Source organism: Pimephales promelas, chromosome 5, assembly GCF_988280905.1.
Source record: "Pimephales promelas chromosome 5, fPimPro1.hap1.1, whole genome shotgun sequence".
NCBI lineage: Eukaryota > Metazoa > Chordata > Actinopteri > Cypriniformes > Leuciscidae > Pimephales > Pimephales promelas.
In genome coordinates, this window is record NC_142773.1 from 6,500,481 (window position 1) to 6,572,569 (window position 72,089).

Sequence of the window (72,089 nt, forward strand, 5' to 3'; positions counted from 1 at the left end):
AAAAGCTACCCCAACCCCCTTTGCAACTGATGACCATATCATTTTTTATTTTACTCAATTAGACTTTTTAAATGTAATTACACTCTAATGCATTCCATGTTGAAATTAAGGCTCTGCAAAAGACTAATTTGTTCTTTCCAATCAACTGTTACTGTACAAAAGGACTGGCCTGGTCTGGTGTGCTTCTGGTGGAACCCAAGGCCATGAGCAATGGAACATGTCCATCATCCTGATTATTAGGTGGAGACCACCGGTGAAATCTGGGGCCATTTGGTAGGCTCAATAACACTGAGAAAAAGAGAGGCTGAGGCACAGGAAGTGGGCCTAGACAGGCAACTGCTGAGGGAAGCACTTTTCACAGGGGGCCCAGACCAGGCCTCGGCTAAAATCCCCTAAAACACAACGACAGGCCCAATTTAGGGCTGACATGGAGAATTGGTGGACTTCCAGAACAGTGCTTAAGAACATGTGGCAGGATCCAAATGACCTTGGTTGAATTTCCTTTTGTCAAGACGCACGTTTAAGAATGGACAATTCTCATTACGGCTGGAGTTTAGCCTGCAGTTTTCGCCCCCAAACGACTAATTAAAATAACGAACCAAGCGATTCCTATTCTAATAGATTTCCAGGAAAAATGTTAAAAAGCCTACGTGATAATTATTAGTCTAACACCACCATCTCATCTACACCAATAAAGTAATCGAATGGTAAAGTGATAGTAAAAATCCTTACAAAGGTAACACTTTTAACAAATAAAACCATGAATTTATCAGGAGACAGTGTGAGTTGTCAGCAGAAGTGCACCACCTCTTAGATCAGACGTCCCTGTGCTGTCCATTGAATCTTCCTCAGCCAGCAGGAGCTTCAAGACCTTGTGTGTTTTTACTGCAGGACTACATGGGAGGTGCTCACTTTACGACCCCAAGTTTATGGCAATGCCGCTTAAGAGCTGCTCAGGTTTCGCTGGCAATTACCTCTCCATACAAGCCCCCACCTCCCCCCCAGTTCCTATCCCCCTCTCTTGCCGGAGAGGACAGGGACCCCCTCTGACTGGGAGGTGAACTAAGATCTCCTCCTCTCACTCTTTTATCCCCAACTCTCTTTCTTGAAGCTGCGCTGAGCCCTTTGCAGCTGGACTCTGTTTATTTACTGGGCTGTGGCGAAATACCAAGAAAACCTGGCCTCCCACCTAACTAAATCCTCGGGGCAATGAATGACGTTCCCCTGGGTCCTGCCCCAGTGCTCTGGGTGAGGTTCAAGAGAGCGCAGGACCGAGGCTCAGACCTCAGCACTGGATGACTCAATGACCCCAACATGCTTCTTGAGTTGGGAGTTCTGAGCTAATTTACTTTTAATTTTAAACATAAATATCACCTGCTCTCTGCTCACAAGAGTCCTCTGTGAGCATCCCCTTAGTGCACTAGAGGATATTCGGCACACATCAACCATGTAAAGTAGATTGTGGAGTTATATGAGGAGTTATATGTGGAGACCAAGCCCGTTCTCATCCCAAGGCGTCATATACTGACGCTTTTGCCAATGCGTATTCATCCAACGCACATGGCACCCTTTAGCGTCAATATGAGACGCAGATATATATGGACCAGAAGGCGCCTCCTAGTGGTCTAACCCTAACCCTACCCCAGACCTAAACCTACCCGTAACTGAAGCGTGTTATATTGACGCTAAAGGGTGCCATGTGCGTTAGATGTCAAAAGCGTCAGTATATGATGGCCTTGGGATGAGAATGCGTTGGGAGACCAGAGAATATCACAGAGACTTGAATGTGAGATCTTTGGGTTCTTCCACTACGCCTTTGACCATTCCACATTAATATTGCCATGAACAACATTAAGAATAATTTGGTAGAGAATATGTGTACAAGGCCCTTACAGAACTAAACAGCCAACTATGGAGGAAAAACAAGTGTGTTTATTACTTCACCCTGACAACACACTTAATTTGTGTCTATCAATCAGACGAGTTCAGCTTGAACGAGAAACACGAGGAACGGTTTGGAATAAGCTTCCACCACTTCCTCAGAACTGAGCTGAACTCCCATGCATCAAGTGTTTCACCATCTGTATGGCTCACTGTCTCTCTAAATCACTTTCCCTCTTTATTTTGCATAAAATCATAATCCATGTTTCTTTAATAAATAGTTAAATGAGCAACAAAATCAACTTTTTTCCCCTTTTCCTAAATTGACGGAAACTTGCAGTGCACTATATTTGTTCAGTCTGTAGTGCAGATATAAAGTGTAATGAGAGGCACAGGAAAGATGAAAAGAAATGATGCCTGACAAAGTTTTTAGACTCATCCAGCATTTTTGAAGGGTCATCAGTAAAATGTCATTCAGTGGAAGAGGCACAACGTTTTATTCACCATGAAACTGGAACCAAAAGAGATACCAGATGATCAGTGGCTCTATTCCAAACCCCAGAGCGCTGCCTGTTGTCTACTGTCTACATAGGCAGCTAAAATGACATTTCAAAGATGAAGCATTTGGGACATTCATAGACATAGTCATAGCTGGTTCCAATAGAGTTTAGCATTAGCATGTTGCTAAGTTGTCAATTCCTTAATAAGCACGCAAAGACCCATTCAACAGATGGAACTAATTTATGGATACTTTTAAATGAAGAAGTTGTTCTCCGATTACCTTGTCTGAAAAGCAAAATTTGTCCAAATTAGAGTCCCATTACTAATTTCAGACTGTACAGAGATACAGTACAAGTGTTGCACTATATTTCAATAGACATTCTGTTGATAACATATTGATAACAATAAGTAATGCTGCACCTCTCAGAGTATTAGTAGAGTATTAGTAGACTGTTGGGGTTAGGTTAAACTAACAAAGTCGGTAGAATGTCTGTTGATGAGCGTCACAATAAAGAGTTAGCAGATATAAGGCAAATTGTCTACTAATACTCTAATGAGAGTTAGTTGACATGTAGTTGCAAAGTTACTTGAGGTTAGTAGAAAGTGGACGATCGAAATAAAGTGCTACCGAACTAAGTACATGGAAATCACATATTGGTGAAAGAGCAATGTGACTGTGCTAAAAAAAACAAAACAGTACATTTAGATATTTGCCAACTATTTATGATGCTACCGGTCACTAGCAGTGATTCATGATGATGGTCCTAAAGTTTCGCGGAGGTGAGAGGAGTTCAGGGCAGCCATATAAGGAGTGTCTCAGTAGGCATTTGAGCAGACACATGGCCCCCTGACCGCCCAGGGGACGGCCCAGCATGCATCACACATTCTGGGATGGCAGTGAGGCAGAACCAGGGTGAGGCATGGGCCAGATGAACAAGAGAGAAAGAAAGAGGATGCAAGGTCCAAAGGTCTCTTCCAAGCTACCGTGATACAATATAAATCAATATAGAACTAATTTGAAACCATTGATAAGACAAGTCCAGAACTTTTGATGAATGTAATGTTATTCACAGCATGCTGCCTCAAAAATGTGGTTTAGTTATTCCAAGTAACAGCGGTGAGCAATCAAAGAACATGGTTTACATGGCAAGTTAAGCATGCGTAGCAAATAAACTAGTTGAAAATGGCTAAGACAAGATTATTTAAACATTTTAGCCTGTATGGGAACAATGCATGGGAAGAATTTACATTAAAAAAACAGGGATTTTGGCAAAACAGTTTTTATTTTATTTTTTGGTCTGTACACAAATCTTAAAAGGTCAAACCTTAACTGCAGCACTAAGTCATAATGGAGATGTCTACTGCATGGAAGGATCCTGAGTGTATCACACATATTTGTCCAAACACCAGTGGCCTCCTCCAGGCTGTTACGAGCAGGAGCGATGGTGGGCGTTAGGGGCCTGCTGAATTCTGGGAACTGAGAGTTGTTTGGAGGGTCTCAACAGCTCCCCACTCCCTCTTGGCAGGACATCACAGAGGAACTCATGCAGCTCAAATATTTCTCCGTCAAATGATCTACAAAAACACATCCCACTGCGCACACAAAGGGAAGTATGTGTGCTCGTGTTTGTGAGAAACAGCAAATTATGTTGGTGTTCTCGTATAAATGTTCAGCCAATGCGTCGATATTTTCGTTGTTAACGTCATTGTCTTTGTGACCCAAATCGCTGGCCGTGCACATGAAAAGCCTCTGGACTGGACAGACTTGTTAATATAATGTAGTTGGTTAAAAATACAGTGAGCTTGACCTTTGAGGATTTCCAGAACAATAAATATATGATAATAGCAAATCATTTATAATGGCTCTAGTGCATAAGCTGAATAATGATGCAAGATTCATTTGAAAAGTGTGAAGTTTAACACCCAGAAATCCTAAAGTAGCAAACTCTTCTTACATTAATTCACTTTTTAATAAAGGTTTTGCTACCTTTTACTCATCATCTTAACTTAACAATATGACCATTTTAACCTCTCTGCTGCCCCCTTCAGCTCCGGAGAGCACACTGGTTAAATGACTGCAGGTTGATCGGTTGAACAAAAGTTTGTCTGGAATTTGTGCTTATTACCTCACATTGCAACCAAACATTGGAAGTGAAACACTCCCACTTAATAATCAACAATAAATCAACAGGCTCCTCATTTACAGAACGGTAACTCTTTCTAATTCTCAAAATTAACTAGTTGCTTATTAACATGCACAGTAGGATATTGGCTGTTTATTACTTAATAACTACCTTACTAACTATTGAAAAGCAATAATTAGAAGTGTATTGAAGCAAAAGTCATAGTTAATTAATAGTGAGAATAGGACTCTAATCTAAAGTGTGACCTTTTTAATTTATAATTTTGATTACATTTTATGAATTAAACAGCTCAAAACAAATTTGATTACTAAAACAAAAATGAAATTACCTGTTAAATATTAAAGTATTATGCTACCATTAGACCTTTCTCCTTACAGTATAAAACTTTTTTGGCATAATGGGTTCTTTAAAATCAAGCCAAGAAGGGTGTACATAAGTCAAGTTATATAACACACATTGTATTTTTCACTAAACAATGTAAATCATGTGCATTTACAAGAATTAGTCGTGACACAAATAGAAGATAACAGAAAAAAAATACATATTTATTAGAAATCAAGTTGATATTTCACATTTTTCTACATGAAAAAAGTATTGAATTAAAGTAATGTCATGTTAATAAGCAGTAATTAGAAGTTTATTGAGGCAAAAGTCATAGTTAGTAGTTAATATTGAGAATAGGACTCTAGGACTCTTCATTTTGATTACATTTTATGAATCAAACAGCTCATAAACATACTTGATTACAAAAAATAAATATGAAAATAGCTGTTAAATATGAAAGTATTATAAAACCATAAGACATTTCTCCTAACAATATATGAAACTTTTTGGCGTAAAAGTTTCTTTAAAATCAAGCCGAGAACCCTCTAGGGTTCTAAGCCCACTGAACCATAAGTTAGAAATATAATACATTGAATTTTTCACTAAACAATGTAAATCGTGTCAAGTGTCAAGAGTGAGTGCTTTTACAAGCTTTAGTCCTGACACAAAGAGAAGATAACAGAAAAAAAAATTTTTTAGAAACTAAGATATTTCACATTTTTGTGCATGAAAAAGTAATGAATTAATGTCATGTACTTGTAATTTACTATGCCTGCTGCAAATTATGGTTCATTTTAAACATTTGAATGCAAAACAGATAATACAGTTACACAAACAAATATAGACAAAATACACAAAACATGTGTGAAGTCTTAGTCACTCACAATTTTGTCAAAATCAGCCTATACTATACTGTCCCATTTTGTACAATCTTAGCATCACCTATATATTTAAAGAACTCAAATGTGTATTTAGTGAAGAGAGAAGTTACCTATTTGGTTACACTTTATTTCGATAGTCACTTTAGACGTTTTAAGAATTATAAGTAACTTTTCAACTTGATCTCAACTAACTCTCATTAAAGTATTAGTATATTATAGTAGACTGTCAATAGATTGTTAGATTATGGTTAGGTGTTAGGCTTTGGGTTAGGAGAATAGTCGCCAAGTTACTTACAGTATAGTCAGTTGAATGTCTGTTGAGGGACCAATAAAAATAAAATTTTAGCAGATATTAAGTTGACAGTCTACTAATACTATAATCACAGTTAGTTGACATGTAGTTGAAAAGTTACTTGTAGTTAGTAGAATGTCTAAAGTGGACTATCGAAATAAACTGTTACCCGTTATTTAAACAACGGCGTCACTATTCAATTCATGTATAACATTTAATGGAAATTCAGTACTTGTTAAGAGGTTGGTTTCTAAGAATCGTAAAGCTGTGCGAGCATCACATAGTGTGTTGTGATTCTCATCTGTCGTTCACTCATGTGACTCTCTCGCAGGAGTCCGACCTCTGGTAACCGCAGCCTGTTAAAACATATCCCCGTTTCATGCGTAAACAATACAGTAGAGGAGAAAACCCTCTTCATATTGCTTACTGGTGCCTGATGAACCCACAAATCAGACACAAAGACTTCTTTATGAGAACATGGTGAACCCGGTGAGATAAAAGTGGCGCGTACAGCTGAGACAGATTATTAAGCCGCAGGACTTCGAGCAGGTGTTTTCGTCCAGAGCGCCAGTGGTTTTAGGTTAGCGGCTAACTGCCTCAATCTGTGACAAGACTCCCAGCACAGCGTGTCACAGGGGGCCGTTGTTTTTAACCGCTAATATTAACATTTTTCTTTTTCTCAGCCTTTTTCTCAGAGAGAGAAAGGGGGATTTGAGTGCGCTCTGGGCCACGTACTGTTACGCACGGGGCTCTGGGGGCTTTTAGGCGAGCCGTGTGTTGACATAAAGCAGGAACGATGGATTTAGCCACAAGAAAATTACGCGAAGTCAACCAAGCCGGAGTGGCGGCGGGCATTTTTGTCATTACGGGGTGGGTGGTGAAAATAAAACAGAAAGAGAGATGTTGAGGAAAAGCAGTCTAGAGAAAAATTACCATTTATTTTTAGAACGAGTCAATGCTAGTATAGATGCTAGCATTAGATGTGTTAGCTACTGTAAACCATTCTCATGTTTGTGTGACTTTGTTTACCATGGTTTACCAGGTTACAGTTTATTTTAATTGTCCAATTTAGACATTATAGATGTAACTTATTCTCTGCAACTACATGAGGCTTAACACGTAACCATAACCTTACAGTCTACTAATAAGCTAGTGCTAGTTTACAACTTTACATGTAGTTGCTTATAGTCAGTTTTCCTGTGGAGCCACTTTTAAGCTGTTACTGCGAGTTCATCTCTTTTCCGTGGGTTGATAAAATTAACGCTCGTGACAGTTGACAGGCTTGATTGGACAAATTCACACAAAATTATTTAAGAAATATCAAGAATCCTAGTGAACCTAGTCGGCTGTAAATACACACACGAATGTGTGCAGTGTAAGTAGGCTATATTAGATATCTTTCTGTGTTTTTAATGTAAATCAAACAACAAAAGACAGGGAAATCACTCACTGCTCTTGACTTTTTGTAAGTTTAATAAGGATTCGTTAATATGGATTTTAACATATACTGTGAAGACTATGCAGTGTTATTTTTCATTTGCTCATACATTTCTGTTCCTGAAAACCACTGTCAGACTTAATACCTGAAAAACTGGTAAAGCACTTTTTCATTTGTATCTTTGTTATATTGTATTTATTTGGGCTTTTGCTTGTAATTTAATTCAATTATTTGTTTGTATTTTACCACGGACTGTTTACTTATCTTTTATGTTTTACATTTATTTTAGTTAGGGTTGCAGTTTTAGCACTGGTATCAAAAATGTTGGAGTCATTACTGGTTTCATGGCGATAAAATACATGTTATTTATGGCCAGTACCTTTTTTGAAGTCATATTATAATGTCCAGTTTAAAATACCATAATTTTTCATATTGTGTGTTATGAAAACCTTATTCAGATATGTAAAACATCAAACACTTTTACACATGAACTAAGCCATTTTTTTTTATTCTGAACTATCCAAAACACAAACCACTCCAAAGAAATCACAGTTAAAACACATTGTGCCGTATAACACATATAACTAATAAAAAAACAAGAGCAAAACAGCATCATCCAACATTTCTAGGTGAAACTCTATAAGATTGTCTTGTATGTGCATCTATATGTCTTTGGCGCCAACAATGTATGGGCAAAGTGTGTGACTTAGGTGTACAAATACTGGGAAAACTTTACAATAAGGTTCATTAGTTAATGTAACATAACAATGAGCAACCCGGTCTCATCCCAAGACGTCATATAACTGACGTTTTGGGACGTCTTTTGACCATACGTCAATATTCGCCTTTTTAGGGCCCCCTTAAACGTCGGTAGATGAGGTTATGGGATCCTAACTCTACCCCATACCTTAACCTAACCCTAAACCTAACCCGTCACCTAACTGACGTTAAAGGTAAAGCGTCAGTTGTATGACGGCCCGGGATCGCCATCTACCGACGTTTAAGGGGGCCCTAAAAAGGATGATATTGACGTATGGTCAAAATACGCCCCAAAACGTCAGTTATATGACTTTTTGGGATGAGACTGTGTTACAATGAGCAATACATTTGTTACAGTGTTTATTGACCCCTTTGCTGTCACCCCCGTTTTTGAGAATGGGGGTTAAATGCACTATTCAAGAATGCTTTGGATTATAGACCCATATTTGGTCTTGTTTTAAATAAAACACTCAGCAGATTATTCAGTTATTGCTGAAGTGAAAACCTTCAAAAAATGAAAGTATGAAAAAGTTATGGAAGTTTAAATTTACAGTAAATCAGTAAATACTGTAACATTTTTTTACTCTAAAATTACTATAAAATCAAAGCCATATATCTAACCAAGGTGTGTTCCAAATTTGAAGTTGATATAACAAAAATGTAATCCTATGAGATTTTGTTTAGGCGTAGTACCAAAAATAGCCACCGGGTGACATACATTCCAGTAAATTTAGTTGAATACATTCTGCCTTATCATATTAATAAATTTCTGTCCAAATATCATTTCTGTCACAAAATCTGGAATCTTGAGACTCAGACCTTTCTGACAATATGTGTCAAGATTAGAAAAGGTTTTGATCATAAATTATGAAATATAATGATGCCTAAAAGGGGAGAAGCCTGAGAAAATAATTTAGAGTACCGTTTCTATGGTAACTCAACGTTCAATTTCAAAACAGTTTTCACAGGTGAATTCTGAGTTCGTAAGTTTTCAAATGATACCTAATTTATGATAACTACTAAAATATGTGATGTAATAAAAAATGCAATATATATATATATATATATAATTTTTAGAGGATAATATTATATTATAATGTTTTATTGAAAAATACTAGATTATGTTTTATTATGGACTTTTAGCATGAAAACCCAAAATTTCAATTATTGAAGGTGTGTGCGTCAACTTCTTGTGACAAAGGTCAGAACTCCAGATTATGATGCAGATTTTTATGAGGTGCACTCTTGTCAAAAAATCATCGCTTACTCTTCCTACATAATTTGTAGCAACAAAAAACAGGCAAATATCTATTTAGGAGTCTTAGACCTTTCCAACGATAAATAGTTTGTCAAAATTAGATTAGGATTTAATAGTAATATAGCGTAAAGTAAAGTAAAATTAAGCAAGTTACATTACTACAGTCGTAACAGTACATTATGCATAATTACAAGTAACTGACTCTCAAACCTAACCTTAGTGTACAAGTTTACATGACAACAATGTACTAAAACCTCACTCGTACAATTACCGAATTCGTATGAATGACCTACCCCTGACACCACCCATAAACCTACCCCTCATGTGGGTTTAGACAATTCATACGAATTTGTACGAGTGAGTGAGTTCGTACAAGTGAGATCATACTAGCGAGTGAGGTAGTACGAGTGAGGTCGTACGAGTGAGTGAGGTCGCACGAGTGAGTGAGGTCATACAAGTGAGATCATATGAGTGAGGTCGTACGAGTAAGGTTGTATGAGTGAGGTCGTACAAGTGAGTGAGGTCGCACGAGTAAGTAAGGTTGTACAAGTGAGATTGTACGAGTGAGGTCGTACGAGTAAGTTCATACGAGTGAGTGAGGTCATACAAGTGAGATCATACGAGTGAAGTCGTACGAGTGAGTGAGTTCATACGAGTGAGTGAGGTCATACAAGTGAGATCATACGAGTGAAGTCGTACGAGTGAGTGAGTTCATACGAGTGAGTGAGGTCGTACGAGTGAGATCATACGAGTGAAGTTGCACGAGTGAGTGAGGCCTCACGAGTCAGTGAGGTTGTACGAGTGAGATCATACGAGTGAAGTTGCACGAGTGAGTGAGTTCATACGAGTCAGTGAGGTCGTACGAGTGAGATCATACGAGTGAAGTTGCACGAGTGAGTGAGGCCTCACGAGTCAGTGAGGTTGTACGAGTGAGGTCGTACGAGTGTGGTCGTACGAGTAAGGTCGTATGAGTGAGGTCTTACGAGTGAGATCGTACGAGTGAATGAGGTCGTACGAGTGAGTGAGATTGTACGAGTGAGGTTGTGCGATTGAGGTCGTATGAGTGAGGTCGTATGATTAAGGTCATACGAGTGGAGTGAGTGAGGTCGTATGAGTGAGATTGTAAGAGTGAGTGAGGTCGTACGAGTGAGTGAGGTTGTAAGAAGTGAGGTCGTACGAATTAGCCATTAGCAAATAAATCTCTCGTACGAATTGGTCGCGCGATAGCATTAGTTAATACACATGCATGACGTTACCGTTTTCACAGATGTGTGAGACGATAAAAGCTTCATTTTTAAAAACTTGCACTTTCCGTTTTCAGGCCGTTAAAACACTGTTGCCGTGTACATCAACATCAACGGTGAATAACAGCTTTTACATTTTTAGTTGAAAATGGTGTTGTGTAAACTACAACTAATCCTCAACCAAACCCTAACCCTACAGTGAGTACATATATATTTAAATGCTGAGTAATGTTAAGCAACTATAGGTAAAGTGTAACCAAAAGAGAGTGAAAAGCAAAGCTATTTCTGTGTCTCTTTCTTTAACCTCACTGAATGATGTTATTAATGATGTCTAAATGTCGTGGCACAGATGCTGCTGATGATGTCACATGAGTGATGATGACCTCACAGCTCCAGTCCAGTAAACCTCAGGTGATGTTAACAGTTGCTGGAATGTGTCGTGTGTGTGTGTGTGTGTTGTGTGCCCAGACACGCCGGCGTTCAGATGAAGTGTGTTCCAGGATGAGCTTTCAGGCTGTTTCACACTCCACTGACTTTCTTTCTCTCCACACAATCCATCGGGACGCTGCCTGTGGCAAACACACATGATAGAGCCTGTATTATTAATACTTTTTTGTATTAGCACTGACCGATTTTAAAAAAGGGTATTTTATTGATTATGTATAAGTTATCTTATTGATTTACATCAATTCAAACATTTCAAACAAAAGAAAATGTCTATGTTGCTGTGTGATTGACAGATTTGTTTAATACAGTATTTTTATTTTATTATTTGATCATTCTATTTTATTATTTTATTTTATGCCCGTTTTATTTTAATATTTGTCCATTTTATTATTTCATTTAATTCTATTTTATGCCCATTTTATTGTATTTTATGACCATTTCATTTCCTTTTATGTCCATTTTATTATTTTATTCTATACCCATTTTTATTATTTTATTTTATACCCATTTTATTTTTTTTATTTTATACCCATTTCATTATTATATTTTAAGCCCATTCTGTTTCACTTCATTGGACTTAATTTCCCTTCATTTCATTTAATTATTGAATTATTTCGTTTTATTTTATACCCATTTTATTAAATACCCATTATATAATTGATTTATTTATGCATGCCCATTTTTATTTTATTTTATGCCCATTTGATCATCCATCAGGGGAACATCAGAAGCCTGATCTCTTAAAAACAGAAAGAAAAGTGCATCTCTCCACTATAACACATTTGATTTGAGGAAGAGCAATGCTAACTGAATTTGAGTAATTTAACAAACATGTTTACAGTGGCTTTATAGTTCAGAAACCACTCAAACTACACAAATCACCGAAAGAGTTTCCCTTCAGCTCAGAATGAGACCAATAGGAATGCTCTAAATGAAACACATGTCCAGAGCGATGAAGCCGTTCTGCCCGCGGACGCTTTATTAATCTCCATCATATTCAGTCTCAGCCTGTCACTCTTTACAAGTGTTTAAAGCCGCTTCTGAGGCAGGATCATGACCGCATGTCTCTTTTGTTCATTTCCTGACCATCAGTGTTTGTGGAGGGGGACGGAGGGGTTTCAAAGGCCCCGGGCGGGAGGGGGGTTGGGTTGTGCTGAGAGAAACGGGGCCGTTTAGAGGACTTCCAATGAAGCTCCACTGCTCAATATGTATCAGTATTTCAAAAAATCCAGTGAACACACACCACACATAAACACTCGAGTCAGGCTGAGAGAGAGCGTAAATTGCGTACATTCAGATAATCTCTGTCTAACTGGACGCTACTTCACTCATTACACTGACACTTAACATAAACGCATTTATTATGTGAGAAGAAAGAGGCGACTGACTGAAACATGATATTAATACAGCAGTGGCTATGACCGATCAGAATAATTACAATATATAAAATTTTTATATTATTTTTTTTGCCAGAATAATAGTTTATTTAATTATTATTGGTTACACTTTATTTAATAATATTAATATATGATGTATATATATATATATATATATATATATATAGTAATTAATATAGAAACTACATGTAACGTGTGTAACAAGGACACTCAAATAAAATTGTCTTACCATAATATCATTATTATTATTATTAAAAGTATAATTAATTATTGAACATTTTTGTCTATGATATTACTGTCATATAAAAATAAAAATGCTTCGGGATGTGCTTGAGGTTTTAGGAAAGTTAGATTTTTTTTTACATTTTTATTATTATTATTTTGCTGCATTTATTTGTGCACTTATTTATAATTATTACAATTTAAAACAACATGACTGCATAATCCTTTAGAAATAATTCTAATACTTTTGATTATTGTCAACGTTGAGAAATACAGTTGTGCTTAATATTCATGTCTTTGTCACTTTAATCCATCCTTTCTGAATGAATGTATTAATTTCTTCCACCCCTTTAAAAAATAATAATAATTCCGTACCAAGCTCGAACTTTTGATCAGTGTGTGTCCTGCCTAAAACACCACTAAAGCATCACTGTAACCTCTGGTGCCATCATAACCCTGTGAATAATGTGAATAAGTGAATAATGTAAAGGACTGAGTGATTAAAAACAATAGAAAGCAGTGTAGCAGAGCTCATCTGAACACATGTATGAGTGTGAACCTCTGAACTCCAGTGTTCGCAGTGTCACCCGAAGCCGTTTCTAACCGTCCCGTACACAAAGCCTTCCTCTTAATCTATGTAAATTCACCCTCTCACCTTTAACCCCTGTGCCAGATCCGAAGCAGACGCGCATCTCCAGCACTGAAGCGCTGACCTCCGTCAGGTGATGTCTGGTCCTGATTACGGCGTAACCTCTGCCGGGTTAAACCAGCACACACACACACACCATTCTGCCACAAACACCAGTGGCTTCTCCCGACAGCTGCTGCTCAATCTGCTTCTAATGGTGCCCAAAATTGCAACAACATGCAAGAAAAAAAGTGTGTGTGTGACATGAAAGCCGTGTTAGTGGACGGTGTGGCGTATATAATAAGGTGAGTAATCTTGTCAGGCGACGTTTCGGATCAGCTGTCAGAGTCGAACTCTCTGTCCTGACTTAAACATTGGTGCACTGCTGAGACAAGAGCATTATGGGAGATAATTCGTCTTCAGATGTTCGGAGGAATTCACCCTTGTTATGAAAGGGGATTCCCTGAAGGGTGTGTGTGTGTGTGTGTGTTCTCTGTCATACTTAGTTTGAAATTGCACACACGAGCAAAAAACAAAGCCTGTATAGTCTTGTGGCACGGTCATCTTAACATTTAAAAGACGTCAATTAAAGATAGCCTATTATGCCCTTTACAAACTCTCAATGTTGTTTTTGGGCACTACTAGAACCTACCCTATCTCACGACAAATTCGTACGAATTCGTACAAGTGATTAAAAAGTGGCTAATTCGTACTAATTTGTACGACCTCACTTGTACGAATTCATACGATTTGTCTAAACCCACGTGATGGGATAGGTCAGGGATAGGTCATTCGTACGAATTCATACGAATCGGCCAATTCGTAAAATATGTACGATTTAGCAAAATCGTACTAATTTGTACAAGTGACGTCGTATGAATTGTTATGCATTAGCCACCTCGTAAAATTTGTACAAATTCCCGTGAGATCGGGTTGACCAGAACAGGTTTTCATGCTTGAATGTTCATAAATCACATTATTTTCACTATATGTGACTCCGCCTGTGGAACCCCGGCTAAAGTCGCAGAATCTAATTATGAATAAAAGAGCGTCAAAGTAGTCATAGCCATAAAAATGACAAAAATAGGTAATGTGTGTTTATTGCTGTAAATGATAGATTATTACAAGGGGTTTGAGATTCAATACTCAAATTTTAATTTATAACATGATAAATACTAAAATTAATGATTTTATTGACACTACGTTATACTTTTGCGCAGCAAAAAAAAAACCGGACGCGGGCTTTAACATTGATTTCAATCGTATCCGGGTTTATTTTTCAGCGCAACAACACTTGCTGATTCCTATCATTCAGTTCAGGAACTTCTTTTTGACTTATTTTCTATTAGAAAGAGTAAACAGACCTTAAAATCAATCCGCACGAGTGGCAATCAGGTCAACACAATGGAAAAAAAGCGACTTCACTTCAGCCGGTTCAGATCTCAGGAGGTGTTTCCGTGTCATCGCCAAACATTTAACTTAAGAACAGCTTATGTGTTTTGTAGCTCTGTATTCTGCCAATAATATGATTATATTATTATATTTGTGTCTTATAAGTGTCAATAATATAATTCGTTAGCTGGATTAACTGTTAACTGCGTCGTTTTGACATCTGACATGGCAGCACCGAAGCATGTGCAAGAACGTAAAATGTCTGATTGCTTAAACAGCTTGTTAGATATTAATCTCGGTGGAATTGCCCAAATTATGATTTAAGGGGTTTTATAGCGGATTATTTTCTGGAGGATAATGGTGATGATGAACAGGACACATTCTTTGACGAAACTGAAGAGGAATTTGACGGTAAGGTTTTGTCATTATAATTTTTTTAATGCTGAATATGTAATATACTGTCAGTGCCAATGTAATGCTAACACAGAATAATTCAAACTATGATGCAAACATAGTGGATTTAAATGTTTATTATTACATTTGTTGGTTGGAATTGAGTCCGTTTAAATTAATTACTTTTATGACATGATGTTTATTTGTTTGATTACACTCTGAATTGAAGCCAGGGCCATAGCCATACCTGTTTCTTGTCCCCATGCCCTCCCCTCAATTAATCAGATCCAGTCTAATATTTTCATATAAAATGCTTCATTATTCATTTTAAATGTGGATTTAAAATGGATAAACCCCCCCACCCCCCCACCCATGTTTAGTTCTCCATTTAGGTCTCTTGCTTTGAATTGAAAAAAATATCCTTGTTTTTTCAGGCAGTAACCAACATGATGATGAGGACGAGCCAGTTTTGGTGATTGAACCTCAACCTAATATAGACTGGCGAATCTGAAGAGGGAACACCAACAAGAAGAATTTGCTTCTAATGCTGGAATTCCAGATGTGAAACTGAAAATAAGTTTCTCTTGCAACTGCAAGTATTTCAATGCTGAAAAGTGTGCCAACTGTCTGGTTACCAGCATCCTTTAAAATATCTTATTTTGTGTTAAACAGAAGAAAGAAACTCAAACTGGTTTGGAACAACATGAGGCTGAGTAAATAATGGCAGAATTAAAATTTTTGGGTGAACTATCCCTTGACTTATTTTTTTAATTTTTTTTAAAAAAAAATTTTTTACTCCAGATTTACTCAATGTTACACCGTGGCCCAGTAAGAGAATGAGATTTTCTGCCGAAATGTTACATGTTAATTATTTGATATTGATATTATATTTGCACTGATATTTCATTTTACTAATAAAGTTATACAAATCATTCCACTGAATTGACATGATAATTGTTGCTACAATCAAGCTCTTGTGATGGCCTCATTCGTTTCAATGTTTTTAGCTTTTTGGACATGCACATCATAATAAATAGGCCTGTTTTATAAAACTTTAAGAATTTTCCCCAAAATGTGTCATATATCACTAAAAAAGGGAGAATCTCAGCTTTAATGTGGTATATGGCACATATGGAGGATAATTATGGATCAAATGTGTTGCAGTTTTAAAAATAAGCTTTTTTTAAAAATGGAATTTCTCCAAATCATGATTTTCTGAGCCCGGAATTTAGTAAATCTTTGACACAGCCTTACTCAGTCAATATTAAAGATATCAAGGTTATATTTTCACAGAATGTTCTTTACATTATGTAGGATGATTGTATGTAGAAAACAGTGAATCACAAAAAAATGACTTTAGCTGGGTTTTCACAGGCAGGGTCACATATTCTCCATTGTTGCGGTTGTTGTCCAACCCAAACTCACGGCAATTCGTACGAATTTTATGAGGTGGCTAATTCGTAACAATTCGTACGACCTCACTCGTATGGATTTGTGTCCTGACCCCGCCCCTAAACCTACCCATCACATGGGTTTAGACAAATCGCACAAATTCGTACGAATCAGACACTTTTTAATCATTCGTACGAATTGGTCGTGAGATAGCCTTGGTCTGTCAGTAACGCTCGGTTTAGTTCCTGTCTCTATGAAGCCCCTCCTTCTGAAAAGCACACTGTGCTCTGATTGGTCGGCTGGATCAGTGTGTTGTGATTGGTTGAGCGCTTCGAATGTTTTTGGCAAATGCCCCGCCCCTTACCATAACCACCAGTTTCAACACACTACTACTATCTCAACCAGGCTCCGCCCCTTTATTGTGCGAAATGATTAAAATGAACGTGTTCGTTACCGGAAGAAACTCAAGACTACTTTGTGCTTTGGAGCTTTTTCGTGCTCAAACAGGAAATACACACTAAATAAAGTTTTCGGTTACACAACCAAACCCTAACCCTATAGTAAGTACATGTAGTTCATTATTATGAATCAGCAGTTACACTGTAACAATGACACCTTAAAATAAACCGCAACCTAAAGTTGGTTTGTTAAAAAAAAGCACAATAGGTCCTATATAAGAACATTTCATTTATATTAAATGTAAAGTACTGTACATATTAATTACATACCCATAACCCTAAGTATGAAACTAATTTGAATTGCTGTACACTTTTTATGTTACATGTATTAATGTAATGTAAGTAATGTAATGTATCCTGTTCATATGTATTTTAAGGAATGGTAAAAAAAAAAAAAAATCACATTTAACATCCAAATGTCTTCCACTACTCAACTCATGCAGACTATTTCAATCATAACACACACACACACACACACACACACACGTCTGTAGCTCTGCTGGTGTCATTATTTATGGTGGCTCCAGTGTTCTTGAAGGGTGCAAAGTGTTTCTAATAAACGGTTTCGAATTTCCCCAGAGTTTAACTAACTCTCTCTCTCTCTCTGTGTGTGTGTGTGTGTGTGTGTGTGTGTGTGTGTGTGTGTGTGTGTGTGTGTGTGTGTGTGTGTGTAAGGGCTTATGCTCCTAAAGAATCCCAGACTGCTGACAGCCCAGGGGTCGTCCAACTGTCTCCCCCGCCTTCACTGCACATGAGGTGTGGAGAGCGAGAGAGAGAGAGTGACAGACAAAAGCCATAAATAAAGTTCTCTGTCGTCGAGTGTGAGGTGATCCATTAGAGCGCACTGTCAGCGGGGCCGCTAATATTTCACAGGTAGAGGAGATGTGTGTTTATGACTCAGGAGTGAAAGAGGGATGAGTGAGGCGCTGCAGGTCTGATAACAAATCATGAGGCTTATGTGTTGCACGTAAAAAAAATTATATATACCTATTAGGAAGAATTACATTTTCCTTAAGCATGGAAGAGCTGTGTGTGGTCAAACTAACTTTCGTCCAGTCAGAGGAGCTCCCGAATGAGAATGCCCCTCCCACCTGCGTGTCATAGCAAAAGGTTGTGGCGTGAACTGTTACTGGTCTTTAAAAAAAAAGAAAGATGAACCCTTTGGTATGAGCCACCCATGTTCCTGTATCAATAGGAGAGGAGGGTCAGCTCTCACACACAGCTGTCAGAAGAAACTACCTGTCACTGACAGTCTGGAGGAGGAGATTCCTGACACTCGCAGCCGCCAATCAACCAGGAGTCCTACACTATATTCATTTAAGTTCTTAATGTCCATGTATTGGAGACTCGTTGTAAATCTATGAGTTTTATCACATCACATTCACATATACTACTGTTCAAATATATTATGGAGACACTAAATTGATCAAAATTAAAAACATTTATAATGTGAAAAAAAGATTTCTATTTCACATAAATGCCAAAAAAAAAGGTTTTAAGTTTTTGCAAAAATGTTTTCAATGCTGATAATAATCATAAATGTTTCTTGAGCATCAAATCATAATATTAGAATGATTTCTAAGGATCATGTGACACTGAAGACTGGAGTAATGATGATGAATATTCTGCTTTGATCACAGAAATAAATGACATATACTGTCGAAAAAGCGCTAATTTGGGTTGTTTTCAACCCAAGGGCTGGGTAAATACAGGACAGAACACATGTTGGGTTAATTTTACCTGGCAAATTTGGTTGATTATTTAACCCAGCATAATTAATTTTTACTATAATAAAAGCTTTCTTTTTATTTTTTACTTCATATATTAATTAATATTTATACGAATTAACTTAAATCCTCTAAACTTTTTTAAAATGCTCGGGTTTGCATGATAACTCCTTTATTTTCAATCATATTTTACAGTATAGTATTTTATATCATTTTTAATACAGATTGTAAGCACATTTAACAAATATTAGCAGTAAAATAAACATTTAGAAGGAATTGAAGTGGAACTGACCAGTCTCTGTTGTCGTGTTCATCGGGGGAACTTCTAACTAACTAAATATGTGGCGACTCGCTCCATAACCTGGCCATAAACAAACAGAGTACAGTTCTGAGAACATATTTTAACATTATACGCATTTATATTCTGTATCTTTTTGAATAAAATCACAACATTTTATGCAAGGCATCAGGCACGCAAAGATGATCGACGTGACACTCGTTTAGGTGACTCACATCGTGTGTTGCTTTGCAGGAATTTAAAATATATAAAGCACAATATACTGTAACACATTTATGCACTCTAAAAAATACTGGGTTGTTTGAACCCAGATTTGGGTCAAATATGGACAAACCCAAATGTTGGGTTAAAAATGCAATTAAAAAATTGCTGTTGAAAGTTCATTTGGATTCATTTGAAATTACATTTTTAACCCAACATTTGGGTTTGTCCATATCTTACCCAAATTTGGGTTCAAACAACCCAGCATTGTTTAGAGTTTAGATACAAGTACACAAACCTGAAAACATGCACCATTTTGATGGAGCTGCTCCATACTTATTCAACGATAAATAACTCATTCCCTGGGTTGTTAGGTGACCCAGGAGCTGGGTTACACAAAAACTACCCAAATACTGAACAAATTACCTAAAATGCTTAACGCAGGATTTGGGTATAACAAAATAAACCAAGATTTGTTAGAGTGTAGTCAAAAAGACACCAGTTATTTTAAATTGAAAGAAAAAAAACATCACAATATAACGTGTTTTTACTGTATTTTGATCAAATAAAATGGTGGTCCACATAAGATTTTCCAGCCCGTTCTCATCCCAAGGCGTCATATACTTACGCTTTTGACATTTCGTCTACATCCAACGCACATGGCACCCTTTAGCGTCAATATGAGACGAAGATATATATGGGCCAGAAGGCGCCTCCTAGTGGTGTAACCCTAACCCTACCCCAGACCTAAACCTACCTATAACGAACAAAGCTCTGTGCGTGTTATATTGATGCTAAAGGGTGCCATGTGCTTTGGATTTAGACGAAATGTCAAAAGCGTCAGTATATAACGCCCTAAGATGAGAATGCGTTGCATTTTCGAACACAAATGCATGTTTATTTGCTGCATCTTCCATTCAGTCCTATCAAGAATCAGTTGTAATTTGAAAAGAAACGTATGACATCATAGGAACTTAAACGGAATCATTGAAGCTTCTCTGATGGAATAATATGTGAAGAACACTATAGTGAACTCCTTATGGTTATGACATAATGGTTATGACATCATGCTGAAGTCATTTATGTTGTCTGAACGACAGGCCACATAATTCTGTACTGTGACTTGTTATCATGTGCCTACAATGTCCTTCTTCTATAGATAGTTAGAATTAAAAACAATGTCCAAATTAGCGCTTCCTTTTACAGTACAGTACTTACAGTGTACTTACATAGAAAGTAATGGCTAATACAAGGTAAGTACATGTAGATTCAGGGTTAGTACCTAGTAGTTACCCAGTACTTGTAATTACTATAATAAGTTCATAGTATGTACATGGGTAACTGGACCGTAAAAGGAAGTTTTATTTACACTATAAGTGTTTTAAGAACACGTTTCTTTGAACTCAAATGGTTCTTCTACATTATCACCGTGAAAAGCCCCTTTTGGATCCTGTGTTGTTGAGAGTGGAGGTAAACCTGTTTGTTGTGTTTGTAAAGATGTTCAACATGACGTGAAATCATTGTGTGCAGAACTGAAGCTTGGGTTCTTCAAATCAGGGGCAGTTCAGATCATCAAGTCGGGCCAGATCTCTTCACCCCCCAACCTGAGACAGGAGCTCTCAGCCAAGCATTTAGCCAACAAAGAAAATGAAACCCTATCTCCCCCCGCAGTTTTATCTGAGCTCAGCATCAGTCAGCAGGCTGTAGAGGAATTAAAGGTTTAATATTTGATATCGTCAAGGTCATCTGCATTCATGAGAACTGGGAAGACGTCTCTTTTCTCTCGTGTGTACCCAGACGAGCCCCATAGTTTCCACATGACATGAACACAAGTCAATGGCAGCTCTGATTTGATGTCAAATGAAGACCTCAGTGTCTGAGATATGGCAGTCACAGTTTATTTGAATAGCTCTTGATAAACACAACTAAGTGGTACCTATGATTATTTCACTTTTTGATGAGGTCCTAATGATATATATATATATATATATATATATATTGACATGGAATCACGGTGTAAAAATACTATTAGATTATGAGGTTACACTTTATTTTAAGGTGTCACTGTTACAGTGTTTATATATACAAGTATTGAGTAATATTAATTAACTACATGTACTTACTATAGGGTTAGGGTGGGATTAGGGTTTGGTTGAGGGTTATTTGCATGTAATTATGCATAACTGTTATTACCAAGACGTACATAGAAACTACATGTAACATATGTAACAAGGACACTGTAAAATAAAGTGTTACTGAATATAACTGTAATAATACTGTTATTACATTATAACTGTAGTATAACACTGTTATTACATTACAACTGCATTATAGCACTGTTATAGATTATAACTGTGTTATAAAACTTATTATATGACAACTGCATTATAGCACTTCTATTACATTATAACTCTGTTATAACATTGTTATTGCATTATAACTGCATTATAGCACTGTTATACATTATAACTGTGTTATAACACTTATATAACAACCGCATTATAACACTGTTATTACATTCCAACTGTGTTATAACACTTTTATTACATTACAACTGCATTATAGCACTGTTATTACATTATAACTGTATCTTAACACTGTTATTACATTACAACTGCATTATAGCGCTGTTGTTACATTATAACTGTGTTATAACACTGTTATTACAGACCAATTACATCCAGATTTTGAATTACATGGATGTTTAAACTCAATAGAGGGAGACCCAACAAAAGCATAACATTTTTAAAACAATTTAAGCAATTTCCATTGGTTTGACTTTAATTTGATGGTCCGTTTAACGCATTATGTTGACTATACGTAACGTTGCACCTACATGTCTACTAACTGTCATTAGTGTGTTTTTAGTGCACTGTTAAGGATTAAAATAAGTTGACGTAGTTGCTAAGTTACTTATAGTCAATATAATGTCTGTTGAGGAGCGTCACAATAAAGAGTTAGCAGATATTAAGCAGAGAGTCTACTATTGAAATAAATTGTTGCTGAATGTTCTCAGAACTGTTGATGCCCATAAAGAGCCTTTATTTTGAATTAAGAATGTTGTGAGTATGCTAGTAATACTATATGTTCAAAATGGACCATCCAAATTAATTTGGTTAGCACAAAACCAATCTCAACAATTACAGCTAAAAATGACCCACTGGAATTCCTTAATGCTTTTAATTCCTCCGGGAAGTTATTGCATGTCCTGCACACAGATTCCATCATAAATCTGACTTTATCCTCGGGGCACTTAATTATTTCATCTCTCCTGCAGTAAACACGTCTAAGCGATGGCCACTGCAGAACTGGCCCCGGCGCTTTGGAGAAGCACTTGACCTCTCGTCGAGCAGACACATAAATTCCTGCTATCTGGGACGTGGGGTCGCTGGAACTTAAACATAACTTTAACATGAGCGTCGGGTGATTCATTGCTGAATTACCTCTATGCAAGGTGAGAGAGAGACAGGAGGAGAGAAACATGTGGGATGTGGGGCGAGGTAATGGGGTGTTATGAGACGAGAGCAGCGTCAGACCAGCATCCCTGGAACGACAGGAGACGTCGTCGGTGTGTATCCGTCTACACATACCCTCGTGCACAGGAAAAGACGTGTGAATGGAGCCAAGGCCGTCCATGAAAAGAGCATTAACTCTTACGGCGCTATCTTTACACGGATTTGTGGAGAATTTGATGCGGGATCGCAGACAGATTTATAGAGCGAGGTTGAAGATCAGAGTCTCCCATCTTCTGTTCGAATCCAAAAACAGACAGCACAGATTTACAGATATGATGTGTATTTAATGCATTTTAATGACCTACTACTCAGTTTAATGGACTGGGTACAGCCACATATTGCCTTCTAAAGCCAGTTTCCGTAATATCCCGTATACTATAAATATTCGAAATCATTTGAAAGCCATGTTGTTTACATTAACAATCATTATTGAGTAACTGATATTACTCAAAACGTTGTCTCATCATGTGAGTAGTGCACAAACACCTTGTAACGTGTAATTACCTTAAAACTATTTACTATGACAGTTGCTATTTGCAACTTTTGAACATTTCCACCTCAGTCAGGCGGGAACACCCACCCACACACACCTCGGCGTGTGAATAGGGGGAAATGCCTTGAGTCTCCCCCCCCCCCGTCAGGCAATATACGAGTGCCGAATGTCTTTAACAACTGGAAGACAAACTCTGCTTTGACCTACTAGCCTCCAAAGACAGGTGACAAAGAGCTTCACAAATGGAGCAGAGAAAACTCAAAGTATTTGGTCTTGTACTGGCAAACACAGCCCCCTCCCTCTGTTCTTCTTTACCGCTGCATTTGTTACACCTCAGGAGGATAAGATATTCCTCATCTCTCCTCACCCAGCCCTTCTGTTCTCTCATCTCAGCGTGAGGGAGGAGACAGGGGGAAATATGATGTTATTGAATCCTCTATACGAGTACAGACACAGTGTGTGATGTAGTTGTGTGTGTGAGGGGTAAACTATGTGTCCTCTGGTTCTTAAAGCTGCATGATGTCATTAGAAACATGTTCACGTATTATCCAATCAGAGAAGCTCCACGGAGGAGTTGATGTGATGTCATATGGAAAGTTCTGGCGATTGATGTCTAGAGTCAAAACATTGATCTGAAAACATGTAAGAGTTCAAGAAATGTAAACAGAAACTGATTCTTGATAATCAAAGATCAAAAGATCAGAAAAAAAAGAAATCACAGTCTCTTCTGCTCACCAAGGATGGTTTTATTTGATACAGTAAAAACAGTTATAATATGAAATATGATTACATTAAAACATATGTTTTCTCTGTGAATATATTTTCAAATGTAATTTATTCCAGCAATTCTTCACTATGCACCTTAAACTTATCCTAAACCTTTGAATGGTAATATACACACACTTACCTAAAGGATTATTAGGAACACCTGTTCAATTTTTCATTAATGCAATTATCTAATCAACCAATCACATGGCAGTTGCTTCAATGCATTTAGAGGTGTGGTCCTGGTCAAGACAATCTCCTGAACTCCAAACTGAATGTCGGAATGGGAAAGAAAGGTGATTTAAGCAATTTTGAGCGTGGCATGGTTGTTGGTGCCAGACGGGCCGGTCTGAGTATTTCACAATCTGCTCAGTTACTGGGATTTTCACACACAACCATTTCTAGGGTTTACAAAGAATGGTGTGAAAAGGGAAAAACATCCAGTATTTGGCAGTCCTGTGGGCCAAAATGCCTTGTTGATGCTAGAGGTCAGAGGAGAATAGGCCGACTGATTCAAGCTGATAGATATGAAATAACCACTCGTTACAACCGGGGTATGCAGCAAAGCATTTGTGAAGCCACGACACGCACAACCTTGAGGCGGATTGGCTACAACAGCAGAAGACCCCACCGGGTACCACTCATCTCCACTACAAATAGGAAAAAGTGGCTACAATTTGCAAGAGCTCATTAAAATTGGACAGTTGAAGACTGGAAAAATGTTGCCTGGTCTGATGAGTCTCGATTTCTGTTGAGACATTCAGATGGTGGAGTCAGAATAAACAGAATGAGAACATGGATCCATCATGCCTTGTTACCACTGTGCAGGGTGGTGGTGGTGGTGTCATGGTGTGGGGGATGTTTTCTTGGCACACTTTAGGCCCCTTAGTGACAATTGGGCATCGTTTAAATGTCACAGCCTACCTGAGCATTGTTTCTGACCATGTTCATCCCTTTTTGGCCACCATGTACCCATCCTCTGATGTTTACTTCCAGCAGGATAATGCACCATGTCACAAAGCTCGAATCATTTCAAATTGGTTTTTTGAACATGGCAATGAGTTCACTGTACTAAAATGACCCCCACAGTCACCAGATCTCAACCCAATAGAGCATCTTTGGGATGTGGTGGACATTTTCGTATGCGTCTTTTCACATTCGTGATCGGTGCCTCTTAATTGTCAAAACACCATTCAAACACCATCCAACGCTTGCTACAGATGTGAAAATGCAGAAAATCAAACCAGATTTGATTTTTTTTTATAATGCACAAAAGTTTCGGAGGTAGTATGCAAGCGTGATTGACAATGTGAGGTCGTATTTTTTTTTAAACGTGTGGAAATTTCTGACTCGAATTTCAGACCTTCAAAGGCCTTAAAGGGATACTTCACCCAAAAATGAAAATTCTGTCATCATTTACTCACCCTTAAGTTGTCGCAAACCTGTATGAGTTTCTTTCTTCTGCTGAACACAAAGGAAGATATTTTGAAGAACAACTGTAACTTTGGCACCATTGACTTCCATGGTATATATATATATATATTTTTTTTTTTTACTATGGAAGTCAATGGTGCCAAACAACTGTGTGGTTCCAATCGTTCTTCAAAATATCTTAAATACCCAACTCTAAAAATGACTTGTAGCTTCTGGCCTTAAGACTGTGATTTTATTGCCGTCCGAATCCCGAATGTCAGTGTTTTTCTTACACAAGCCACGAAAACCCCCGGGTGAATTACCTAATGTTTTTGACAAACACTAATGTGTCCCGAATCCACATCTCTGAGTTTACAAGAAGAAATCACTTCTAAATAGCCTGCTTAAGTCCTTTCTGACCACTGCATAACACTGTAACTGTTGCGCTTTACCATAAGCATTTTTATCACTGAAATGCTGGAAAGTATTTAAAAGAACAACATTTCATCACAACTTCACCTTAATGAACAAAAATGAGAAAGAGAAAAAAAAACACACGTAAATATTTGAAATGGGCCGTTATTGGGCCAGCAATATGATACACTTTTAAAACATGTAGGCTATATACAAGACAGTAGAAATACAAACCATGCAGCTTTATTTTTACCTCATGTAAATAAGAGACTGCATTAACTTATTTTATTACTTTAAAACAAGATCCTTTTGAGATAAAATTCAAGAATATACAACCATTTTGAATATAACGTACATGCTATTTTTAAAAGGAGATTTAATTTTTTGTTTATTATTATTATTACATTAAATATGAATTTATTTGTATTATTCCAAGCATGTGACATTTTGTGCAATCATGCGACTGACCACGTGTTCGCGGGTTTGCACGATCACAAAACTCACCCTAGTCGTCAATAAATCGCCATTGTAATGCATGAGTTTTATCACTCAAGTGTAAAATTTATTTTTACAGATTTTTATTTTAAAATAACCATCTGAATAGTGCTATAGTTGACATTTGGTTGCAAAGTAAAATATTCAGTATAATATCTGTTGAGGAGCATCACAATAAAGAGTTAGCAGATATTAAGCAGAGAGTCTACTAATACTCTAATGAGAGTTAGTTGACACAATGTTCCTAATAGTTAGTAGACCGTCTAAAGTGGACCATCATCTTTCAGAAACATTCAAAATCCTATTTATTCTCAGCTTTTGACTGGTTGTGTAAAATAAATGGCGTGATGAAGGATCTACATTCCGCCGCCATTGCGGGGCCACATATATGCAACATGTTAACAAAGACATTAAAACAAGTATAAAGCGGGATCAAAGAACGTCCCTCTCGGACCAGGCCGCCTCGGGGAGGCGTCTCTCGCTGCTCGATCCGATGATTAGTGTCCCTGTAACACTTTGAACGCTTCCAGCTCAAAGCAGAATCCAGCTGGGTCAGAGGCTTCAAACATCTTGGAAGAGCAGATGAAATATGTAGGCGTGGGTGTGTGCGGGTGGGGGGGCGCTGGTTCCCGAGCCACTGAAATGCTTCTCAGAGTTTAGATGTAAGAAGATATCGTATTCATTTTCCTGCCTTTAATGCGTACCCCGGGAATAAAAGACAACAAATAAAACCTGGGGGGCAGAGCGCATGCCTGTCATTTTTCCCCCCCTCGTGTTTCTCCAGGTCGCCCTCGTCGTAAATAGTCCCGAGGTTCGGCCAGCAGAACTCTCACCCTGAGTTTGACGCGTGATTCATTCCGCCGGAGGAATAAGATGCAGGTCACCGTCAACAAGTAAGCTGTTATTGTTGGCCATTCGCTCCACAACTCTTCTTAGTCTTGATAATTCGCTAAGTTCTTGGCTGCGCTTTTATAGCATTGTCTTCACTCATGTTTTGACGGTGTAATCTACAGAGTGTTTTGATAACAGATTTATATCCTCTGATAATCCACATAGAGCCAACAGCCATCAACATCCTGACAATCAAACACGAGTTTCATCAGCGCTTGGCCAACGTAGACCTCAGAGCTGCAAAGTGAGGTGAAGAATCAACGACAAATGATGATGACAAGAAGAGAGGCAAACACTAATCGGGGTAATTGAAACTCAAAATGAGTGTTTTGTCTCTTTATTGGCTTTGAGGTCATCTCTATCGTAGCATTCTCCTAAAAGTTGACTTAAAATAATTATATTTTGCAATGGGATTTTTTTTTTATGTTTTTAAATAAATAAATCTCTTCCACTCACCAGGACTGCATTTACTGAATCCAAACCACAGGGAAAGCAGTGATATTGTGAAATATTGTTACAGTTTAAAATAACTGTTATGTATTTGAATATTAAAGTGTTATTTATTCCTGTGGTCAAAGCTGAGTTTGCAGCATCATTTCTCCAGTCTTCAGTCACATGATCCTTCAGAAATCTGTTGAATGTGCTAATTTGCTGGTAAAACAATATAGCTCATTACCAAAAAATTATATTTCGCTACCAAATATATATATATATATATATATATACTGTATATATATATATATATATATATATATATATATATATATATTGTGTGTGTTATTTTCTGTTTCAAATATCTAAACATTCTTAAATCAAGATCCATTTACTTGAAAAGCAAATATTAGTCTTCTTTTCATTAAAAAATGTATTAGAATTAAGTGTGTTTATGCTGAAAACAAGAACAAATATCTGCCAATGGGGACGGAAAAATAAAGTTAATTCAAAATGAAAAACACTGATCATTTTTACGTTTTCATTCTAAAAATGTTACGCTTTGACATGATATTTAGCATTTTATTTCTCTAACTTTTCACGTATGATACCAATATCAAGTGTATGTATACACACACATATTATATACTTACAAATATTAATGTTAGATCCAATTAATCACAATTAATCGACTTGACAGCACTATAAAGATAAATATCACATTTATTATGGTTTTACAGTAGTAACAGTAGCTGTACAAACCCTCTGGTGCTCTTCGGTCATTTTCGACTGAAAAATTGTGTGGTTTTTTTTATTTTATTTTTTTACTTCATTGGAATGGTACGAAACTTGGTAAAGGTTTTGGTACTTGCTCTGTGAACACACAATCGTGGACATGATATAAAAAAGGTTAAATGGTCCTGAAAAAAAAATAGTCACATTTGTACTCAAAAATGGAATGGGAGACGAATTTCCTCTAGTGGAAGCGTTTGGTACTGCAGCCAAACAAAATCTTACCGAAAGCGATATCAGGCTCAAATTTGGAACACAGTTCATTTAGATTTATGCCTTTTATGTTCTAGCTGTTTTATAGTAAAACATGTTTTTTAAAAATGAAGAGTTCAGATGCAAAAGCCTCTAAGTGCCATTTGAAATTTTCTTCTAGAATGATCATTTTTATCAAGCTTGTATATTTAAGTTCAGTGATTTCACTTAAATGGCAATGATAATTACCTATTAATTGTTATTTAAGTGAAATTACTGAACTTAAATATACAAGTTTGATAAAAATCATCATTAAAGAAGAAAATTTCAAATGGCATTTAGAGGTTTTTGCATCTGAACTCTTCAAATATAGATTTCATATAAAAACAAAAATAGTATTTTTGTGCATTTTTCATGAAAAACTTTTTTTCACTTCAGCAATAATCTGCCAAGTGTCGTCTTTGAAAAAAGACCAAAGTTAAATCGGTTGCTTTAAAGTATTCAAGAATTACGGCAGTTTAAGTTTAAGGTCTATGCTCAAAAACTCAATAAATGGATTATGAATACAGCATAAATATAGTTTAGTCTCATAAAATCCTAGCCTGGTTAAAACCAGACCATTGTCAGTCGTACCTGAGTTATGGTCTGTCAAAGCAGACAAATCATTTCCAGATGTCAACAACCGACGTCGCGGATAGACCTAAAACCAGAGCGATGAAGGAGATGACGTATGCAGAGCGGCGGAGAAACATCTCTGAGTGTTGTTCTTTGCTCGGTTCAGACGCGATAGCTGATTCGAACGAGTGATGTTTGACGGAGACATCCATTGTAATGTAGGCTACAAAATCTGCTTCAAAATCCCAGCACTGTCGTCATCGTGTAAAGCTCGCACCAACATTTCTGATTGGTGCCTTGATTTCGATGGATTGGAAATGGGCTTGACTGAGCTCTTTGGCAGACTTACTTTCAGAGCAAATCTAAATTTGCCAGAAGTTGTCTGGGTTTCCCAGGCTAATAAAGAATTAAAAATTGATTGACACGCGACGAGGACCAGAGGGATAAACATACTGATACACATATTATATATTTACAAAGCTTCACCTGTCATTTTAAGGTAATTCCACACTGATTATGGGTTCACAGTAGTAACAGTAGCAGTATTAACCATGGTGTTTTGTTGAAACTACGGTTACTATGGTAAATATGTACGGTAAGGGTCACGTGTCAGCCTGCTGATCCTCAGATAGTGTGGTGTGTGTGGTGTGGCGGTCCGTGAAGAGCCCGTGTGCCGGCCGGCGACAGCGCTGAAGGCCCTGCTGACAGCCCAAAGCTCTTCTGTCAGTGAACATTGCTCCATTGTGCTCTCGCTCTCTCACGCCTTGGCGCTCGGCCAGCGCTAGGTTAAAGTCTTCAAGCTTTCATCTGTCAGAGGCCCATGGTGGTTTCCCATCAGCCAGCCCATCAATATCAATGCTTAAATGAGCTATCACTGAGCCCTCGCTACGAGCAAAGCCTCCGTGATGGGCTTGAGCTTTAAGGAAGACTTGAGTTAAAATGTTCAAATTAAACTTATCTGTGTGTTAATGTGATTTTTACCCTTCAATGACCGAGGTTCAAATATCTAAAAATTACAATTGTGTCAGATTTGTGTTTTTAGGGTTGAGTAGTGGCCAAAGGTAGCCTGGGAAAACCCAGACAACTTCAGGCAAATTTAGATTTACTCCAAAATTTAGTCCGGCAAAGAGCTCATTCAAGCCCATTTCCAATCCGGTGAAATCGAGACACCAATCAGAAATGTTGGGGCGGGCTTTACACGATGACCGACAGTGCTGGGATTTTGTAGCCTACATTAAAAGATGGATGCCGGCGTCGAACATCACACATTCGAATCAACTTTCGTCTCTATTTTAAGCAATCTGAACGGTTCCTTTTTGTTAAAAATCGAGCAAAGAACAACACTCGGAGTGTGCGTACGTCATCTCCTTCATCGCTCTGATTGGTTTTAGGTCTATCCATGACATCCGTTGGTGACGCCCCTCTGGAAATGATTTGTCTATGACGCTTTGCCAGACCATAACTCAGTTACAACTGAGAATGGTCTGGTTTTAATCAGACTAGGCCAAAACTGATGTCCAGATTGATATTAGAGTCCCACTGAAATAGCTTGAATGTAACTCGACACCATTGCCTCATTTAGTATGCGTGGTGCTATGAATATGCAAATGAGCCCCCCCCTCCACTCACTCACTCACTCAGCTCAGAGATCCACTGGTTGACGATTACATGTTCATCTGATTGGTTACAAGGTCATTTGTGACGTCAGAAACACCAGCGATTTCATACCGTGTTTCACACTCTGTCTTTGGTTCACTGCAGTTTTAAGGAGAAAATACTCAGCAATGCTGTCGACTTATGAATTTACACATGGTTTGTCTTAAAGCACATTAAAAACACCACATAAACAACATAAAATGCTTGACTTTCACCACAAGAGGACTTTAAATCATGAAAATATGAGGGAAATATTTTATATCGTTTCAACATTGAACCAGGTTAAGGTATTTATCTGACAAAATTATTTGGCAAACTACAGCTATGGGTTTTATTTTATTGTAGTAAAAATGCATAAAAAAATCTAAAAGCACAGAGGAAAAAGCATACATTGACTTATTACAACATAATTCATTATTAATATGGTTCAATCTTGTTCATTATTTTTTTGTTTGAAAGATTTGCCAAACATGGCGTCCGCACAATTTGGCATGTTTTGTTGCAATATGATAACAAAATCTTTAACATATTAAAAAAAAAACAATATCTGAATAAAGGGTAAACATGTCAGATGTATTGAGATCTTTTAAAATATTCCTCGATATTTTTCGATATTTGCACAGTCTCTCGCAGAGTCGTCAATATAAAAACAATATATACTCATACGATATATTAAAGTTCATTATGAAATTTCCCAAATGTTATCTTTATGAAATCCTTAATCTGCATTTAAAAAAAAATTCTGAACTATTTGAATTTTTTAAATAAATATATTTAAATGTAATCAATAGTAAATTATTATATTTCTAATCCTCCATTATTTATAACAAAAAAAGGTATTTGCGAGAGATAGGTTGACCAGTTTGTCTTACAACATCTGGATTTTTGGAGACTCTTTTAATCCTTTTCTAGAGGATAATCTGACTTGGCTCGGCCGGACCGCTTGAATAATGCTGAATAAAGCCTGACTTATGTGGAATTTCTTTATTAAAATCTCCGTTGGTTTGTGTACAGAGAGTGCTGGCCTGTCCGTGGGGAAACACGTCGTGCAATTGAAAGCAGCTGAGAGAAGTGGGAAGCTTTTGAGAAGCTAAAACAAACAAATTGCTCTGGTTCTTCACAATTATGTAACCATTTCTGTGGCAGCAAAAAGGCAACGAAGGTTTAAAAGACGGGGTTGGCTGTGGAGGTCAAGTTCTCTCTCTCTCTTTCTCTCTCTCTCTCGTTCCCGGGAAGAAAGCCAAATCCTGTCAGTTCTGGAGGTCTGAAGCCAAGACGACACGGCGAGAAGACAAAAGTGAAATGTTGGACTACATTCCTCCTTACAGGAGACCTTCTGATATCCAGATGTTGAAAGGAGCATTTTAGTCCGAGCATTTGTGTTTCTTTCTCTCCGTTCCTCATTCCTGACACTTCTGTACTCGCTCCAAGATCTCCGTCAACTGTTCTCTGCTGTAACTGTGCTTCTCTCCTTCAGTCGTCTGGTTACGAGAACACGGTCAGGCTTTGACTCAAGTCGTGTCTCTAAATCTATTTAAATAAAGTAATTGTTTTAAAACAGTGGTTTACTGTACAATTCTGTTTTTATGGCAACATTTGAACAACAAAGCCCCAACTTCTTCATTCACACAAAACCACAACACTGTCGGCATGCAAGAAGTGTGTCATAAACCCAATTTAAACAGTATATTATGTACGTTACTTTATAATTTGACGAGCACAGAAATCAAGTTTTATGTGAATATATTGTAATTCTAATATGATGATTTGAATCTAAATTATTATCAGTTATTATTGGTGCTTCACTGTAAAAAATATTTTTGGTTTAACTTAAAAAATGAAGTAGCCTGGTTGCCTTAAAATTTGAGTTAATACGATAAAGGAGATTGATTTAAATATCAGAAACTCAAAATATTATGTTATCTGAACTAGAAAAACTATTTAAGTTGATTTGACAAAAGAAAAACAGTTGTGATTACAAATCAAGAAAATAGTTTTTTTTACAGTGATGTTTTTATCAAAAAAATTGTGAAAACCATCTTTTTTCAGGATTATTTTATAAATAAAATATTTCAAAAGAACAGGATTTATTTTATATAGAAAACTTTTGTAACAATATAAATGTTTTACTGTCACTTTTGGTCAATTCAATTTGCTAACTAAGTGTATTAATTAAAAAATAAAATTGGCCCGACTTATTAATAATAGTGCGTCACAGTTTCCACGGTTTTAAAGCTTTTCTGTTTTCAACATTGATAATAATCATAAATGTTTCTTGATCATCAGATCATCAGATTTCTGAAGGATCATGTGACACTGAAGACTGGAGTAATGATGCTGAAAATCAGCTTTGATCACAGGAATAAATTACATTTTACAGTATATTCACATCGAAAATACATATTTTAAATTGTGATACTATTTCACAATATTACTGTTTTATTTGTGATCAAATAATGCAGCCTTGGTGTGCATAAGAGACACTTTAAGTAACATAAAAAAGCAAAAATCATCAAAAATCTGTGTTTGTTTAGTTTCAGGTTAATTTGGTAGTTTGAATATTCTCTCCTGTAAGAAACTCACTATTAGAAATGGTAACAAATGCTTAAATATAACAAACTTTTCATGAATACTAAACCTAATGGTTCCACTTTATTACGATAGACCATTTTAGACATTCTTCTAACCATAAGTAACTTTGCAACTACATGTCAACTAAATCTCATTAGAGTATTAGTAGACAGTTAGGGTTTGGGTTAGTAGAAGGAGTTAACATGTAGTTGCCAAGTTACTTATAGTCAGTATAATGTCAAAAGTGGACCATTGAAATAAAGTGTAACCGAACTGATTAGGTCTCTGTACATGTAGTTCAAGTGAACACATATGGACAACTTTTCACAACTTTATCTTAATACAACTGTTGCATAAGCCCACTCAAAAAATGTTGGGTTGTTTTAACCCAGTTTTGGGTCAAATACGTACAAACCCAAACGTTGGGTTGAAAATGGAATTAAAAAAGTTAACCATGGCTTGGTTTGTCCATATTTGACCCAAAATTGGGTTAAAACAACCCAGCATTTTTTAGAGTGTACGCAAACTTAAAATGAATACCAAAGAGATCACGTTTTCCAAATTTTCTGTATTCCTTCTTTGATTTGCCGCCACACACCCGAGGTTTGAGCGCTCCTGTCCTGTGCTATCGTGTATACATGTCTGCCACCTGTAATACGCTGTCCTGTTTGCACACATGAAAGTGTCGGATGTGCTAACCGTGTAATCGGAGGAAGCTCTGTTTCTTCCCCGGGGTCTTTCTGCCCATAACACATGACTATTACAGGACAGCTATTGTGTGCGGGTGCACACACACACACGTACACACGCTCGCTGATGGCAGCTGTCTAACAAACCCACCCCGCTCTCTGTGTGAATTCACGCACCGAAACCAGCATCATCTTGAAAACCTTTCATGGACTCTAAAAATACTCCAAATAATCTTTTCACAAATAAACATTCCTTAAAATAAGGAAAGCAATGGGGCTTTTAAGGCTCAGAATAGCTGTCTCTTGCCCTGTCTCTTTCATGTCTGAGGAAGCCAGGAACAATCTCATTGTTACATTGTTACATTTCCTTTTCTCCCAGTGAAACCTCAGTAGTTTTCAATAAAAGGTCACGAGCAGGTCCGTTCAACATAATCTTTGTGCCACACGGGCGACCACACCTCAAGAGGAGTCCATCACCTGTTATCACACATCTACAGCTTTACAATTCATCTGTATGTTCATGTATGGAGATCTTTTTGTCAAATGTAAGTGGGAGCTGTCCTAATGGAGTAAAGGCAAGGTCCATATCTTCGTGCCTGTTCACTTCGCTTTCTGATTATGAAAAATGCCAGGTGTAAAACTCCTTCTGAAATGCTTTCGAGAAGGATTTTAATCTGATCACCCAACCCACTTCAGGAGACGCCTTCCAGGCAACACTGGACAAATGCATCTAATGGTTGAAACCACGTACGTAAATTTGACTCCTCCCATAATGCTAAAAAAATTAACGTGTGAGAGCGTAATATAGGCTAAGCTATATGAAATCTTATAGTTAGATATGACAGCTCTACAGGAACACGCATCGCTGCGTGTTGAGCGAGTATCTCTACAGCAAGCCGAGATGTGTTTTTTTAAAGTGTTATTTTTAAGTGTTAAAACCAAAACCAAATATACAGTACAAACTAAAAATTTTTAGATACTACAACTAACAACGACTTTGTACTTCAAATATACTGTGAAAAATATTGTTGGTTTTACTTAAAAAATGAAGTAACCTGGTTGCCTTAAAAAATGTGTTAATTGAAATGGAAAAATTGAGTTAATACAATGAAGGAGATTGATTTAATCATCAGAAACTCGAAATATTGTGTTATCTGAACCAGATAAATTATTTAAGTTGATTTGACAAAAGAAAAAATGTTGTGATTAGCCAGCAATTGTTACATTCGAATGTTAATCAACCAGAAATTGTTACATTTAAAAGCTTTTTCTACCTGATATTACCCTTACATTTAGTTTTGTTACTGTAACCTAATATATTTAGGTTAATTACAATTACAATGATGTTAACTATAATTTTTGTATGCACGTGTTTTAGGCTATACCCTTGTTTCCCCCCAGAGTACACTTACATAGACAGTGCACAGTATTACTGTACACACTCAAAGAAACAAAGTAATGCAGGCTGGCATTTACAACTAATAACACAACAGAACAAACACAATTTATATGAAACATAATCAAATAGGGACTAATGGGAACATTTGTTTTTATTTCCGTATAGTCTCTGAATTAATATGAGATCATAAATATTCATGCACAGTAATTGTAAAATAATATTGATTGTTACAGTGAAATTATACAATATGTAATATTAATTAACAAGATGTATTTAGTATAGGGTTGGTTACACTTTATTTCAAGGTGTCATTTTGTTACAGTGTATTTAAGTACTGAGTAATATTAAGCAACTACGTGTACTTACTATAGGGTTAGGGTTTTCTTGAGGGTCAGTTGCATGTAATTATGCATAATTTAGAGTTATTACTATGGTAACATGTAACATGTGTATCAACAAAACACTGTAAGAAAACGTTTAACTAAGAATGTGTGAAATGTTTCAAATAGTTTGAGATGGAGTTTTACGGGATGTGTCAACTTTCCAAAAATGTCTTCACATTACAGTTATTATAACTTATCTACTATAAAATTATTATAAATTATGTTTAAATCATGGTAATTCTGTGCTATAAAAATTTTCAGTCATTTAGTCGGTCCACTTTCATTTGAACTGAATATGAATGTTAGTTTTAGCCCGTGTAAAACCGTCTCAGTGCATTAAAAGTGTGGGCGTTATTAGAAAAGAACTGCAACCCTAAAAAACAAACATCAAGCCACAGCAGGATCTATCAAGCTCTGCAAGAGTTCACGACTCAAAAGAGAAATAGACGGAAAGAGAAGGTGTGAGCAAGCAAAACTAGCAAAAAATCAGAACAACTGGGAATTAAAGATAATGTGATTGGTGGATGAGAAAGAGAGAGAGAGAGAGAGGTTTAACACTAGACTTAAAGAGCCAAAGAAAGTCCCACTTGGATTCGGTGGATGTGAAGTGACATCCCAGCAAGCCCGGCAGTCACACTGAGAACTGACCCAGCACACCCAGGTCACAAAGATCTTCCCTCTCGAGACACAACCCCACCTAACACTGAGAAAAACACACAGGAGTGGAGGTTTAGCATGGAGAAGCTGGGAAATTATAGATACTGCCCCCAATGAAAAGAAGCACTTTAGTATACGAGCACTTATTATGCAAATAATACCATTTAAAAGAATATAGCTGCAAGCAGCAATTATCGGGGCCAAGCGCAAAGAAGACAATAAGACATGCCAACATGGCTTGGAGTGTCACACCAACTGCAACAATGAGATGATTTTGGGCAAAATGGGTAAAAAAAAATCATATATACAGTCACTCATAATATGATTGAATGGTTTGTCACTTTTGACCAATACTCGTCCTAGACCGCTTGTCCGATTTTCACCAAAATCGAATCGTATCACCTCCTGACCATGATTTAGTGGTTTGTCACTTTTGACCAATAGGTGGCGCAGTTATGAAATGTATGTGGTGTGGTCAGAGTGAAGTGACAATGACACATACAAAGTTTGCTGTCAATATGTCAAGGCATTGCAGAGATAAAGCCTGAATAGTCAGTTTGGCGTCACACTTCAACTTTGCTGCTGCGGTATAAAAGTTTTCGCTTTCATCTATCAATACAAACTAACTTTAGTCTTTTAGTCCATAACCTCAATCTGACCACACCACATTAATTTCATAACTGCACCACCTATTGGTCAAAAGTGAAAACCATTAAATCATGGTCAGGAGGTGATACGATTCGAATTTGGTGAAAATCAGACAAGCGGTCTAGGAACCCGTTTTGAATGAAAATCAAGATGGTGGACAGGAAGTTTGGCGAAATATGTCAAACTTGGTGTCTATGTTGTCAGCCTGACCCAAGAGATCTATTAAGACCAGTTTTATTACAATAGGCAAATTTATTCAAAAGTTATTAGCATTTTTGGAAATCTTGTTATAACTTTTTTACCACAAGGTGGCGCTGCACCGAAACTTTTTAAGTACCTTCAAAGCATGGTGGCAATACTCATACAGAGTTTCGTAATGATATGCTAATGCATTCATAAACTATATGGTACACGACATTATTTATTTATTTATTTATTTATTTGGACTACTACGCTTTCCAACGATACTAAACTTGTGCTGAGGGGAAGCACCAGTCGTTGAGATGCGAGCTGATAAAAAAACGACATTTTTCATGGACAAAGGAATAAAACGCACAATTAAAGATAATTTTTGATGTTTAATCGCTATATGAAGCTTGGGATTGCTAGACAAGGGCTTAATAAACCAATTTTTGAGGAAACCTCAAAATCGACCATGTCGCTCGAAATGCGCATTAACGTCTCATTTTACCAGCACAGGTCACATATGTTGAACTTCTGTTACATTTGTTCAATTTCTCATCCACGACTGTGTCTGTACTATGCCAAATTTGCTCCCACATCCAAACCTGTTTTATTGTTTCACACATACAAAAATATACCGCTCTTCACAACCAAAGTGTCAGGGAAATTTCCTGTTCAAGACACCTCCAATCCCAGCACACATCATGTCATCAATCGCCCCTCACCCTTAGCGCTCCACACACTCCATACCCTGCGCCCTTCCTGCTGTCCAGCTGCCGGCTCCACGGCCCGGGTCCAGGTTGGTCCTCCATTTGGTGGTAATCAGGTGGAGAGCAGGAGTCCCACATCCTGTTCACTCCTCCTGATTAACAGCAGTGAACTCCCACAAATTTGCCAAATTCCTTCTGCTGTCAAGTCCTCCACCCCAGACGGTTGACCGGAGGCTTGATGAATGCACTTGTGTTCTGTGAGTGCCAGACCCAGACCTCCTCTTCTTTGTGTTACCTGATCTTGGAAGGGAAGGAGAAATCAAGCAGAAATGTGGTGAAGCGAGGGCGAACCGGCAGGGAAAGTAACAGCATCCAGGCCACATCACTCTCTCAGCATTACTGATTTATGACATTCCAGGCTCTATTTATATTCATGAGCAGGCATGGCAGCGGACTAGCTCTCATTCCACAGCTTCGAGTTCCCTTTGCCGTACTTCCAGGAATCCCTGCCATTCCCATGCAGTGTTACCAGCTCTGTTTATCCTGATCAGGGACACATAGACCCACCCTATAACAGGTATTGAGCTAAAAGACTACCAAAAAGCTAGTACACTCTTGGGTAAAAAATCTTGGGTTCTTGTATTCGATGTTTGGGTAGTTTTTGTATTACCCTGCTCCGGGGTTAGACGTAACAACCCAGGGGTTGAGTTATTTATCGCAGGCTTTTTGCCATCTCTTCGGGAGAGAGCAGTTCTCAGCTCTGTCAAACTGGTGCATGTCTTCAGTAAATTACAGGTGTCTATAAATTCGTTTTCTGCAAAGCAACATACAGGAGTCACAAGTTTAATAGATCCATGTTGTTCAGTGAGAATTGCTGTGATCTTACAGGATTGTAGAAATCACAGTCTGTTACAGGCACACTAAATCCACACTATCTCTAATACTGCATGGGTGCGCTTTTTTTGAGGCTAAGCGTATCCCATCATTCATCATGTTCAGAAACTCAAGTGGGCTGAAATTGCAATATGTCAAGAAAATATTTCCAAGTGTACTTTAAATGACTTCAACATGACATATAAGTGGAAGTGGCCAGTGGAAGTGCTTCTAGGATGGTGAAAGACATCAACATAGAGCGCTGCCATGTGGAGTTACAGGGACATTCACCCCAGAGGAGTCTGTGGCGGAGTGACTTGCTCAAGGACACAGTGGAGACAGTGGTTCATGGTTCATGTATCATGACAGTTTCAAACCTGCAACCTTAGCCTAGACGTGTAGCCACAAGTCTCCAACAATCCAATTGAGCTAGATCCTGGCAGAAGCTGAAGCTCAATTGAACAGTGTTGAACAGGTCATATCAAGCAGGGCTCAAGAACTTTTCCAGTGGTCGAACTGGTGCTACCAACTTTCTCAGTTGGTCGCACCAGCATTTGATTTGGTAGCACTTGCTACATGCCATGAGATTAATCATGCATGCTGATGAATAGTGGTTTTTAGGGATGCACCGAATATTCGGCCGGCGAAAATTTTCGGCCGAAAATGGCCCATAAGTGCATTTTCCGTTTTCGGCCAAAAGACTTTTATCACCGAAACAATACGCAACGCATTCTCACCCCAAGGCGTCACCTTTGACCATGCTTCAATATTTGACGTTTTAGGCGCCCTTTAGCGTCACTTACATGACGCGATCCTACGGCGTCATCTAACTGACGCTAAAGGAAAGCGTCAGTTAGAGGACGCGGTTAGGTTTAGGTGTGGGGTGGGGGTAGGGTACACGCGATCCTAGGGCGTCATCTAACTGACGCTAAAGGGCGCCTAAAGCGTCAGATATTGAAGCATGTCCAAATGCTTCCCAAGGCGTCAGTTAAGTGACGCCTTGGGGGTGAGAATGGGCTGCAATACGGCCGAAATGTTGTGATGACGCAAACAGAAACCGCGACCTGCACGTGCTTGTCTGAAGCAACATGTCTGCGGTGTGGACGTATTTCAGTGTATCTGAACCCGCGATGAGACGGAAACCTTGTTTATCCACCTATATCTGCTCTAAACAATGCGCGCCGCCATGATAACGACTCCGGTTGCGAGTGGGTCAAGAGCGGTGCGCGCGCTGTCTGTGGAGACTCACGCTGCGGAGGCAGGCGAAAGTATAAACAAGGCAGCGCGAGTCTCCACAGACAGCGCGCGCACCGCTCTTGACCCGCTCGCAACCGGAGTCGTCGTCATGGCGGCACGCATTGTTTAGAGCAGATATAGGTGGATGAAACAATTAAAAATTATAAATAAGACTCGCGCTGCGGAGGCAGGCGAAAGTAAACGAGTCTCCACAAACAGCGCGTGCACCGCTCCAAACGGTCGAGGCGTTTATACTTGACGTGCTCTCCGTTGTACTATTCCTTGAAACGACAGGGGACGACTCAAGTAACTGTCCTCTAACCATTAGAAATCGGTGAGAAGAAGACAGATAAATACATGACAATGTTTATTTTTTAGTATTCCACCACCAATACAAAAATAATCATGTAAAACCCAGTAAACCCTGAGATTATTACTTGTGACATTACAAAAAAATATGGGAACATGTATGTATAGATCTAAAATAATGCTCTCTTAAATATTTTCTACATTCACTAAACATGTTTCATTAAGTTTCATGTACATTTGTATTAAACATGGACCATTGTTCATTTAAAAAGGCTTTTTATGCTATTGTATGCTAAAATGTAACTAATTTAGACGTGCAAATTGGGTGCTAGTGTGATGAGAAGTTTGCGCTCGGCTTTGTTTTTGAGAGAACATTTCATTTTAAAACCTTTCTGCAGGCCAGTAGATTATTATTTAGTGTACACATGGGGTCAAGTTAAACATTTTAGTTTAAATTTTATTTTATACTGTGCATTGTGCTAAATAACTATTTGCACAATTTGTAATTGATTTATTCTTTGAAAATGTTATATTAATTTATGCAATTGCAATGCCTTGATTTTAGTAAAGTTTGTACACAGTCATAGCCATAAATGCAATGATACTAATAATTGGAGATCATTTCTTTCGGTGTTTCGGTTTTCGGCCTTGGTTTCCTCTTTTTCGGTGTTCGGTTTCGGCCAAGAATTTTCATTTCGGTGCATCCCTAGTGGTTTTAATGGACCAAAGCTAGCAAAGACTTTCTGGGTTGCAGCATAAATACCTGTAATATATGAACTATCATTGGACCACTACTTAGATTAGAGTATCATAATAAGCTAATACAGATTTTTCGTTATCAAAGTTTATAGTTGTAACAAAAATCAGAAATCTCACACTCCTTACCTTCTGTATTTTATAATAATTTCCTTTTCCTCAGTCGAGCGTTTACTCTCATCTAACCGCTGAAAAGACGTAGGAAGGAGCACGCTGTTTCGTGAGACATTTAAATTTTTATATGCCTTAATTCGTGAGTTCGTAATTGGCGCGTTTCACCATCAGTGTGCAATGCGCGTGACGTCTACGTTCGTCAATAAATAAACTGCATGTCAGAACACTGTAGCCGGAGCTACTTCTCTCCATTAATGTCTCGCGAGTCACGCAGGCACTGGGCAACTCCGCATCCGAGACCCGGGATAAAATAGTCCGAATATAAACACTTATTATAGGCGTACCGTAGTGATTCAGGATAAGTCGAAAACACAGTTTGGAAAATGGATTCATGATGTAGCCTACTCGTTCATTCTGAACATAAGTTACTGACTCCAGCAGCTGATACAATGCCGTTCTGTAGCGCGAGCGTCCACTCGCACATATGCGACCACATAAAATTTTAACTCGCACATTCTCAAAAAATGGTCGCAGTCTGGAACCCTGTCAAGTTATAGAGAGTTTGAAAAGTAAAATAGTAATTTAAGACACTTCATTCAACAACAACGGCTTGTTCCTCACAAGATTTTGTCATTTCTACATCATTGCACATGCGCAGTAGGGATATCATTATTTGCGTTATACCAGTAAAAATTAGTATTAGTCTTTTAAGATAATCTTTTAAGATATCTCTTCCAGCGATAATAACCATAAATCCTAGTTGACGTATTTCTGTGTGGGACCCATTCGCATTTCTCCCCTTCAGTTCCCCTTCCAGACAACACATACATTTACAGTATTTTATTTATTTTTTTGTTACATTTCATTTAGTTGTTTTCTGTCGGTCTTCATGGGTAAAAGTTGCATCGGCTGACCGAATATACAGTAACTGAGCCGTGCCAGTAGCCAACGAGTCCATTTTGGTTTCTGGTATCTTTTGACATAAAGGTAATGTGTTTACATTATGGTTTTATAGTGTAGTGACTGTCCAAAGAAGGGATATGTAAGTGCTTTATGTGTATGTGTATTTCTTGAATGTTCATATCAGTGACGTAGCGTCTGGGCATGCAGGGTATGCACGTGCATATGGGCCCGGGCCGATAGGGGGCCCGCTCATGGGGAATTTTTTATCAAAACCAGGTAATTAATTTTTAAAGTGTAGCCACAATAAATATATTTTTGTATGCATGTCATGATATATTTCTATAGCGTATTATTTTTATAGGAGTCATTATTTCGACCTCTGTATCTGTCCATGGAATAGCGGCTAACGGGTGAATATGGCATGAATAAGTACCTACATTCGCGAGATGGACGTATGCACATTAGGCTATTCGTTCTGTGTTTTCTTTCTAAACAGTTAGGCTATGTTTAGGTGGTATTTTTCATGTTTTTATCACGCAATAATGTTTTTGATGCGGTGGTGACACTTGCAAAATGTAGTGGTGTGTTCACACGAATAGAGCGTCAAATACGCATCTATCGCGTCTAGTTAGACGCTTGAACATTAACTCGAGTTCAAACTTGCGTGGAAGACATTCGCGGCAAACGCATCGTCATTCACAACGCCCGGCGCGAATGATGCGTCTATTCGCGTCTTTGCATTGACTTTGTATGTAATTAAATTCACGAAGTGGGGCCCTACCATTTTATTTTGCATATGGGCCCGGGGCTGACTTGCTACGCCACTGGTTCATATATTTGGTCTTGGTGGACTAGATCTGTAAGATATGTTTCTGCTGCATGAATAGACATACATAAATCCCGTAGCAGGTCTAGGCAGGCGGAGCTGGGGAGGTGGAGGGGTTCAGAGCAACTCTGATAGCCTACAGCAAACTCTGAAACAGACTATTTAAACGTTGAGCAAGCAATCTCATTAGCTATCAGTCTACACCTAGAGTTTCATGACTGAACTAGATATTTCATCTTAGCTGAGATTTTCTGAGGCTTTTTGTTATCACCATTGTGCTATTTGTTTTGCATGAATCACCATGGCTAAAACATCACATTTGCCAAGTCATTAATTACTGAGGTGCACTAACACCAGTACACGAATTCAACTGCCAAACACTCAACGCTCAAACTGTCATCACTAGGGTTGGGTATCATTTGAATTTAAACGATTCTGATTCCGATTCCTTGTTTCGATTCCGGTTCCTAACGATTCTCAATTCCGATTCTTTTAAGAGGCAGGGTCAAAAAAGTTTAGCTAACCTCGCTAACCAACGGTCTTTCGGAAGGAAATAATCCTTTCTGAAGGAAATACTCCTTCTGTCACAAATACTCCTTTTGTCACAAATTTTGCATTTTGCCGAGATTTCGTTATTTTTAGAAAAGTGAAGCCACACTTTGGACCGCCGACGTAAGCTACTCATGTTCGACTCGCGCGGTTATGCCAACACTTCCGGTAGACGCTTCTTCGTTGGTGTTGTTCAGCGGTTTCTTCTTCCGCTCGGCGGACTGTGAATATCGAAACTAGGAATCGAAATTTTAACTTTTGAACGATTCCGGGAAAAATGAAAAGTTAGTCCCGGTTCCAATCAATACTCGATTCTCGATACCCAACCCTAGTCATCACACCCTTACACATGTTGTATGTCTGCCTCATCTAACACACCTGACTGAACTCATTAGCTCATCACTACAGACTTCAAGTCCTCGATCAGGGAAAGTGTTTGGGATGCTTGAGAAGCACTGGGTTAGGGTTATTCTAGTTTGACAACAATTTTCATCCAGGACCAGCACAATATGTTGATCAAGCCTGTGTTCAATGTGATACACATCTGGGATAATGCTCACACTCTGCAGCTTAAAGGTTTACAGGCATTCCTGATGTCCGTGTGCCAGGATGTGTCTCGGTGTGTCAGGATGTGGAGCAAGAGTTGCACTCTTCCTTCCTGACTGATGAGCAGACACATACGCAGAAAAATACTCCCATCCATCTACTATGACACCGAAGCACCCTAGGGAAACCGCCACACCTTCCCCTTATCTCTCTTCAGAAGAGTACGGATTGCTTCTGAGAATATTGCTTTGCATACAATATCTCATATGGTAACAATTCAGTATTTATTATTGTGCAAATGTATAGGTTTAGTCGCATTTATTATTGTTTAGAGTCCCGCAGATTTCACATCGGGTTCAAACATTATGATGCGATTATTAAATTTTGAATAATTTTTACTTTTTTTTGGTGGACCAGTAAATGTTCCACACTGATTCCATTTTTATTTTTTCTGTTGAGCTTTGGTTTTTTGCAGACTTTGGTTTGCAGGATACTGTGTCATTTGGTTGAACATTTTAATTATCGTCATTGTAAATTTATCAGCCTATCACGTTTGACCGTGGATGTTTTCATGGCGCACAGATGAATGCCACTATACAGCGACTATTCACTTTAACTTCACTTCAACAAAATTGTGCATAATTCACAGATGTTACTCCAAATAAATATTTATATATAATATAATAACTCCTGTTATCCTATAATTTTGACCCCCTTCCATCTAACATCCTGACATAGAAAGACACTTTTCAAGATCCAATATATTCCAGACAACATATTTTTCGAAAATATGAAACATTATGGAAGTCCAGTAAAATAAATAAATAAATGCCAGTAGCCATCGAGTCCATTTTGGTTTCGAGTACCTTTTCAAGGATCATATGTAACATTATGGATAAGTATGGATAAAGTATGTAACATTATGGAAGTCCAGGGGGAAAAAAAAGTTATAAACTTGGTTTCATGTTGCAATCTGGAAAACAATTTCTATCAAATGTCTAAGAAATGCTGAACAGATTTTTTTTTATTTATTTGTATCTTGCCATCTGGTGGACCGCTGCAATAGAATTAAGCTATAAATGTAAAATGTAAAACTAAAACCACAATTGCACAACACAGGTATTAAAATGGTCCTACAGAAAAAAAACAAGCACCCTTATGGCAAAAGTCCATCTCAACATTTCCCTGCCTCTAAAAACACACACCGTCATTTTCACAAACCACACTGAGCTCCAGACCAAACACAGACAGGAGTGAAAAAGTGACAAATTGAGTGTGTACAGCGAGCGCTGCTATTATGTGTCTAATGGGGGCAGAAAACGTGCCAGGGCATTTCAGAGGCATCAACTTGAGCTCAGATTTACGCTTCTCTTCCTGTCCGTCATGGTCAGCGATCTCTGGGCCGGCGGTTATAAAAAGACAGATACGTTTCCCACAATCTGGCACTATGGTGAGTGTGTGTCAAACACAGGTGAATTTAGCACTGTGCGTAAACAGGTCAGACATTCATAACATGACATCATCACTTCATTTAATTGTGAATCCCATGGAATCGAATTAAAATATATTTTTTTATTCAGAATGGAAATTTTTGTGGACAGTATGAAACTTTTAAACCATTACAGCAACTATGTATTTAAAAAAAAATACTGGAGAATAGACTACATTAATTTTTTTCAGAAAGAACCAAGACAGCATGTATGAAAAACACATTAAACACAGCAGTTCTTCTAATTTATCTTCCTGATTTTTTTTTAAAGAGAACATATTAACAAAATGCTTATTTTTAGCCATTTATGTGTATAGTACATCAAAAACTTTTTTTTATGAGATGGAAAGAAAGAGAGAGTCTTTTACACTTTCAGCACAATTTCCTCTCTATTTCCTCCCTGTAGACCAGCGTCTGCAAAATGTGCAGAGTAGGAATTTCGTGCAGCGGTGGCTGTGAGAGCTGCCAACATGAGGGGAAAAGACAAAGAATGATACAAAGAGAACGAGAAAGACCAACGTGAGAGAGAAAGAGATGCATGACGAATGTTCCCTCTTTCCAAAAAACGAGTGGATGGACTTATAGCAGCAAAACCTCAGTTTTCCTCCTTTGACTCCTTTTCCTGGTGTTCCTGGAAGGCTGGATCGCTCGGTGGAATATGAGCCACACGCAGGGCCACATATGCATCCTGTCCCAGACCTGCCGGCGCGCTGCTGATCCCAGACCAGCGGGGCCGATCCCTCATGAATGCTCAGACTCTGATTAAAAAGAGCTGACACTGACCGCAGAGCTGTGCCAACCCTCCACCACACATACCTGCATAGAATTGCCCAGAGTTATATATGAAAATATATATTTTAGGTTACGCTAATTGACAGTCTGGAAGGATCGTTGGATTGTCATGATTCTGTGGCAGGACAGCGTGGAGGGAAATGTGCTATTGAGAAATGAGTTAAGAAAGAAGAAGTGATTGTTATAGACTCTACAGGCTATAATCAGGTCATTCAATATGAGATTTATTTTAAAAAATAATTAAAAAAAGTCGACCTTTTTTGTGTGTCTTTGACCACTATGTACTTACATGTAAAATGAGTGCTAGGCAAGGATTAATCACATCCAAAATAAACGTTTGTGTTTACATAATATGAGTGTGTACTTTGTATAATTATTTTCAATATATAAATACACACACATGCATGTAAATATATAAGAACATTTGTATGTATATACTGTATATCTACATTCACCTAAAGGATTAGTAGGAACACCTGTTCAATTTTTTATTGATGAAATTATCTAATCAACCAATCACATGGCAGTTGCTTCAATGCATTAGGGGTGTGGTCCTGGTCAAGACAATCTCCTGAACTCCAAACTGAATGTCAGAAAGGGAAAGAAAGGTGATTTAAGCAATTTTGAGCGTGGCATGGTTGTTGGTGCCAGACGGGCCGGTCTGAGTATTTCACAATCTGCTCAGTTACTGGGATTTTCACACACAACCATTTCTAGGGTTTACAAAGAATGGTGTTAAAAGGGAAAAACATCCAGTATTTGGCAGTCCTGTGGGTGAAAATGCATTGTTGATGCTAGAGATCAGAGGAGAATGGGCCGACTGATTCAAACTGATAGAAGAGCAACTTTGACTGAAATAACCACTCGTTACAACCGAGGTATGCAGCAAAGCATTTGTGAAGCCACAACACACACAACCTTGAGGCGGATGGGCTACAACAGCAGAAGACCCCACCGGGTACCACTCATCTCCACTACAAATAGGAAAAAGTGGCTACAATTTGCAAGAGCTCACCAAAATTGGACAGTTGAAGACTGGAAAAATGTTGCCTGGTCTGATGAGTCTGGATTTCTGTTGAGACATTCAGATGGTAGAGTAGAGTGGCGTAAACAGAATGAGAACATGGATCCATCATCCCTTGTTACCACTGTGCAGGCTGGTGGTGGTGGTGTAATGCTGTGGGGGATGTTTTCTTGGCACATTTTAGGCCCCTTAGTGACAATTGGGCATCATTTAAATGTCACGGCCTACCTGAGCATTGTTTCTGACCATGTTCATCCCTTTATGGCCACCATGTCCCAATCCTCTGATGGCTACTTCCAGCAGGATAATGCACCATGTCACAAAGCTTGAATCATTTCAAATTGGTTTCTTGAACATGGCAATGAGTTCACTGTACTAAAATGACCCCCACAGTCACCAGATCTCAACCCAATAGAGCATCTTTGGGATGTGGTGGAACGGGTGCTTCGTGCCCTGGATGTGCATCCCACAAATCTCCAACAACTGCAAGATGCTATCCTATCAATATGGGCCAACATTTCTAAAGAATGCTTTCAGCACCTTGCTGAATCAATGTCACATAGAATTAAGGCAGTTCCGATATATAAATAAAATATGTTATACTTAAATTCATTTTTCTTAAATATACATGCATGATTGTATTTTGTTATGGGTAGGTTTCAGGGTGAGTTATGGTGTAAGATAAGGTAGGTACTTCTCGACCATAGGTACACTAGGTACTCAAATTGGTAATAACTGGGTAATAACTACTAACCCTAAACACAAGTAGTTACTTCATATTACCGAGCACTTTCTTAGGTAGTAATTACACTGTAAGTACACATATGTTTACATACTGTAAGATAGTGGTCAGCCTCACTTGATAACTTAATGTGTAATAGTTACAGTGTAATTATACATTTAAGTACTGTGTAATAATAATTAACTACATGTACTTACTATAGTGTTAGGGTAGGATTAGGGTTTAGTTGCATGCAATTACACATAATTTACTGTTATTACTGTGGTAATTACATGTAGCATATGTAACAAGGGCACTGTAAAATAAAGTGTCATCATAAAGTGCAACCAAATTTGATTACTGCTGTAAATACTATGCAACTTATTGTGTACATAGTGTAAAAACATGAACAAGTGACAATAAGTGACATGAATGTCACAATAGGTTGCTAGGGCATAAAATAAATGTTTTAACACAAACATTTGCCATGACAATATGTTGTATGTCTGTATGGTAGACAGTGTATTTGGCAAATTCATAGGTGTTTGAATCATTAATAACATAAACTGTAAATGTTATCATATATAGATGTTATTTGAAAATGACCCCCAATCATAGTAACTGTAACCTCATTATATGTGTTTCCTTGTGTGGTATGAAACCCCTCTTGAAGTTCTAACTCAGCATTGAGGTCCTGCGAGAAGGCCGTCGGTGACGGGTCGTTCCTCGCGTCTGCTGAGGTGTTAGGGAAAACAGTTCTGAAGTGCTTTAAAACTTCTGGCCCTTCCTGGCACACCCAGGAGATAACAAGCCTTTCAAGCGTGTGTGCGTTCGAGTAGTATTCATGAGTGTGTGTGTGTTTGTGTTTGGACTACTTTAAGGTTGTTCACTGACATACTTGGAGCTCAAGGACCTGTTTACCTGCCCTTGTAGTGTGCCCTTAAGATAATGTTATTGTGTGTTAACCTTGACAAACCAATAGACGGCAACCTTGCTCTTGACACATTAGAGAGTGACTGTAATCAATTTCAGTTGTTTGTAAAGGGCAAAGGTTATCATGTTATAAACTCTATTCACTCTTGAGCAGTTTACGATTAGAAAAGCGCAACGCAACACCATTTGTGCGTACCCAATGTTTCATGTGGTACAATACTAAAGGTATCTTACTACAACAAAACAGTATTTTTATTTTCATAATTTTTTTTCCTGACAGTAATCATCTAATTAGTTTTTTTTTCTGCTATCATGGAATAAACCAAGTGTAAAATGTGCAGGGCCGCTTTAAATAGTCTCTTGGAGTGAAGCTTATTTGGTCTTAAACACAGGAAGCTCTGCCTTGTGAGAGTAGGAGAGAACGGCCCCTCTAAACTCCAGGAAATGGGCCTTCAGGACGGCCAATCTTCCCCGGCACAGGGTCACAGGCACTTAACCACTGTCTACTGCTGTCCTGCGGGACAGGGCTCGGATTTATAGGTTCAGGGAAGGAGATTTCACTCTCTCTGAACTAAATAGAATTGTATAACAGTAGTAATGATAATACCAGCAATCATAGTACTTAAAGAAGTAGTTATACACACAATGGTAGAAAGAGCAGTAGTAGTAGTAACAACAGAAGTAGCAATAATAGTGGTGGTGGTAGAAGCAGTGGTAGTAGTTTTAATAACAGCTGTAGTAATTTAACTAATAGTTGTAGTACAAGCAATAGTAATAGTAGTTGAAGTACTAAGAGCAGTTGTAATAAATTAAATAGTTGCAATACCAGAGGCAGGGATAACAGTAGTAAAACTACTAGTAGTAAAAACAGTAGTCATGGTGATCATAATATTGGTAGTAATAATAGTTTTAACAGCAGTATTTGTTATTGAGCAAAAGTTGTAGTAGTGAAAGCAATGGGAGTAATATCGGCAGTAGTTAATTTAACTAAAAGAAAGTCATAGCAATACCTGAGGTAGTAACAATAGTAGTAATACTAGTAGCAGTAAAACAGAAGTAGCAATAGTAATGGTGGTAATAACAGGGGTAGTAACAGTAGCTGTAATAGCAGGTTTGTTATTGAACTAATGCAGTGGTAGTAATAACCAGCCCGCTCTCATCCTTTAACGTCATATAGAACGCTATATGACAAAACGGCGCTATACTACGCACATGGCACCCTTTATCGTTAATATAACACACGAACCCAAGACGTTATAAATCCTTTAGCGTGAATATGACACGCACACCCTACCACACACCTAAACTTAGCCCTCACAGCACGTGTTATATTAACGATAACGGGTGCCATGTGCGTAGTATAGCGCCGTTTTGTCATATAGCAATCTATATGAAGTTAAAGGATGAGAATGTGTTGTAATAACAGTAGTAATAGTAGTTAAAGTAATATTCGTAGTAGTAGAAATAGCAGAGGTAGTCATAACAGTAGTAAGTAGTGATACAAAACAGAAGTAGTAATAGAAATGTATTTAATAATAGTGATAGTTATCAAAGTTTTAATAAAATTAATAGTAAAGGTACAACTAAAGGTATAGCAGTACAAGCAATGGTAGTGACAGTAGAAGTAGTAACAATAGTAGTAGTAAGAGAAGTGGTAGTGAACACAATAGTTATACAAGCAATGGTAGTAATAGTAGTAGTAGTAATAGTTGTGGTAACAGAAGAAGCAGTAAAAGTGAAGTAGTAATAGAGTTGATGGTAATAGTAGGTTTAATAACAGCAGTAGTTGTAATAATTGCACTGGTTATAGCAGTAGTTGTAATACTGTAGTAATTTAGTAATAGTGGTGATAACATACGGTAACACTTTATTTTACAGTGTCCTTGTTACACGTTACATGTAGTTACTGTAGTAATAACCAAACCCTATTCCTAATCCTAACTTTAGTAAATATATGTACACAATTATGCACAACTGCAATGTAACACAGACAACATTAAAAAGTATGACCTAGTACGAATAGTTGAATATTAGTAAAAGCAAGTAGACGTAGAAATGGCGGCAGTCTTTATGTTAGGCCTAGTGGTAGTAGCAGTAAATAACAATGGTAGTAATAGTAGTTTTAGTAGTAAATAAAGTGGCAGCAATAACAATATTAGCAAAATTGTTTTTTTTAACCTTTATTTAACCAGGTTTGTCTCATTGAGATATAACATGGTTAAATAAAGGTTAAATTAAAAAAAAAAAAAACTACTATAGTGTGCACTGTCAATCAGTGTGTAGGAAACCACAGCTTTGCATCTTCCTGAAAGAGGATATAGAATCACTTTTGGATTCATATCCCATATAGCAATGATTGATATCTAGCTTCTGCAATTATTGTGGGAGGGGAAAAAAAACAGGTTTTTGTAACTTATTATAGAGGTATCTTCTTTTTATTGTAATTGTATAGACCTAAAGGAGTGGTTCAGGATTTTGGACATCATTTCCAAGTTAGCTTTAGTGTTATTTGTCAGTGGAGACAGATTTCAAAAATGTTCATCCAGCCGTTCCAGTTGCATAGTTCGCCGGTGCTAAGCTAGCGCGAGTCAACGGTAACTGCTAGCCAGTCATAAAAACAGTTTTACCCACTCCACAGTACACCAAAAGCAGATCAATTATAACGCCAGACTATCGATGTAAATGTCTGTTGAGAGAATAATGTTAAAAATCAAACTACCCTTTCATCACATTGCAATAGTTATACTTTGTTCCCTGTATTTATTAGCACAGTCGACAGCAGACAACCGAGAGAGGAAGTGAGAGATAGAGGTAGAGAGAGGTAGTGCAGGTAGTTCCGACTGTAGCGCGCTTCGGTTCTGTGTTTACTTTTCGGTGCAGGACTACTAACTGGAGCAAAGTCAAATTCCGCCGCTGCTGAGAAACTAGTTCCTGTAAATGTATTGCGATCATTGAGATGTAAGAGTAGTTTGATTTTTAACATTATTCTCTTAGCAGACATTTACATCGATAGTCTGGTGTTATAATATAGCTTTTGGTGTACTGTGGAGTGGGTAAAACAGTTTTTAATGGCAGGCTGGCAGTTACAGTTGACTCGCGCTAACCTACCACCGGCGAACTATGCAACTGGAACGACTGGATGAACATTTTTGAAAGCTGTCTCCACTGATAAATAACATTAAGGCTAACTTGAAAATGAGGCTCGATGTCCAAAATCATGAACCATCCCTTTAAGTCTACAGTATAGACGAATCCGGCGAAACTACCGGAAGTAAGCGGGGCGCTATTACTGAGCTGTTGCTGGGTAGCGTTGCGCCATTGCCTCCTATTGTTTTAGTTGCAACTTGCGTCCACTGGAATAAACAGCCCGCGATTTACGACTGTCCCTAACGTTACAACGTTATCCCTTGTATAATGTCGAGTGGGTAAACAGTTTCCGTTATAAATTGTTTCAATGGTGGCAGTAAAATTTCAATTTTGAAGAGAAAACACTGTGAATACCCCGGGTCGAGTGCCCCTGTCTGGTGCCGTACGGTTTACAGATTTCCTGGGTGAGTACAAGACGTGGACATTCGCGTATAATCTCCTCTCTTGCTATTTTTTCAATTCAATTAACATGCTATGGTCATTAAATGGCTTTCCTGAGCTAAATGTAACGTTATGCGACATAATTGTTTTCCTGCTGTTATATTGACCTCTTTCCATGGTTTAAAAACACTAATTGGTCGATATTATGTATACTTTCTAGCTGTAACGTTACCTTACCCTTGCCTGTTGCAATGTGAAAATGAGATAAATAATGGACACAAATGAAAAACATGAATTTGTTTATTTGATTTCATTCATTTATTTATTTATTGTTGCCAAATGGACAGATCTTTTTATAGTTTCCTCGTTAGCAAACGTTAGCCTAGCTAGCTTGCCAAGCTATTTTCATAAATAACGTTAATCTGTAAGATCGTTTGTACCTTCATCTGTGACTGGAGGCCACTGCAGTCACAGATCAAACCAACAAGTCATTCTGCCTGGCTGTAGCTGTCATCGAGGGTGAGTTCGCGTTATCAGCGAGGTTTGTTTACATACCGGTGCATATGTCTATATGCCTGTGTAACAGCTCAGTAATGGCGTCGCCACAAGATGGCAGCCTACACAGAACGCTAGTCGGATTCGTCTATACATGTACAGGTTCCCAGTCTGTGAATGATCACAAAACAAGCATGAATTACTAAATATTTATACCAAGAAGTTGATTTGTGGGTTGATCTTCAGGAGTCGCTAGTACTTTTGCAGTTTTTCACTGTGACAGCATCTTTTAACAATCTCTGATTGTTATCTCTTTGATTGCTCAACACCAACTCGATGTTTCCCTCCAACATGTTGTTTGTCCAGAATTGTTAAGTGGTTTCTAAAAACAAACATAATCGGAAATATCCTTTGCCAATTTTGTCTGCACTGTTATTACTTCTTTTCAACCACCAAACTTGTTTAGATGAGTGTGTGGTTTCATAGCACCTCTGCCGCTTTTGTCATCTCTTTCTCTCTCTCTCTGCTTGTAATGGGCCAGAACATGATTTGTCTTAAGTGTGGATGGAAAGGAGTGGCACCATCCAGACATGATTTATGAAGTCGTTACTGATGATTCCTCTCAATTAAGTCGCTCTAAACACAAATTGCCTTGGTAGCAGACCACATCTGACTACACCATCTCTCTCTATAACTGAGGACAAAGCCCAAAGTTTGTCATCTCTGATGTGAACACTTAGCGTATGTCTATCAAAGTATATTCCATTTGATAGCATGCACAGACAAAGACACTAGCAACCGGTTCTCACTCCCTCCAACCACCATTAAAGGGTTAGTACACCCAAAAAAAAAACAACAAAAATAACAACTTTATTTCAACTATTCACTTCCTTCTCCATGAGCCTGTAGTCAGTTAACGTAGTGTGATTGCGTAGAGCTACGTCACACGTAGGCTCACTATTGGCCGACGCTGGTCATGTGTGTGTGATGCGTGTGACGTACAATAACAGAAGCTTACGCTATTAAACTAGTAACCTGACTCGCGCAGAGGGAGAAATAAACGAATAGTTGAAATAAAGTCGTTATTTTTGTTGTTTTTTTTGCGCACAAAAGTGTTCTCGTCGTTTGATAAACTTAAGATTGAGCCCCTGTAGTCACTTGGACTATTTTAACAATGTCTTTAATGCCTTTTCGAGGACAGCAAGAGCCAGTACCTCAAGAAGCCTATGGACTGTATGCAGGAGCGATCTTAATATCTTAAATATCTTAATTTGTGTTCCGAAGATGAACGAAGGTCTTACGGGGTTGGAACAACATGAGGGTGAGTAAATACTGACAGAATTTTCATTTTTGGGTGAACTAACCCTTTAAGGTAACCTTCAATTGATTTTGATGAGTCAATAGATGCGGAAAGGTATAGTAATTTTACATTAAGGTATAATTTTGTCAGTACGGTATGGTTTTTATACAGACATATATGGTAAAATTTAAAAAAAATTGGGGTTACATTTTATTTTGATGGTCCACTTTAGACATTCTACTGACTTTGCAACTGCGTCAACTAACTCAGTATTAGTGGACTGTTAGGTTAGATTTTGGGTTACTAGAATAAGTTATGTAGCTGTAAACTTACTTATAGTCAGTAAAATGTCTAAAGTGGACCATTGAAATAAAGAGTAAGCAGAGAGTCTAATACTCTAATGAGAGTTAGTTGACATGTAGTTGCAACGTTACTTACAGTCAGTCAAATGTTTAAAGTGGACTATCAAAATAAAATGTAAACTAATTTTTCTTTACATTACACTATTTGGACATTTTTGAGCACCTAAGCCAACCCCTCACTGGCAATTTTTAATATAAAACTCAGCTAATAATAAGCAAATACAACTACAGTCACAATGTATACCTCCACCAGCCCTTGTTCCCTCTTACAAACCTCAGCCTAAGTCACATGTCAGTCTCTATAATTCCTCAAAGCCGCCACAACCTTCCCGGACTGCCATGAGTGGAGCTATTCGTGTCAGACGGAGGGCCATGGGTTAATCCGCAAGGATGCCAATATAAACTCAGCTTTGTCTGAAAATGAAAGTCGACTGTGATGGACACATTGAAGCCCCGTGTGGCTCGTACTTACAGCAAATCTGCCCTCTCAAGGATTCATCACAGCGGCTTTGAGGTGTGGCGCAATTTCCATTTCCAACACGGCCTCCTTGATGTTCCTTCACAAAATGTCTCATATGGCTAATGATGTGCTGATGAAAGAGTGTATTATACGCGTTGAGCGGGGACTGAGGTCTGGAGCTAAAAAAGGATGCTAATGTAACCCGATGCCCTGAGCTCTTTAACTGGTGTGAGGTGTGACAGCAGAACAAGCACCCCTATGTGTGTGTCTACCTCTGGTGAACGGCCTCACCTGTCCACGTGTGTAACACAAGCTAAGATCTGTCAAGCAAAAGACCTTTGTTTACAATGGTCCAATGTTCAACATACCAGTGGCTTGCATAAGACGCGCTGACAAAAAACATGGTTTTCTTTTTAAACCTGTTTTGTTCAGTTTGGCTTAATGCAAATAACACTCCCTAAAGACATTTCTTTTAAAGAAACTATTTTTAGTATTTTGTCTTGACTCGCAGTCACAGTTATTCTGTTCCTGCCTGAGTTTGTTGTTAGTTTCCATGGTTACTCATTTGATTAGTCATTCTGTTCAGCTGTGTCCTAATTAGTTCCTGTTGTTTGTTCCTTATATTTAAGTCCTCCTGTTTCATTTGGGTGTTGTTCAATCTTGTTAATACTACGAATGCGTTTCATTTTTTGATTTTTTTTTTTTGGTGCAAATTTTAGAAAGATATCTCAACAAAAATTAAGGTCTTCGAATTTGTCTTTATTTATAGTAAATAATCTAAATTAAAATTGACTCTAATAAAACTCTAAGCTGTTAAATGTTGTTTATGTGTCTATGTGGTGTTTTTAATATGCTTTAAGACATGTGTAGCATGTGTAAATTCTTAAGTCGACAGCATTGCTGACTATTTTCTCCATAAAACTTCAGAAGACAGTCTCAAAAACACGGTTTGAAATCGCTGGTGTTTCTGACGTCACAAACGACCTTGTAACCGATCAGATCAATGTGATGTTCGTCAGCCAGTGGATCTCGGAGCTGAGTAATTGAGTAGAGGCGGGGCTCATTTACATATTCATAGAACCACGTATAATAAATGAGGCAAGGGTTTCGAGTTACACTCAAGATATTATTTTTCAAGGAAAAAACACTTAAAGGGGGGGTTGACTGCTTTTTTTCTTTGCATAATTGTATTTATGGGGTGCAATATAACATGTATTCGTGGTTTTTCTTTTTTTAAAAGTCTTATTTTTCATAAACTTCAGCTTTATTGTCAGCCGCGCTCTCCTCTGTCCCCTGAACGAGCGGTTGACTTCCTGATTCTATGAAAACATTCCCTCAGAAACACGTAGTGGGCTCAGATTGGTTAGTTTGGTCCGGTGTGTTGTGATTGGCTAAACTGTCGCTCACGTTGTCCGGAAGGTTTAACGCCCATTACCTTTACGGGCGGAATGTGAGCTCCGGTCCAGAATGTAAATATGTGTCGAACTGCAGTATCAGTTTAAGGCAGAATCAGGCCGAGAAAGCGGCGATGAAGAGAGTCAAACAGAACCTCACCACACACGGCTCTTAATAAACGTTTCTGAATGATAATTTGCTACATTTTTTTTTAACTTTTTGCACGTTTGTTTTACACAATAGCATCTGACTGGCAACAATAGCAACTGACTGGCTACTAATGTCATACTCAAACAGCATGTTTACGTTCTTGATCGAAAATAATGTCATAAAGCATATATACATGAAAAATATGTTTAAAACATTAGTACTTATAGAAAATTTAGATCCATAATGTTTGTACGAGTTTGTCGTGGACACAAAATAGCATAGGCTAACTAGTAGTGGCTATATGCCAGTGCTGGCATTTAAAAAAAAATAAAACACAAGGCTAACGTTACGTCTGGAATTATATATGCAAATACATTTAAAATGATTAAGTCTTAGCCTACTTACAGATTGTGGCCCAACAACTGCTGCCTCTTGTTTTAAAGTCGGAACTGCTTCATGTTTCTTGTTGAATCTGGAGTTGAACTTGTGGAGATTCTGGAAGCTGTCTTCCGTAAAATGCGCAGCACAGAGAGCTAGATTACGATCGTCACTTTCAGGAACATAATCAAACATAAATTATATCCATTGTTGAGGAAGTATAGCGTCCATGGGAAGCCCGAAACACAGAAAACCTGACAGCTGCGTGAACAACACACTCGACGAGCCGACATGCCTCAGAAATATCCGCATGCCATTTTCTGCATATTCTGAGGGAGGGGTTGATGCAAATGTGTGGGTTAGTGACGTACCATAACCCAGCTGTAGTCCCAATCCAGTCGCTTTTGTAGGCAATATACTTCCTGATTTTTAAAAGACGATATCTCTGCTTACACTGAACTTTCAGCACTGCAACTTTGGAGATACTGTTCATGCACCAACAGCAACATTACACACTATTTAAAATGAAAAAAGTGAAATCGCAGGCAACCCCCCCCCCCCCCCTTTAAATATGTAATTTTGGTGATCAAAGATGAGTTTTAAGGGATAAAAGTATTGACTACAGGGGAACTTTAAATGAAAATTCTACTTTAGTCAATTTTATTGACCTACATTAAGTATGATTTTGGCTTAAGTATAAAGAAAATATTTTAATTAAGTACATGGTTGGACATGATTTGGAACATTTTCAATTAATAATAAATCTTAATGTAATGTTTGAACCAAACAAAAAATATCATTTGAGAAAAAAAAAATACATTTGGTAATTTAATAAAGTTATAATAAGTTTATTATACAGTATTTAAGCTGTTCAAAGTATTTTCAAAAATGTTCCCCAAAAAACAACACAATAACACACAATTATACATTTCTAATATGTTTCCAAAAAAATTAAAAAATATGAACAATTATACATTTCTAATAATCAATTCTTACCAAAGAGCTATTGTATGGCTCCAATACGTTTGCTTTTTTTTTTTTAACTGACATTCCTAATCCACATCCATCCTCAAGATATGGAAAAGAGCAGCTAAGACACTCTGCAAAATATCTCAGTTTGTTGTCCAAAAAAAAAAAGATAATCATATGGGTTTGGAACAATCAGGGCGGGCAATGTTTCTGAAGAGAATCGTAAACCGTAATAGATCATAGACAACATTGGTTCCAGTGGTTTCTACAATCTTCTTATGATGTGTCCCAGGGTGAGTGTAAATGATGACATATTTTTCATTTTGGGGTGAATTATTTCAGCCTTGGTCAATCAAGTTTCAAAACAAACATGTGTCCTGTTTACATGGCAATGCCAAATGTAAAAAACAAGTACTCATAAATGGTTTTGGCATGTGTTAGTCTTGCAAGGCCAGACATGTTTTCTTCAGTACTCAGGTAATAGCGCACACACACACTCAGCGCTTGTATGCGATCACTCATAGAGCCGCTAACACCTTCAAACAGCCCGTTCTCTTCTCGCAAATCACACGTCTCTGGGTTACAGGTTACAAAACGCCTGTTTGCTGACAGCCGCTGGTTGGCTGTAACCCACATCCCCTTCCCTCATGCTGATAAAGTGCTGTGATAAGCAGCCCGACCCCCGGCCCTCAGGGGCCCGGCTCACAGAACCGCATGTCTGAAACAAGAGCGCTCAATGATCTGGAAGTAGGAAGGGAGAAACGCTGAGGAAGAGGAGATGCAGAAAAAAGACTTGTTGTGTTTGGAGGAGAGGATATGCACTTCTGTTTGAACTTATTTCATGTTTCATGTACAGTTGAGCAAGATGTTGGACCAAATTTAACTGTGCGAGGGTCTGCAGTGTGATCAACAAGATTAGCATGGAAGAGTCGGCTGTATACTGCTACCAGCCCTGAGCCGTAACCTCTTTTCCCCATCGTCCCAGTTACATAAACAAATGATGTGGCTGCAGGTCAAGAAAATGGCACTTCAAGTACTAGCACTAGATGAGTGCATTTATATGTCTTTGAGTTTAAGGCCACGACCACATTGATCCAAAAACGTTTTGCCCTACCGTCTACACTGAGACAGTTTTTGTCCAGCATAAATAGAGCTTTTTGAAGATGCTCTCTAAAGCGACTAAACAGTGTTGTAGTACTCGAGACTCGGACTCGTCTCGGACTCGGTCTCGAGACCATATTTTAATGGTCTTGGTCTTGTCATGGACTCGTGTCCATTTGGACTCGGAATTGACTCGTACTCGAACTTTTTTTTTTTAGGACTCGGAATTATTCCCGAGTCCACTCGAGTTCAATTAAAAATATTTTTCATGATTATTAATGTATGTTAATACAATATTTCTTTAAATTGATTGACACGCCCAGTGATCACGCCCACATCCGCCGTTTTAGGTTACCCTTTAACGTCGGTTAGATGACGTTATCGGATCCTAACCCTACCCCAGACCTAAACCTACCCCTAAACCTACCCTGTCACCTAACTGATGTTAAAGGTAAAGCGTCAGTTGTATGACGTCCCAGGATCGCCATCTACCGACGTTAAAGGGTACCCTAAAATGGCGGATGTTGACGTATGGTCAAAAGACGTCCCAAGACGTCACTTATATGACGTCTTGGGATGAGACTGTGTTAATGACATTAATGCGATTAATCGCGATATTTTAATCGTTTGACAGCACTAATAAATTCATAAGTCGACAGCATTGCTGATTATTTTCTTCTTAAAACTGCAGTGAACCAAAGACGGTCTCAAACACACAGTTTAAAATCGCTGGTGTTTCTGAAGTCACACACGACCTTGTAACCAATCAGATCAAAGTGTGATCGCCAACCAGTTGACCTCTAAGCTGAGTGGAGGCGGGGCTCATTTGCATATTCATAAAATCACGTATACTAAATGAGGCAAGGGTGTCGAGTTACATTAAAGCTATTTAAAGGCATGAATTCAAGGGAAAAAAACATAATTGTACCTATACATGTAACAATCTCAGAATTATTAATATCTGTATTTGGATAAAAACAGAATTAGGCAGGGCTTTAACAGGAAGTTCATAAAATTATTTGAGAAGACTATTTTAAATGCAATTTTGTTCCCTTCGTAGTCATCATTTAACAAGTATGCCTTGTGTAAGTCATAAAATCGTACAATATTATATTGTAGGTTTAAAACATTTAAATAAACATGTTAATAAGTTGCTAGTAGAACATATGTATGATTCAGTATGCTATTTGATATTACTCTTGACAGAGAGCTGGTTTTGATTTAAGGGGTCATACAAGAAGCTTTTGGAAAACGCTTGAAAACCCTACTGTGAATTGAAACGAAATGCATTTATCAGATATATCTGAGTTAATGTAGACATAGCCTAATTCTGCTTGTCTTGTTGCAGGAGTCACTGAATATCCACTTCAAGGCCAAACATGAAACTGATAAGAATGTAAATACGTTCCTTGAAATGCATTGCAAGTCACTTTGGATAAAAGCGTCTGCCAAATGCATAAAAGTAAACGAAACAATACATAACATCTCAAGAGCTCTCGACATGCATTGTCCTAACACATAATGTGAGGTTCACACAACAGGGCCTCATGTCGTAAACTGTTCCATGTGTGCAGGGGATCAGCGCTGTTCCCCAAAATCTGCTCCATCAAACTGTTCGTAGCAAACATCGACCATCGGCAAACTCTGTCGACTGCGAAATACTGACATACAAACATATGTCTGTGAAAATCAGATAATTCCCCATTCGGTTAGAGTTGAATCTCCAACACTCATTCACACAGAGACACGAAGAACATCCAGGATTCCCTCGGCCATGTCCTGCTCGCCACAGTAGTTTTCAAAATCTTGTGTTTTCACGCCACCCTAAACCCTAATGCTCAAAATAATAAATTGGTTTGAATAGGGTAAACTTAAATTAAACAAATTAGTTCAATCAACTTAATTTTTATGAGTATTTAGAACTTTCTGCTTCTTTTGAGTTCACAAAACTGATGTATTTTAAGTTATCTAAATTGTTTTATTTTTTTATAAAACTTATTTCTTTTCATTTAGACTATCTTAAATTTAACTGAAACTGGGATGGGATTTCTATTTCTGGTTTGGGTGGTGGTTGGCGGGCACTTAGCAAGTTAGGATTGACTGATTTAGCTAGCTAAACCTAGCCAAGTATTCACTACTAAAAATTAAATATTATATTAAGTTAATTTAAAGTTGTATGAGAATGTATGAAAAATGTATGAGAAAAAAAGCCAGTTCTGCTTACTTATTGTCCCCCTGTAGTCAATAATTTTATACCCTAAAACTCATATTTGATCACCAAAATTACACATTTTTTTTCCGTTTTTTTTCTACACCCTTGACTCATTTAGTATGTGCGGTTCTATGAATATACAAATGAGCCCCATCTCCACTCACTCACTCGCTCAGCGATCCATTCGTTGACGATCACATGTTGATCTGATTGGTTACAAGGTCGTTTGTGACGTCAGAAACACCAGCGATTTTCAAGCGTGTTTTTGAGACTGTCTTTGGTTCGCTGCAGTTTTAAGCAGAAAATACTCAGCAATTCCGTCAACCTATGAATTTACACATGCTTTGTCTTAAAGCACATTAAAACACCACAGACACATAAACAAAATTAAAAGCTTGATTTTCACCACAGGGGGACTTTAAAGTTTGAATTTCATAACTTAAACATTTAGATGTAACTGATTTAGATGTAACTGACATATTTTGAGAGTTTTGCCAACTTATTCAGGTTTGGGAGAGCGAGCACCTAAATCATGTGCATTTCATCATCATTGAACACTTCTCAACAAAAGTGTTGAGTTTTTATATTTAGTAATATTCCAAGTGATTTAAGTCTTATGATTGATAGCTTTGAATCATTTTGCTGGCATTAAAAATCCCAGGAAGCGAGGAGAAAGAGGAGGGACAGAACCAGGAGCTGGGATTCGAACCCGTGTAAACCAAAGCTCACCTTTATTGGCTCCACGCAGATCAGTAGTTGATGTACAGTAGATTCAAAATATGACTCTATGGCATTTCCAGCATTCTAAATGTATGCATAAGCAATGAGGTCTTAAGTGTTTTATAACTGAATGTTTGTTACTGTTATTCGTGGACGTTATTGTAAAGTGTCACTGAAAAACCTTCATTGTAACAGATGTCAGAATTACTTAGATCAACAATGAGTCTTTATAGGATTACAGCCAGTGAAAATCTTAAACCAGAAGACTAGTGTGTGTGTGAGTGTGTGCGCGCGCGTGTGTGGCACTAACGCCACCAGCTGGGCAGAGGTTGCCAAGTGTTTATGTTAACTAATGAGCTAATTACCCGGCTGAACTTGTGTCATTTCACAGGAATGTTGCGGCGCTCAAATGCGCTCTGATTATGGGCCATTTCCTGTCAGTCAAGACGCTGACAACAAGGGCCTCTTATTCTACACTGTTTGCTAATTTGAGTACAAGTGCTGCCACAAGACTTGAGGATTGTTATTGGACTCTGTCATCTGTGAAATACATGCTCAGTACACAGAATACATCACCACACGCCTGAAAATATGACTGGATAATATGTCAACAGTGGAAACTCTTTAAACCGGTCAAAAATCTCCTTTGAAATTCAGTAAATTGTCCCATTCACAACTAGATCCAAACACCAAGCAAATCCTCCAAAAGTTCAGAATTTGCATTAAATCAACAAGGAATCAAAACTTCAGCCAATTTGTCCACATATTATGAGATTAATCACTGCACGCGATTCCAAAGAAAACAACATTTTTATTTTTAATCTTTCATTAAAATGTAATAACTCGCTAACATATTTCATTTTCGGCTAACGTCACCATGACCTTTAATTTTCCAACTCTCCAAAACATAGTCCCAGGTTTGAGGAGATTCCTGTTTCACTCAGAAACAAATCATATTACAGAAGTAAAATTGGTCACGAATGCCATTTTATGTTGACATTAAACCAATAAAATTGTATGTTTTTATAATATGAGTTACGGCCCAGTCACTGATTGGGCCCAGATCAACTAATCACAATCAAGAGAAAAACCCTTTCTCAGGGTACGTTTCCATGACAACGATGCGCTTAAAACCGAGAAGTTTTTTCTTTGAATTTTCCGCGTACAGACGACACCATTGTCAAAACGATCCCCGTTCACACGGATCCATGTAAACGACTAAAAACGCTGTATTCTGTTCCAAGCCACTAGATGGCGATATAGGCTAAACACGTAACACGCATGTGCATCGTAATACGATGTGTCATCATCTTAGAATATTAGTTTTTGTTGTTGCCACGGCGACTGTTTTCAAATCTTTGCGTTTTCAGGTGCCCAAAAACGCTGTTGTCGTGTAAACGAATGGCCAAAACGCATAAAACGTTATACGATTTAAATAGCCCCTCAATCAGGCGTGCATTTCCCAAAAGCATCGTTAACCAACTATGGTCGCAAGCTCCGTCGATATCAGGATAGTTCAATGAGTCTGTGTTTGGGAGGTAAAATCTGCACACTGTTTCTCTGGGCTAAATCGAGTCATGGCCTTTATTTAGCCGAAACACAGTCATTGAAAATTGGGATTTGTCAAGTCCATCTGAATTGGTCCAAATTTAGCCCAGGGTGGACGTCTGTTTCGGATCCCTTACACGGACAGCCATGAAAATATTATAAAATAATCACACTGCAGAAAGGAGGTTATTTCTCGGTGAAACCGTGCGTCCGGCAGGTCGAACTCAAGTTTTCACAGCTTTTCACTCATCAACCAAATCTCAACGTTACTGGCAAAGTCCTCTTTTCAATGAGTTTTTGCTGTGTAGGTAATGTTTGTTCATTATTAATATGCCTTAAATGTTGTGCCTATCAACTGTCATTCAGTTTTTTAATGTCATCATCATCATCGTAGTCAGTAAATAGTACAACATCCAGATAAGACATTGTTGAGACGTGGATGTGTGTGTGAGTATGTAAGAACTGCAGGGTAAAGAATTGTGCCTTTTCAACTGAATCTTTCACTGGGAAACGGAGGGGGAAGGAAACGTTTCTTTGGTGTTTTTCTGCATTGATGGAATGACTTCCCGCCCTTGAATAAAGAACTGTTCCACTCTCAGCCTCCGTCTGGAACAACCTGCTTGCTTCCCGTCCACAGGACCCTCCCAGCAGAACAATGAGGAGCGGGAGAGCGGGCCGGGCCCACGGACGGGCTCACACCTGACTCAGTGTTGCGCTTTATTATTCTTAGTCACATGTAGTGGCTCGCTAGAACGCACATAAATGACTTCAGGCTCGCTTGTTTTCTAGCGATATGAATCAACATTTCTGGGTTGGTTTCAGAATGACGGCTTCCTTTTTGGCCGCTTTGTGTTTACGCACTTTCGTTATCAAAGGCAACAAGGAAAATGAAAGAGAAAGATAGTGTAACAGTTTTAATCATATATTGGAATGAATTGATGTGGAGAACTTTAAACTCAGAAGAAATTTGCTATAGATTCCTCTCACATAAATCACAGGACTTAGTGGGTATGTTATATTTGAACTATTGACTTGTATGTTTTACCTAAAAAAGGCCACAGTTGAAACGTTTTTATTTTAATACAATCAACATGCTGGCAAAGTTCTCTCAAAGATATGAACAAACGTTCTTCCAGTAACGCTAATAGAGCGTTTGTTCAATGTTATCTGGTCTTTACTAATGTTTGCACACAAAAAAAATTAAAAACCTGTGGTATTGATACATACTTGACAAATATGCACACTTTTCACTTTAGAAAATATAAAACAAAGGAGTTTCAAAGAGAGCAATTTAATTGGTTACTGCACATGTGACTCTTTTGGTAGTTATTTCTAGAAAAACACAAACATTTAATTGTATGATTAAAAATGTCCTTAAAACGTCCTTAGATAGACGGACAGAAAGAAAGAAAGATAGACACACAGACAGATAGACATTCAAAAAAAGAGATAGATAGATAGATAGATAGATAGATAGATAGATAGATAGATAGATAGATAGATAGATAGATAGATAGAGACAGATAGACATTCAGATATATAGACAGACAAATAGAGAAAGACAGACAGACAGACAGACAGAGATATACAGGTAGAGAGATATACAGATAGAGAGATAGATAGATAGACATACAGGCAGACAGAAAGAGAGAGATATATATAGAGAGACAGACAGGGGGCAGATAGATAGATAGATAGATAGATAGATAGATAGATAGATAGATAGATAGATAGATAGATAGATAGATAGATAGATAGATAGATAGATAGATAGATAGATAGATAGATAGATAGATAGATAGATAGATAGATAGATAGATAGATAGATAGATAGATAGATAGATAGTCATTGGTGTGTACTTTGGGTCTTCACCAGAAACACTTCGACCTTTGACTGCCAAATCCACATCACTATTACATAACTGTTCACAATCACTTAACCAAACCTACGTGTATGTGTGTGTGTGTGTGTGTGTGTTACTGCAAATATCAGCGCATTATTTAAATCTTTGTACAAGACACTGTTTGATGCATATGTTTGATTTTTTTTTTTTTTAACACACATGAATGATTGTCAATAATGGGGAAGGTAGACTTGTGTGTTTCCCTCGCCCGTCTCCAGTATTTAACTCTCTGTCAGTTCCAGTCTGTGTGAGCATTTCTCTTCTGCGCTGTGATGGCTGTTTGCTTTTGTTTTTAATTCTTGTAAATGCTTGAAAGAAAGGAGGTGTAGACACTGAGCGATTGCTCTCAGCCACTGAGGATATTAATAGATCAGGGGCAAATATACACTGGGTTGAAAGAGATGGACAGATGCAGCGAAAGAGAGAGAAGCAGACGCCATTGCATCTGTCCATGGTGATGTATGATCTGAATTCAGGATATATATATATATATATAATTTATTTATATAACTCTCCTGAAAAGTATAACTTGAAGTGTGTAAAGGCAATCGTCTGCTAAGAAATTAATTTAAAATGATCGAGGAGCTACAAGTCCAGTAGATATTATCACCACAAAAAATATTATATTTCATACTTAAGCGTTCAGATTTTCCCACATGAGTTGTAATTTAAGAGTCTTTGGGTTTTGGCTTGACTACAGTTGCTGAATTTTGTGGTAATTTAACCTAGTTTCTATACAGGGTTTCTAATCGAAATAAACAAATTCAAATGCAAGATAGAATGGAACAGAAATAAAATAAGGAATAATGTTGTGTTTTCATGTTTTTATGGTGATCTTCGATAAGAGATTTTTATACAAACAGTAAATTATCTCCCCTTAAACTAACCCTACCCCCTAATCCCCTAACACACACACACAGTCTGCGTTTTTTACATTTTTAGAAAACATGACTTTTATAAGCCATTTTCCTCATGGGGACCAAAGAAAATCAGATATCAAATATTTCGGATTTCAGATATTTCTATCTATGTGTGAAAATTTTGTCACCATAACATATGGGCTTACCACGACCACAAACACACACACACACACTGCAGTTGCATTATGTATTCAAAATGTAAAGTATTTAAAACGTCATTTAAATAGAATCAAAACATACATAATATATACAAAAAGTGGATTTATGACATTTGAAACTTTTAAAATAAATAAAATTCAAAAACATTTTGACATTTTAAAAGTTGTAATGACAATGGCAATTACAGAATAATGTTGTAATTTGCTGCTAATGTCACAAAAGTATTTAAAATACAATCATATAGAATATAATAAAACACTGAAATCAAAGAGAGATTGTTTAATCAGAGGAAAACTAGTGTTGAATGAACAAAACCAAAACCAAAATAAACCCATTAAAGTTCATCGGTGTTACTTCGACATACAGAAAATTATTAAATGCTTTTCCCATGTGAGATGTTTTCCCCCATATATAAACCATGTTGAAAGAGTTACATCTGCAAACGTCTGGAAAAGCCTCTGCTTATTTTACACTTTCAAATCAAAACACATCAACTGTCTTTCAAAGTAATTAAACGAATACGGACAAAAGCTCCCTTTGTTTTCGAAATGATCTTAAGGTTAAATATACAGTACATGTTTATTTCTGTCCAGTAAACCTAAAACCTTTTAAAACTAGGAATAAAAAAGATTTAAACTGCATTGAAATGATATGCAACAGGTTTCATTTTACAGTAAATTTGGGGAAAAAAAACAAAAACAATTCTTACACAACTTACATTTTACATTATAAACAATGCAACTATATTATCTTTATTAGCAAAGAACTTGTAGAGCAAAATATGTTTTAATATGCCGACCATCCAGAAATTTAGTAAATGGTTAAACGCATACACGCACACACTTTCCGCCTCCAACTGCCAAACTTATGGGATCAATCAATTAAGTGCAGCATTCTTTAAATAAGTCTGTCCACAAAGTAATTCATCACAAACTGCTCCCCCGTTTCATCCAGATATTAGCCTGGCGTTAAAACAGTTTAAAGAACAAGCGACGCTTCACTGGTCTCTATAATGAAACCTCTCGAAGAGTGTGTGAGGCCTGTTTTCCAGACGGGTGAAACAACCCCATACACACACACACACACACACACACACATGCACTAGCGACAGCAACACTTGGTGCGGACGGGAACATTACCCAGCGGTGGATGCAATAGACTAGATGCATAAGTTCAGTGTTATTCAATAATAATTATGCAATAAGATGATCATGCGCTAAAATAAAGCATACGGATTCACATTGTTTGTACTTCAAATTCATAAAAAAAAATCTGTACACACATATCAAACAAGGACACTGTTGTTCTTATCAAGCAAACACCTGTATAAGTAAATAAAAAAGTAAAAAAAGCCTGGTTCCACAGACAGGGTTTAGGTTAAGCCAGGATTATAGACCTTAGATCAATTTAATATAAATTTAAGCAGCTTTTATAAATGTGCCTTAGAAAATAACACCATCTCAAGATTAAACGACGGAAGAGGCATGTTTGATGATGTTAGTGCCGTCGCTTTAGCTCAAACATGTATTTTAGTCTGGGACTAGCCTTAAACCTCGTCTGTGGATCAATATAAACCACACTGTAAAAAATTTCTTGTCAAATTAACAGTAACTTACTGGCAACAATTATCCAGTACTTGCTGTATTTCATTTAACAGTAAAATTACCGTAACACTAACTACAGTACTGTTAAGCATACTGCAAATTAAATAACATTATTTTACTGTAATTTCTTACCATATTAAAGTACAGAATTACACTGTTAATTTTTAATAATACTGTATAGTATGAAATGTTATTGTATTTATTTTATAGTGCTACTGTGTAACCTGTAGAAAATCCGTAGAAATATTATTTTAACTGTTAATGGGAAATAGAAAAAAGAACAATTGAAGCTTTAACTGCACAAGGTTTATTGTGTATTTTCAAACACATTAGTACATTTACATAATATACATTTAAATACATTAATACAATTAAATACATTAATAATAAAAATGTAATATAATACAATAAAAATCATGCATGACAATCATGAACAATTATGCATAAATACATGCAAAAATTATCATGAACAGGTAAAATAGAAAAGATTAAAGGGGTGCTATCTGATCAATCTATTAGAAAGATAGTTCATAACAACTCATCCACCCACTCCCTGCTGGGGTAAAACAGCTTAAACTAGTCTAAGATTGTCTATTGGTTTGAGATAGACTGTCTAACTGGTCAGTTGCTGATTTTAAAGGGTTTTTGGCTGCTTTCTATCTAAGGGGCCAGATTTGCAGGGCTGGGAGACACATATAAACTTATAAACTATAAAAGCTTTGACGAGTAAACCACCAATCCAGATGAGTATAACAAAATGACAAGTTATCCAGTGTCCTTTAAAAAAAAAAACTAAACACAAAACAACCTCATCATGCACATGTGCCATGAAAAACTTGCATTACGGTATTAATAATCATTTATATGCAGACTTATGTTCTAACTTTTGCAATAGGAAGTTTTCTATCCAAGCTTTTATGCAATTAAACCTTAAACTGTACAACAACATTTATTTTCACACAACAATTCTTAACAACTTGCAGATAGACAAAATTCACAGATGGATAATAATCCGTTTAAAATGTTCTCAGTGGGTCAGTACTGGACCAAGGTATAGTAGTAGTAGTTAGATAAATAGAATAATTAAATTAGATTAGATTTACAATTCATCGGTCATCAAGATGGATAGGGGTCTTCTTAACATGCACAGCTCACACCTGTGGAAAAGGAGAACAGACAAGACAGTTAAAATACAGTACGTTTTTGTTATTGTTGTTTTGGCTAAACAGCAAAAACAGACAAAATGATGTCTAAAGTGTAATTCACTTAATACTAAAATCTTGTTTGTTGGACTGTTGTTTAAAATCAATTGTTAAAGTATGTTCATTATGTCCTCGGTTGTATGCTGTGTAATATAATACAATGCTATACTGTTCAGTGTTGTGCATATGTTTATGCCACAAGAGGGCACTAAAGTATAGGCTATGGAGGATGCGTTTGTATTATTATTATGTTTGTCCAAGTTGATTTACCGTAGTTAAGAGGATCATATTACTGAGAGAATCTTCATTACTCTCTGTGCTGTTAGTTCGACCGTGAGACTGATGTGTCAACAGCTGAAATAAATATGCCAAGAACGGCTAAAGATAACTCATCTCTATCGTCCACTCTTTTCTTTTGAATGCAACGCAAGCTGAAACATAACTCAACATCACGTGAAAACGTAGGTTAAATCTTGCTTGTGTGATACATGACTTAAAAAAAGATTGACAAGGCATCGTTCCCTTCAAATGAGTAGGCTACACGTCAGTTTACACATAGTTAAAAAAAAAAAAAAAAAAAATGATATTATAGTCACACGTAGCTTTGTATTTTGGACAAAAATACACTGGGCGCTTTCCGTGGTCCATCAGTTATCACTGAGGTAGCAGTAACGTTAACGTTAAATGGCGGAACGCCAGGTCAGGATTTACACGAAAATAAGCGTGAAAAAATCAATAAGAGGAATCGGCACTATAATTTAATAACAATAAATCCGAATCCTAACCTTGGATGTCCGATTTCAGGATACATTTATCGATTAGCAATTCCTAACCCCTGTAAGTCATAAAATAATGAACGTGCAGGCGCTTCCACCGACTTAACGTGGTAAATAACAAAATGATTAGACCATTTTGACCGTATAAGAGGTTACATATGAAATATATGTCAATAAAATCACATTAAATCAAGTAAGGCTATCAACATAAAAGAAATCCGCGTCTGACTTATACAGACGTAGAACATTCCGCGGCCACTTCTTTCTAACGTTAACGTAAGTAACTCATATGGTTTGCATAAAAATATGAATTACTAACCAGATGTATGGCGAAAACGTTGCCGACCGACAGCGACGCGATGCACGGCCTGCGTGTTCTTACAGAGGGAAGGGAACTGAAGAGTTCTTCATAAAATGGCAGCTTGTTGTGGTTATTTTTCGCGGTCATTTCGTACTAATGTATTTGAATTTACAGTAATATCCCAAATGGCTACATTGAAGAGTAGCCTATCATATACATATTATATTAAAATGTCTAGAATATATTAAATTGAATATAGAAATCGTGGTCAGCTATTCTAAATAACTTTAAAGTTATTAGCTAGAATCCGTTTGCATACACATTATAAGAATTATATTACTTACCAGATGAAGAAGTTGCAGGTCGGCAGAAAAGACAGCAGCACCACTGACACGACAGAGAAACTCTTCCAAAGTCAAATATGCTCCCATGCACACCCCACTGACATAAATTATGTCATAAATTATGACTGTTAATGGTCAACCAGTGCTACATTTTTATTTTAAATGTAAGAATAACATTAGTAGGCTAGCAATTTTACCCGTGGAACTGTGTGTGGTGTTTTTCGCGGTCAATTGCACTGCTGTTTTTAGATTAACAGTAACTGATAATTTCCCAGAATGCATTGCAATTCTACAGTAACATACTGTCAACTGTGTGCACAGTACATAACTGTTGAAAAAACAATTTAATACTGTGAAAACAACTAAATCTACTGTAACTTACTGTACATAGATTATACAGTAAGAAACTGTTGAGAAAAACAGTATAATCCTGTGAAAACAACAGAAATCATTTACAGTGCATATAACCTTATTTCAAATGGATATAGCAGTGGGAATTAAATAATTAGCCTTTTTTGGGGGGCCAAAGAAGCTCTAAACCAGCAACCGGACGTAAGGAACAGGGAAAAGCGATACTTGTTTATCATCCATAGTGCTTTAATTTTGTTCTGATTTGCATATAAGAATCAGGATTGGATGTAATCATTAATTGCTGTGGTTTAATTAGCAGAGTCAGGGATTACTCTGCCATTTAGTTAGTTACTTCTGATGGAATCGCATTCAATACTGTATAGACTAGGACTATTATATATAAAGCAAGTGAATTTAACATTAAAATCCATTTAATTTGGTCTAAATGATTGCAATTTTATATTATTTATTTGAAAGAATTAAAGGAGCCGTTTCATGTCTATCCATATTGTTCAACTGGACGTGATTAATGTGGAATTTAGAAATCAAAAATAAGCAATTCAATACGTTTTGGTTGCACTTTATTTTCCAGTGTCATTGCTACACATGTTAGTGTTTCATGTAGGTCCTGTAGTAATAATTAAAAAAA

At 37.5% G+C, this 72,089-nt stretch overlaps 2 long non-coding RNA genes across 2 annotated transcripts; both read left to right on the forward strand.

Moving 5' to 3' along the window:
- The first annotated feature begins 14,561 nt into the window (after window positions 1–14,561).
- LOC148981329 (uncharacterized) lies at window positions 14,562–16,133 on the forward strand. Its single transcript, XR_016168616.1, has 2 exons — window positions 14,562–15,219; window positions 15,636–16,133. It is a non-coding gene; the product is annotated as an uncharacterized LOC148981329 (long non-coding RNA).
- A 10,820-nt stretch (window positions 16,134–26,953) lies between these two features.
- Window positions 26,954–46,934, forward strand: LOC120487754 (uncharacterized). Its single transcript, XR_005624488.2, has 3 exons — window positions 26,954–27,265; window positions 27,429–27,567; window positions 46,198–46,934. It is a non-coding gene; the product is annotated as an uncharacterized LOC120487754 (long non-coding RNA).
- The last annotated feature ends 25,155 nt before the right edge of the window (window positions 46,935–72,089 follow it).